Source organism: Passer montanus, unplaced genomic scaffold (genome assembly GCF_014805655.1).
Source record: "Passer montanus isolate IOZ18808 unplaced genomic scaffold, ASM1480565v1 scaffold42, whole genome shotgun sequence".
Classification (NCBI taxonomy): Eukaryota; Metazoa; Chordata; class Aves; order Passeriformes; family Passeridae; genus Passer; species Passer montanus.
This window is the reverse complement of record NW_024369041.1, coordinates 3,319,986-3,392,074: the sequence shown is the minus strand read 5'-3', so window position 1 is coordinate 3,392,074 and position 72,089 is coordinate 3,319,986. Positions and strand designations below refer to the sequence as shown.

At 40.4% G+C, this 72,089-nt stretch overlaps 1 long non-coding RNA gene across 2 annotated transcripts; it reads left to right on the top strand.

The window, feature by feature from the left end:
- The first annotated feature begins 15,048 nt into the window (after positions 1-15,048).
- Positions 15,049-51,405, top strand: LOC120507279. 2 transcript variants are annotated; one of them, XR_005628717.1, is made up of 3 exons: positions 15,049-15,103; positions 50,017-50,081; positions 50,340-51,405. It is a non-coding gene; the product is annotated as an uncharacterized LOC120507279 (long non-coding RNA). The 2 variants fall into 2 exon arrangements; XR_005628718.1 differs by lacking the exon at positions 50,017-50,081 and adding an exon at positions 45,825-46,043 and having other exon boundaries at positions 15,051-15,103.
- Positions 51,406-72,089: the final 20,684 nt, after the last annotated feature.

Genomic DNA, 72,089 nt, shown 5'->3' with positions numbered 1-72,089 from the left:
CTAAATCTATTAAACCTTCTGGCACAAATGCAGCAGCTGTCATTTGGGAAATGGACTTGAAGAAAGTCTCTGTGGATCTCAGCATCCATTTCAATGGCTCTTCCTGCAGAAAGGAAGTAGATCTTCTGTAGTGCCATAGGTCATCTTCCTAATCTCATGTCTTTATGTGGAAGAAAAGTGATTAAATTAGAGCAAGATTTTAGCCCAAGCCCGCAGCAGAGTTCACTTCAGACCCAGTTGTCATAAATGAAGCCTTTTTTGAGGTTGGGGTAAATCACACTTTCCTTTGGTTCCACTGCCAAGTCATTTGGAATTTGAGGTGTAAAAGATCTATCTTCACCCCAGCTTCACTCCCACTGCCATCCCAGCCTTCCCAGTTTTTGTGCTCTGGGCCACCAGTGCCCAAGGGTGTGGATTAACAGCTCTCTGCCATTCAGCAGAGTTGGTGTCACTCTTGAGCTGCAATCCTTTGTGCAGCCAAAATGCAACAAAACATTCACCCCAAATAGTGAAAAGGCAGAGAGGAAACTCAACTTTGTATTCCTGAAGTATCAGAAGAGCTGCAGGGTAATAAAGAGGCTCTTTGGAGAGCAAAGCATCTTTAAATTCATTGGTCCCTCTTCAGTTGAAGACACAGAGGCTGAGCAGCAGCCACTCTATCTCAGCCAGCAGAAACCTGCCAATCAATCATTCCATAAAACTGAGTTCAGCACTAGCAGAACATTTTGTCAGATCAGTGCTAAAGCAAGTGGGGATTAAAAAAGTTTAAAGTAATATGGGGCTTGAGGGTTTTTTCCAGAGCCTGCTGTTTCAAGAGAAAGACACGTTTAAGCTGACTTCAGGATAGTGATGATGTCATATCTCATGTCACACTTTTGTACCTGATCCTTTTTATACTGTGCTTTTAAAAGCTGGATTTTTTTCACTTTCTGGTACCATACTGAAAGAGAAAAACCCAAGTACTACAAGTACTATAACTCTAACCCAAGAACTATATAAGTAAGGAAGGGGAAAAGTAAGGAGTAGGAGTGTGATTTGAAGCAAAGAGGGCTATCATGTCAAAATGGGATGAGTCAGCTGATGCAAATAAACTTGGGTGGTTTTCTATTCCTTCCTAAAGCCTTGACTAAAGAAATTAAGTAAAGACAACTCAAATGATCTTCCCAGCCTGTTCTTGAGGAAAGTGTTAAGTTTGAGGCGTAAAAATTACAGAACATTGTGAAACCCAAGTCACTGGAAGCAGTGAGACTTCTCACAAAATGGGGCCAGATGACCCAACAAGTTCTGCCTCTCCAGAGAGAGTTCCTGTGCTTCCCAAATCCCTCCCTCTGTTCTCCAACATCTTCCCTGGGCCGCTGAGAGATGAAATAAGCAGCTCCTGGAAACAGAGTCAGAGCAGTGCAACAGGGAAGTGGAGGTGATGCTGGCAGTGCCGAGTGCTCCCTTCATTGCCAGACGTTGGAGCAACAGGTGTCCAAAGGAAAGGGGGACAGAGGAAGGAACACAGTAATTATCCCACCAATGACTACAGCAGGGATGGAAACAAGCAGAAACTAACACTTTATTATAGTCTAAACTGCTACTTTGTGCCAGTAGAACACAGCATGTAAGGCTAACACAAAGCTATGTAAATTGAGGGAAATCCATAGGATGAGCTCTGTGGGGAGGTCAGAAAATCCAGAATAAAGTCCTACTGTGCAAAAGGCTGGAAAAACTTGTGGCAGTTGGGGGGAGTGAGGATTACTGCTGCTGCTTTACTTAGAAATCCCCTTGTCTGCACCACATTTTAACAAAGAAAAGTTAAAGGGTTTCTTTGCATTGCCATCTGCTAAAACTTTCAGTTTTTGCTCCCCTTTCTAAATCTTCCAGGTTACAGTGTGGTTATGATATGACAGGCAAGGTATGATTGTTGTATTTTTCCTCTGTTGCCTTCTCTCAAAAACCCTATGAAATGAAACATTACATAGGTGTAAGCTATCTGCATGCTTGATTATTTCACTCTATAAATGGAAAAAGGAAAATAAAGCAGAGGAAATTGCGATTCATGGAATGTCTTTGTTCTGCTGATCTTCTTATTCCTTGAGTAGTTCTTCTCTCAGTTCAAGGAAAAAATCACTTTTCATTCTGTTTCTTCAAGTATGCAACTATTTTACTGCAGGAGTGAGACATCACTTGGAAGCTGGTGATTTTTCCATCTCCCAAATCTAGACTTGTGTACTGCTGTTAGTGTCTGAGCAACTCTCAAGAACTATACCACCTCTTTTCACAATTATTTGAGATTTTTTTTTTCCCTGTATCTGCTTCTGTTTAGTCATCAGGGTTGTAGTGGAGAAGAGGGGCAGATGATGTGCTGGAGGGAGGGGGTTGGATTGGATTGCCCGAAGAAGAAATGTGGAAATATAGATGGACCGAACCTCAAGTTTTTTCTCTTTCAAAATGTTTTCCATGATAAGTGTTCAGCCAGGTATATCCAAGAATACTATTCAGCTAAGAAACACTGCAGTAAATACCTTTTTTACAAAAACTATATTGATATTTCTATTCTACCTTATAATGAAAACTTCATTCAAAATTCATACTGTTTCTCTTTTTTTTTTTCTTTTTTTTTTTGGTAACTATTAATTTATGTAGCCATACTTATAATTGTACTTGTGTCTGTCTGAACTATGCCTCATTTCTGTTCAAGCATTTTTCAATTAAGACATCTGAAGCTAGAAATCACCTTCAGGAAACTTCTGTGCCAGGTGAGAGTGTGATGCCAGGCCTTTGCCTGCTTGCAAGTTTACATTCATTGTCAAGGGCAATGTGTGCTAATCCAGCACTGAAGGGCCCACAATTTCTTCTCAAAAGAACGTCCTCTAAATACCATCCAAACATCAATACATTTAGCAATAAAGCTAAGTTATGAGAGCCCTTGGGAGAGTCCTTTTGTCCTATGACACTGAAAACTATAATTTCTGCCTCATTCTTGACTCCTTTCCTAGGAGCTGCTGGAAGTGTGGAATGATGCTGTGGGTTTTTGTGTGTGGCTATTCTTACATCAATCACTGTTTCACTGAGACAAGGCAAGGCCAGTCCTGAGAAAAAGTTCTGCCTGTTCCCTTCTTAGGTTTGCTCAGCCTTTTGTAGAGTTGAGTAACCAGCTCATTGCTCATAGAAGTGAACAAAACACCTTTAGCGTTTGCAATGCAGTGAGGATTGAGCAGTGGGTGATGGAAAGTCACCTCTGTCTTTTCTTGCACTGTTAAGACAGAATCTGCCTTACATTTAATTTCTGTCTTTTCTCCTGTTTACATCTGTACATCTCTAAACAGTACTCATTGAGCTGTTTCATAAAATTATGTTTATTAAATTTAGGGAAACAATTCCCCAAGCATTTCTATCAACACCTAGGATGCTGATAAATATCTGTAGTACCTGACAATTTATGGATGTTTAAGGGAACTCAATTACATCATACAGGACAACATGAACAGCACTCATAAGCAAAATATTTATCATGAGAGCACTGAAATACTATCCTGGTCTAGCAGATAATTGTGGGTGTTGTAATGACAAAGCATGACTGGTTCTGAACATTTCAAAGTGGCAGACCAAGCAGCTGCAGTATTTCTTATTTTGGAGGATGATAAACAGAGCTGTGTTATGAACCCTTCTCCTTCTGATAGAAAAGAATTTGTTTCTACTAAGGCTGCTGCTTCCATCACCTCAGTAGGAAAAAATAAAAAGAAATGTTCTCAGTTAATCCTGAAGTCTTTCAAGATGAAAGTCAGCAAGATGAATGAGCACAGAAAAACCACCTAATATGTGGACTTACTTTTTCCATACTGTGAAATGGAAATTAATCCCTGCCCTGAGTATTAGGAGATGACCATGTAAAGGGTGAAAGAGAGGTTAGAAATGTGGGCTTTTTGAGAATTTTATTTATATATGAGTTATTCAGATAGCTGCTTTCATAATAGGAGAGTTGTGGAAGAGTAACTGCAGGTCTTTGCCCAGAACATGTTTTTTCTCAGATACATGCAGTTTTCTGAAGAACAAATTCTGAACAAATTCAGTAACAAATTCTGAAATGCACTGAGCCCCTCCCATGATGCCTCATATTTGCTTTTATTGTTAGGTCTTATAGATCTCTTATAAGTATCACCTCTGGGAGTAGATCAGGTGGTTTAAAAAAAAAATAAAATTACCATGAGGAAAAGATTACCATGAATAAGAGGAGCACAGAGCCAAAAGGCTGCTGTGATATGCAGCCCAGAACCCAGGGTGGAGGTCACTTTGCCATTGAAATGCGAGGACAAAATAAGAATGTTAAAAAGAGAAAGTTAAGACCTGGAAAATACCAGAAGACATTTAAGAAATTGTACTATATATATACATACAAAAAGAATGTGAAGAAACAATTGTCTGTATTATTGAGGTTTAGTTTGGTCTTGAGCAAGGTTTCAAAGAAGGGAAGGGAAGGGGATGGAAATGGGAGGGGAGAAGAGATTAGTCTTGGGCACCTGGCTATTGTTCTAGAAGTGGAAAGCAGACAGTGTGAACACAAAGAGCTGGAAGGATGGCTCTCCTCTATCCATTTGAGATAGTCTGGAAGTATTTCAGAAGCCTAACCTTCAGAATCTTGATGTGGGTCGCAAATTGGCCTCCTTAGGACAAATCACTGGTACAGATCTGCAAGGATATGTTACATGGGTTAGGAGGAAAATGACAAGATATAAATCTCTTGGAGACAACCATTAGAGATAATTGAGAAATGGATGATACAAGGAATGATGAACTCACAAGCTGATACTGAATTCACATTCATCTGTCTCATCAAGATCTATAATTATACAAAATTACAAATTAAGTGTACTTTCATTAGGCTCACACGTAAAAGGAAATGGCTTTTCTAATGATACGAGTAAATCTGCACTGGGGGCCCCTCAGTGCCAGAACAAAATCTTTTCTGGCAGCTTAGAAGGGCCCCATTACCTTTTTAAGGTGAACTGGAAGAGCTGAACCCCACACTAAATTTGGAAGTACATTAAGCATAACTAATTACACTGAAACCTCCCCTCAGCCTATCTCCTGTTTTGTCTCTGCTGCTGGGGCTCTTGTGTCTCATTTGTGAAGCAAATTAAGGCCATTGTTCTGAGACCACTTGTTTCACCTCTTGAGTTCAGTCTTGTGTAAAAACACATAAGACTAAAATTTAAATAAATAAATGGGATTGTTTTGTCTCTGGTTTTGCATAATAATATTGTCATTCTCTGTGAAACATTCTCCTGTCCCCATGGTCTCATATTATTTAGTCAAACAGCATAAAGAGAAGAGAAAGGAGAGAAACAAAAGTATTCCTCTGAGTTACCTGGATCCTTTTCTTTGTGTGCAAGACCCTTTATCTGGTTGCTAATTCCATCAATTAACATTTAACATGGAACTAATTGCAGTCAGTTTGAGTTCATGTTTGGTGTTCCCACAGACATTCTTAGTGGGAAATCCTTTGGAAATCCCTTACCTGGACCAGCCTGCTGTCTAAGAAGGTGCCAGGGCTGGGCTCGGCTGGGTTGGCATGGATGTGTTATCTTCCTGTTGGATTGGGTGGATCTAGGTAACCTTCAAATACTCCTAAAACAGCTTTCTTTAGATCTTAATGAAAATCAATGGCAACTTTAGGAAAACTTCCATGTTGCAGAAGCAAACATCTGAATCCAAAGAAGTGACAAAGTTAACGAAGGCAGCAACCATTTCAGGGCCTTGCCAGGTGCCTTGTCAGAAGCTTTGCCTTGTGTGTCTCAAAAACTGCCATCATGGGCACCTATCCAGCAGGACAAGCCCTTCGTGGAGAGCTGTCCAGTTGGACACCCCACTTCATCTTTTAGCTGTATGCAGAGCATGAGGAAAGCTGAGAAAAAGTGCCTGAGTCAGTGCTGAGACTATTAAAGCATTACTGAGAGAGATGGGAAATTAAGGGACTGTAATTTTCCCTCTGTCTTCACCAGAGTCGAGATCTCAACCAAGATATCTAAGTCAATTTAAATATAACTGGAGTCTACAGTGAATTAAAATAATTATATTAAAACATAAATTATGCCAATGAGATCACTGTAGATTTAAAAGAAACATAAATTCTGATAAAATATGTGAGTCTCATGTATAAGAGAAAGTTCAGCACTTCCTTAGATATTGCAACTGTAGGCTGCAATGATGAGTAAAAAGAAAAAAAAAGGGGATATTTATAAAGCCTTATGATCAGTATTTTCTGATTTCTTGACATCTTTTCACAGCTCTAAAATATCCTACTTTCCCATGGAATTTACCCTGAAATAAAACAAATGTCATAGCTGCAGCATCCTTTAGAGCACAGAGTTATCATAGGCAGGCAAGGGTCTCTAAAAGGTTCCTGAAATCAAATATGTATCAGACATCTCTCTAATCCCATTAAAATAGAGCTTTAGAAAAGATGACTTTAAATGATCCCTTCGGATCAATTTGCAGCAAGTCCCCTTTTGCCACACCCTCCACAGGTTGCATTACCCAGCTCATTTTCTTCCTGTAATCCTCCCAGCCTCCTGCGTTCTGCACATCAAACAAAATGGAGAATTAGGAAAGCGAGTAGATAAAACCAAATAGACAATTTGCAAATGTGTACTAAATCAGGGATAGCATATTGCTTCCACTGAGGAAATATTCATTTTCCTTGCTTCTTAAGTGGACAGAAGCGCAGTGAAGAAAAGCAAAATTTCAGGTAGGAGAGGATAAAGGGAGAATAAAGAATGTGTCCCTTTATTCCTCGTTCAGAACATAAGAAATACTGTCAATATTTAAACCCTCTTCTTCTTATTGCTAGGAACAGAGTGCTATCAGCAGTTGATCTGGAAAGAAAGCATTTCATTTTTCAGCAGAAACCCAAATTTTCTCCTCCTAAGTGCCAGAGAAGATCTGTGCAAATACTCTTTGCTCTCAGCAGAGCACAGATGAGCAGCAGGCAGCTCCTTGTCTCTGTGTCCCGTGGCTCACAAAGTCATCATTTATTAACAGCCCTGTAGCCCCTTAAATCCAGATTTGTTCAATGATGCCTAGAATTAGAGAACCAATTTTGGATTCTAACCTTTTTCTAAGGATTCATGTTTAGGGCTCACATTTTTACAGCTTCTCCACAGGAGAATTAGTTTCCTTTTTCCTCTCCAGAAAGACCACATGTCTTTTTTCCATCTGAGGAGAGGAAGGATCAGGCCATGCCATCAGCAGAGAGCACCTTCCCCTTCTCAGGGCTGGAGCAGCAGGGGGTTGACAAGGGTGCAGTGGTCACCTTTTCTTGGGAGGGGCTGCAATTCTGCCTCTGCTGACAGATATCAGAGGTGCTGAGTGGCAGAAAGAAGAGAGAAAAGCCTATCTTACTGCTTCTGTTGGAAAATAAGAAAGAGGTAACTGTGGAAGGGCTTCTCCAGAGCTTTAAAGAATTTAGGGGTGTAAATTTCATCAGATAAAGTGTGTTCAAAGCCAAAATATTCTAAAAAAATTTTTAAATTCACATCTAAGTTCATAACATAGAGGAGGCTGATGAGTAATGGCTTTTACATAGTTAGAAAACCTAACTATAGGCTTCAACAGGCACATATGTTTTAATTGCTTGCACTTCTATGGGAAAGGAATGTTTAATAAAATTTTTTTCACCTGTCTGCCAGTTATATTCTCCTACCTGGATATCAAGGACAAATCAGTCTCAAAAGAATATGACAACTTTTTCCCTTGCCTTTTTTCTATATCTGACGCACCTACATTATAACCAGTGGTTTTAGTAATCTTTTTATCGTGCAAGAAAAATGGCAGCACAATTTTATTACTACACCCTTTTCTTTAAATACTGGCAAGCTGCCCAGGGCTCATTCCATACCTGTATGATGTTGGGATCACCCTTTGCATGACTGATCCTTCATTACCCAGTCTGCTTTTTGTTGTCTTGATATCTTCACATTTGTAAACAAAAATGGTACCCCAGATAGGAAAATGTTATAGAAAAAGTTGTTTTAAGGAATTAATGTTCCCTTTCCATATTGTAGTGTCTTCTGTGAGAAATATCCTATGTTTACACCTGAGAGAAGTTTCAGGACAGATTTTGGGTGTTGGGTTCACACATATTTAGATGCAATCGGTTGCTGAAAAGTGAATGTGAAAATGTTTGCTTTAAATGAGCATTTTTTTCCTTGAAACCAAGCTCAGGCTTCCAAAAAGATTGAATTTTACTGCCAGTTAATTTTCAAATAGTCTATATTGAATAACACTAAAGGCAAAAAGAAGAACTAAGTCCTGGAGAGTCAATGAGAAACTGATTTTTCAGTTCTTCTCTTCTGCTGATTCATCCAATAGCTATTGAGATTTATATGGTATTGGAGAGAGACAGGAAAGAACATTGATCCATTTGTACATGCATCAGGCACCCCTGCCAGCTGCAGTTAACTCCTTCACTCTATTTTTACAGCCTTAACCTCATTCATGGCAGTTCTCACCTGGTTAAATGCACCCACCTCTATGGATTTCAGTCAAACTGAGCAGCAGGCAAAGTTCCAGCTGTATTCTTTTAGCCAGCTAATACCACATTCCATTATCTCTCCTGGAACTGGCGCTTCTCACTGAAGATACTCTGCTCCCTTAATCCATTCTTACTACTGTCAGGAAGCAATATCTCCTCTGTTATCCAAAATCTGCATTGAACTCTGGGGTTTTATAATCCAGTGTATCACCAGCACTTGTGCATTGAACTTAACATTATACATCTGCAAAGCATGGTTGGGTTATCTCGCATATTTCATTTCTTCTCTTTGTCTCCATCTCCTTGTCGTGCCTTTTTAAGTTGTGCATTAAAATAAATCAATATCCTGTTTCACAGGAACTATCACAAAATGCAAATAAACTGCAGGGAAAGGGTTCAGGAGGAGAATTAAGATGAGAGCAACCCTCAGGTTATAACAACATCTTATTTTTATAACAGTCCCTTAAAAAAAAAATAAATCATGAACTTTCCTGTGGTTGTGGGGAAATTTGCACTTGACTTGTCTGTGAGAATTTCCCTGAGTTGTTCCTCTCAGGCACATAAATTTCTACTGAGAAAGTTGGGTGGCTTCTGTCCTTTACCACCAGCTTCTCAATTGCTTCCTGATTTTCACGTGATAACTCAGTTGTTTTTAAAACTGTCCTTGATGCTGGAAAAGCTGGTAACTTTACCCTCCCCAGAATAGAAGGACAAGGAACAACTCACATTATTCCTCCTTTGTCTTAACACTGAAATGAAATGCTGACTGGGCACAGGACTGTCTTGGGCAGAGTTTTTATTTCTGGTTTCCTCTGATATTGTATTTCTGCTGCAAATTGAGAAGTTTTCTCCCCACAGAAGACTGTATTGCAAAGGGGTGCTGGTAAACCTGGCAGGGTTTTAATTCCATAAATGCAGATGCCTGGGTAGCAGCCTCAGATCCTCATGTTGATATTGTCATGCTGATAATAGCATTGTGAGTACAGGAAGGTGTTATAGAGTTCTATTGTGCCCTCAGTGACACCACAAAGTTTGGTGATCAATGCCTCCACCTTCCCTAGGCTTCCCTCAAAGAAAGGGACATGAGAAACATGGCAGCATTATTGCAGGTGAAGCCAAGCATGTGCTTTCTGTGCTTGTGGCAATTGCAACTGTCTCTGGCAATATGAAAGGTAGAATGATTCAAATTAATATTTATGAGGAAGTCTGAATTAAGTTTTGGCTTTCTTTTTCAATGCTTTATTATTATATACAGCTAAAGCCCAGTATATAAAGATACATTGAGAAGAATTATCAAACCATGGATTCTTGAGGATCATTTAAAAAATCTTTAGAGAAAATGTCAAGATACAGAAGCTGAAGTATGGTGGCAGTTGGAAAAAACTAAAGAAGTTTTAGACTGTGGTTAAAAGGAAAGCCAAGAAATCAATCACAATTGTTAAAAGTTGCTGCAAGAAAGCACTGCATATGACAAAAGAAAGGGCACACTCAGAATACATCAAAGAAAAGAAAAGCATGATCAAGACATCTTAGAGAGGATGTGATGTCCTCCAATTCTTATTCTACTGTAGAGCAGAAATAAAGAAATGACAAATGGGGAGCATTTAGCTCACCTCAAGCAGGTACAAAAAATTTTAAAAAGAAAACTAAAAAAATTAAATATGATCCGTATCACAATTAGAGCTGAACAAATGATAAAATAAAGTTACACATCATAGTAGTAAAATGCCTTTCACAGTGGCATGACCCTTAGGGATAAAATTGAAATGCTCTAGATATTTCACTCTTTTCTGACCAGCCAGTAATGATGAAGAAAATCACTCCCATGAGAAAAAATAAGGAAAAAAATAAATGGGAAAGAGAAAAGAGAAGGGAGAAATTAAATTTCATCTTTCTCATGAAAGGCTTTTTTATGTTTAGATGTATGCCTCGGCCACAGTTAAAATTTCCCCTCTGCAGCTCTGACTCCTTCTCTGGCAGATGGAGCCCTGTACTCCCTCAGCTGGGTTTCTGCAGAGAAGAAATGACATCCAGTGACTTTCCATGAGTTTGATCCATGCAGGCAGCCCACCTGTTGCTGCTTTCCAGGAGCAGCCCCTTTTTTCTCAGCTGAATTTTCCTCATCCCAGACAAATGCTCATAAATACATTGATGTGTCCCTTGCTTTGATACATCTGTCTTCTCTCCCATGGACTCCCTCCCTTCTGCAACAGTTTTGCTCCTTTTAATTCCTTCTGTTCCAATGCAAGACCTTGTCCACATGCCTTTTCAGAACTTTGTGCATTACATATTGAAGATTACACTGGCTGCTCAGAATGACATAATTGCTGCCATGTGCTGCAGGGGTGAGGGTGGCAGAGTCATCTCCCAGTCATACATATTGATTTGCTTTATGAATGCTAAGAAGAGTTTTAAGGAATTCAAGGGGGATCTCACAGAGCTAAGGTGATTAGAGGGGGTGATGGTGCAGACGTCAACTGGGAAGAATTAAAAAGCAAGAAAAAAGTGTAAAGAGATGAGTAATGTGAAGGAAGCCCTGCCACAGTGAGTGACTCAGCAAAGGTGTCGGCTCTGTGCACTGAGGGGAATGGAGCAGAACTTTCATGATTATTGACAATATATGCTTGTCTGTTCCAGTGAAGGATGCTCCAGTGAACAAAACAAATTCAACTCTAATGTTCTCCCCACAGAAAACCATATGGCAGCAGAGCTAGAAAGCCTTGAGGAATGATTACTGGATTAGTACAGGAACTTGGAGAGACAAATTCATTTGATGTTGTCTCTAAAGTGTCTCAGAACAAGTTCTGTTTGCTTTAGTGAGAACTATGAGTGTGAAGTGTTTTAGAAAACAGTTGTATATGTTGGTAAACATGGATTTATTACTATTGAAAATATGATGCATATTTGGACAGCTGGATGAGTGTTCTCATTTAAGCTTCTGCATTTTAATCTTACTGTCTTTATCAAGAACACTTACAGCTGAAAAACATTAATAGAAGCTGTCTCACAACCTACAAAACAGAGGGTATTCAGGCATTTGATCTTTACATTTAGATTACATATATTTCTTTCTATTTCAGGCAAACAATACTGAAATGCAGAATTTCAGCCAGAAGTTTCTGAGTGTAAGTTGACTGTGACAGCTGTAAAGATTTGAGAGGTACATTTACAAAAAGTACTGACTAATAATAAGAAACTGTGATTTAATATAGATGCTGGAGCACACAGCTGTATATATGGAGTTTTTACTCTAGTGCAGTACTGATATGGACATTCAAACAAATCAAGAAATTAAACTCAACACATCTTACTGCATTATATTCCTTGCCTCAAGACATTAATAAGGCAAGCAGTGAAGTTTTTTTTATAAACACTAGATATGTATCTGAATAAGAAAAAAAGAGCAGCCTGGCTCTGTTGTGCTCAGATGATATTCTGTAAGTTTCTTAACTTTTAAGAAACTTACACAGCAACTTAATAATATCTCAAGGCAGTAATGAATGTCTTGATTCAAGTCAAGTTGAAATCAATGATAAAGTCAACGCAACTCCAGTGGATATTCAGTCAGGTCCAGAATTCTGGAAGGTAGTTGCTCCTGTACAAACTGCTGGATTGTGTCATCCTTATTCTGATTTACTTCATAAAGTAAATTTCATACTGAAATGCACCCAGAGGGTGTAGTTTTAATTCAATCTAAACTACGTGGACTGAAAGGAGGGAAAGACTTTGCAAAACTCATGATTCCATTGACCACACTTAGTCACCAGAATAATCATCTCCCTCACAGTCATACTGACTCACTCATTTACAAACAATCTGTCCATCTTCCAATGGGGTATGCTCATGTAAAAACTAGCTAGCATGTAGCAAAAGACATTTTCAGAAGATTGATTATACTTCATGAATTTCAACCAAAGGTTTTGTGCTTCAGCCAATGTGAAAGATAACTCCATCAGGTAAGAAAGAGTTACTTATCATCAGGGGAGTAAGAGTTCTTTCAGGTTGAATGTGTTGCAGATTTAGTTTTGGAATTTTTGTTCCCTTTATTTAAAGTAGCACATGCCTAAGAAATTAAACAGCACAGTGTATAGTGCATAGTTGAGAGCACTTCTTTGTGCAGTAGTGGGATACAAGACAAGATCTGCCTGTTTTAATTGAAGCTCCAGCAGTATCTCTGAAAGGAAAACAAAGAAAATGTAAAAAGAGGGAAGAAAGATTAGAATCATAACACTATACTTGTACAATTTCTTGTTCCTTCAAAATTAGCAGAAGCCACAGTAAAAGATAAATGATCGTGTTACAATTATATCTTTGAACTGTTACAACCCACTAGGATAATGAAAGAAAGCAGCTTATTGGGTAGATATTCCTACATGGGCTTTGTAGATAGAAAGTGATTTTTTTGCTGTTGTTTATGGCATTACCAGGGCCATAATGAAATAGAGTTTCAGTGGAGATTCTGGAGAAGGAACCTAGAAGAGTTTGTGGTTACAACTATGCCAGCAGGAATTCAATTTCAGAGGACAGCGTTGTTTGACCTAAACAATTTATGCAGAGCTGCTATCTACTGAGGTTGTTTTTTTCATTTCTTGGGGGAAATGGAAAGATAATCTGGTCCTGGAGCATAAATGCCTGTAGGGTTTGTGGTTTGAAGCTTTGTGCAAGAAAGAAGCATTAGGGATGTACGGAGAGAGCCTTGGTGAGGCGACAGGGCCTCCTGGGCTGTGTGACTGTGGGTGGCATAGAGCCACCACGTGGGTTCCTTCCACAAGGAATCTACCCTGGGAGCATCAAGACACTCCTAGAACTGAACCAAAGGCCTGTCAGGGCTTTCACTTCACAGCTGCACCACTGGTTGTCAGCAAACCACTTGTCTGAATGCAGCCAGGCATGCCCCAGTCTGCCTTCGGACACTGTAGGGATTTGTAATTTTCTATAAATAATGACATAATAGGGCATTTGGAGGCAAATTAGTTTTGAGCATCTCTGCAGAACAATGATAAAAGGAAAAGAAATAAAGCAAGTGAATGGGAAATAACAGGGAATCTGTCTAGAAATATCACTAAGAGGTTTCACGTTATTAAATAGAACTGGAATTGCCAGTGAGATAACACAAAAAGAGCCAGCCCTAAAATTCCCTGCATGTCACACCTCAAAGCAATGCAAACAGTAATGCTCACAGTAGCTCTGTGTTCCAGTTCTTGATTTTTATCTCATTTATCCCAGTGGAGCAGCATGGGGCTGAGTTGTAGGAATCCTTATTTCCACCAGCATTAGTAAGACCCAGACCTTGTTTGCAAATGAGGGAAATGTCACATTTGGAGCTCTGCAAAGAGCAGTCAGTTGGCTTGTGCTTTCTGTCAGCTTTTATATATGCACCTAATGAACGGTGGAAAATGATTACAGTGGGGGCATGGAAGTGAGCATGGGTGCTATAGCAATAAATATGAGCTGATATAAATCAGTGGCATTTTATCGACTGCAGTTCTGCTGGTCTGATTTAAATCAAGAATGAATTCGGCCCTAGGGCCTTGCAGAGAAATCTCTGAGACTGAATCCTGCTGTCTTGGCTCAGATAATCTTTTCCTAAATTTCAGTGAGAGTCATGGTTGAACAAGGATCTCGGGATTCTGCTGTCACATGACACAAAAAACAGCTCTCATCAGCAGCTCATTTAGATTTAAAATGGTTTATGGAAATTATAAGCTTTAAAATCATTCCCTTTGTGTTTTTAATGCTGAGGCATTTCCACTCAGATATATAAGTCACATTTTTCAGTTTAAAAAAATCAGAAGCATTTATAAAAAAGAATGCCAAACAAAAGAGCTCCAAACAAAATAAATTACTCTTTTTTTTTGGTGTTTTATCTAAAATGTAGAATTTGCATATTGAATAGAAACAAGTAAAATACCAGTGGACTCATAGGCACACTGCACTCTAGGTGGGGAAGCCAAATAATATGAGTTTTCTTCATTTTCCTTTCTTGTTGCTTTTCTTTTGGTGTTTTCAATGCACACCCATCAACTTTACAGGAGTGCCAGACTCTAAACAGAACCACATGTTAAGATGATTACTAATTATGGAGAAAGGAAAAAGACATGAAAACAACATGAATTTTTAAGAGGCCTGGTCATCTCCATGTTTTCTACTACCCAAGGAAAGGTAATTGCATTGCTTTTGGAATGCAAGGCCTGAATATAATTCCAAACAGCTGTAAGTGCTAAATCAGATCTACATTTTTATGATTTTCTGCCTCATTTTCAGGAGGCCAGCCCTGTCTATGTCTAAGAGAAGGCTCAAAACTTGCTCTGAGAGGGCAACACCCATCACCCAACATCCAGCATGGGAGCACACACTCCTGGCATGGTGACAGGGACAGCCAGCACAGGAGCTGCCCTCACACCTGGGCCTTGTGAGCCCTAATTAGGCTCAGCTGCAGAGCACCAATCAGCCCTAACGAGGTAACAAGGCGTGAGGGCAGGAGGGACATAAATGCCTGAGCCTCCAGGTACTCTGGTTTGCTGTGTTGGGACTCCTCTCTTTGCTGCAAGGAAGATTGCTTCTCCCCAGAGCGAGCCAGAAAAGGTATTGTCTCATTTGGTTTATGAAATATATGGATGTAAGTAGACATTTGAGGTGGTGGGGTTGGGTTGTTTTTTTCAGAGTTTGCTCAGAATAGAAATAGGTCAGGTTAAATAAGAGTGAAGTTTCTCTTTGTTTTATTTTTTGGGGAGATAGAGGGAAAGGAGAAAGACAACCACTGTAGATAACTAGCCAGTTTAATATAATCCCCAAATAGGCCTTTTATTTTTTTTTTTGTAGGAGGGCAGGAGATTGTGTTAAAAAATAAGCTTTTATGAATTCCATAACAAAAAATGTTACTCCCTTAAGAGAAGAGCAGAGACTTTATTTTTAAGCAATTGCCTTGTTTCCTTGCTGTTTTGATCTGTTGAAATTTCTTGACCAGTTTTTGTAGAATCACATATTAAATCAGGCAAATGTGTGTGAGAGGTCTTTTTAATGCAAAGAAAGTAGTCTCCTGCAATATTTTACTATTTCTTCTTCAAAGTATGTATAAAAAATTCTCAATTTGATCTTTGACTGGATAAGGGCTCTGAAGAGGTCTGAGTGTCCAGTTTCCATTGAAGCCATGTTCAATATTCTGAGAGCATGTAGCATTTCCCAGTGCTTTATTACCAGCTCCTGCTGAAACCCTTGTATGTGTTTTAGCTGCTCCTATAGCTGTGTGTCTCTGAAATGTCTGTCCCACTCAAGAGTGTGAGCAAATTTTCTGGTTTTATATGGCAATATCTGTAGGCAGTGCTTCTTTTTCTAGTAGATAGCTTTGTAGTTGGGGTTAGGAGTGAGTAGCTCAAGGAAAATGGTGAGAATATTTAAGCTTTATTCCTTAAAGGTGCTGTGAAGGGGTCCCTGTCAGTCAAAAACCTGGCCTTTTGTGAGTGGTGATGTGCTGTCCTCACCCAAGCTTTTATTGGGAAAACTTGTCTCTCTTTTGAGATGTGGTTATTCAGGCTTTGCTGGAAAGAGAAAACCCCTGTTTAATTTACTTTGAATGTGATAGAAAACCATAATGACCATCACACCATTCCCCCTAGGGCTAAGCCCCAGTTCAGCCACCCCCTGTCCCTCAGGCTGGTTGTTCTCAGAGCAGCTCCCTTCCCTCAGCACAGGTTGCCCATTTCCCTCTCCTGTTGCTGCTGCTCTATTCCCTGGGCTGGCTCAGCACCAAGGCTCAGCCAGCAGAGCCAGCTTCACTCTGCTGCTCAAACTTTCTGGGAAGGTGCAGCCTTGAGCCTGAAGCAACTCATTTAAAGCATGGTTTGCATTTCCTGATGGCAGATCCTCTGCCTGCTGTTGTGCCTTTAGTGCACAGGCATGGCTGGTGAGCCAAAAGCAAACTGCAGAGGGGTCAGGGCAGTGCAGGCAGTGTGGAGCTGCCCAAGAGCAAGGGCAGTGATGCTGAGGATGGATGGAGGCAGTTTTGGCTGGCAGGTTCCAAAACCTGTTCTTTGTGTCACCTTCACTGCCTGCACCTGCCAGTTCTGGAAAGCACAAACTTTGCCCAGGGAGTGTTTCAGGTGGCTTGTTGCTGTGTTTAGAAAAACAAGTTGTGTTATTTTTCTTTACGAGGTTGTAAAAAATAAGAAATAATTAATGGAGGGTGGGATGTAACTGTTGAAGTTAGAAATAAATGTATGGCAATTGGTTTGTTGTCTTCAATTCCATTGGAGCTTTTGTGTAATATCCTTGGAGTTGCAGAGTGCCCTTTATCTGCCAGATAAAGCTATCCTTGGCTGTTACCATTTGCTTGCTCCTTGAGTAAAAATGTGTTGAAGAGATGAGCAAAAGTCAGTGACATTTATCAGAATGGAATGATTAATCCTGAATTATGTGGCTTAGGCATGGATATACATGAGTGATGTTGCAGCTGAGGGAGAGGAGAAAAGCTAAGCTGGTTTAAACTGCCCAGGAGAAGCAGTCGGTTGTACAGTGAGAGGATATTTTTGCCAAGTGGGGTAAAACAGCTTTGGGAACAAACATGAGAACAGAATTCTGAAAAACCAACTGGTAAAAGAAAGAGCTTACACCTGGAAAGAAATACCATGTGGTGGTGGTCTTCTCTGTTTCCTTCAGCTTTGAAACAAATCTCTTCAGTTGCTGCACTGTCTGGGTGGAGGTGGGATGTTGTGGCTGTGATCTCAGGCCAGTTGTTGCAGGTGAGGTAGGTGCACATTTCCATGTGTATGGATGAGTGAGCTGTAGCAAACTTCAGACTCTGCTGAGGCTGATCCATGTGCTAAACCTGGGAGGCCCTGAGGTGCCAATTTCTGTGGCATTTCACTTCAGTAACAGAAATCTTTGGATTACACATGGCTCCTGATTTATTGCCACGTACCTCCATTCTCAGGATAAATAATATTCATCAATAATAAAGTGTTGGAATACTTATCTAAGACTCCAACTGTGATCTGGGAAGAAGCTTCTAGTGTCAGTGTGGGTAGTTAGGAAAATGTTGGGATTTGGGTATTTTAAGCCTTTGTACACAACTGCACTTTGGTGTGCTTTGAGCCACTCTTTCTGTAATCTCCAAGGGAAAACATACAATGATCTATGGTCAACAAATCACTCTCTTGCAGAATATTTAAATGTTTTTAGTGACAGTAATAGTGAGGGACTGTTCTTGCTGAAAAATTTGTCCATGCTTTGAGGGCAGAACCCTCCTGACACCCTCCAGCACCTCGGGATGGGAAGGTGAGACAATGCCTTAGGGCACAGCGGGCTCATGAGAAATGTGTGACAGCCCCACACAAGGCAGAAGGATGTTCTGGATTCCAGATGTTCTGGATTGCAGTGGGATGGGAAATACCTAGTTGCAGGCAAGCACAGAGGATGCTGAGAAAATGTGGAGGTCAGCAGGAGACACCAGATCGGTGTCCCTTATCTGGGTGGATTAAATATCTTAAAGACAGGGTCTAATGTGAAAGTGACAGCGAGGAGAAAACATCCTTCCCTTGGTATGCAGAATTTAGTCCAAAGGCACAGCCATGTTCAGTGTGCTCCAAGCACAGGATCATGTCAGCTCTGGCTGCTGCAAGGTGACACAGGGACATCAGCTTGCCAGTGCTTTTGATTTTTGTATTGGCTTGATGCTTTTTCATAGGTCAGGCCTGCTTTTTGTAAGGGCCATAATCTGCTGTTAAAATGGAAAAAATATTAATTTTTTTCCTGCAGTGGGACTGCTGCCAGATGTGTGTGGCTCTTTACATTTGGAGATGCAAAGTTCTAATGTCACTGCCAAGGCGTTGTTAATCTACATGCACATGAGATAACTCCATCTGAGCTTAGGCAAATTTTGTTCAGCAACTGAATTATGTTGGCATCAGTGTTCTGAAGAGCTCACTGATGGGTTTTGAGTGATTTTGTATTTATCAACCTTAGCCATTATTTATTGCACAAACTTTCCTGTTAATGTCTGTTTTCTGGGATGTGTGAGCTCTGAAAAATGAAGAGTTAAAAAAGCTGCATTTAGCTGCACTTAGCATTTTTGACAGTTCATAAAGCTCTGAAATATCTAAAAGTTGTCCTCTAATTTCAGTCCCAAGCTGCCCTAGAAGACCTCAGACAACAGGTTTTTTTATGCTAAAACCACAAACACATATAATATTTAAAATATTCTTACTGTATGTTTAGCTACCAATATGAGGGAGCAGATGAAGAAACGTCCCTGAAAGAGCAGTCTGAGAATTTCTCCTTTTAGCAAGCCACACTCGGAGTGTTTACCAGGCTGCCTCTAGCTGAAGTGTGCAACTGCTGTTGTGCAGTGGATGAAATATAGAAAAAAGAAAGACCCACAACAACAAATCAGTGACTTACAACATTTACGTAGGCAGGGTTTTCACTTCCTTTTCAGCATAGTTGGTTTGTTAGTTTGCAGATATATGGGAGATTGCAAATTATGTTAGTTTTGTTTCATTGAACTAATGTTCCTTGTGTATTTTTGTTATTTTGGTTGAAGTGAAAAATTCAAAGCAAGTTAAGACCTAAAGAAAATACCACTTCAAAACTGTGATTAGTATTAAGAAAGATAATTGTGGAAACAACAAGGAGATGCTAATGTTTGAGCCTTTGTTCAATATGTCTCAAGGGACTAAATTTTCTGCTTAAATTGATATCAGAACAGATAGAGTAATTAAATAATAGTATTTGGAAATTTAGCTGAAGATATTTCATGGATTTAGTTGGTTTAAAGTTAATGCTACTTGAATATGGTTATTATTAATTAAATTTAATTTCTACTACTGAGTAAGCTAGAATACATCTGAATACATCGTTTTGCATCACAGCACTGTTTTTTAAACCCTGTCCCTTATCCTTCATAAGATTTGAACAGTGGGAGTTTAATCTCCTGTGTTTTTGCTTTTGCATCAGCTGAAAGGCACAGACCATTGTTACAAAGCCTCATGGAAAATCCCTACAGACTTTGCATTCTCTGCAGAGCCTCATGGTGTGAGGAGAGGCAAGGAATAATCATACCTAGCAGCTGGTGGGAGCTTCCCCCGGGCTGGGCAGGGCCAGGTTCTCAAAAGGTGATTGTTTTCACAGCAGGGTGCTGGGCTGCTCCCAGATTCACCAGGTTAAATGATGTCTGGGGTGGGTGTTAGCATCTGTGTTATCCCCCATGTCCAACTGGCCGGATGGGGGGCTGGGATTTCCCTTACCTGCTCCAGTGTGCACCTGCCAAGGCCTTGCAGCTCCCTGCAGCACAGCCCAGGGCCCTTCAGCCCACCCTTGTTGTCACAGCAGCCCACCATCCACCCCCCATCTGCCTCTGTGCAGCAGATAAATCCCCTGACTTGTTCTCCTCAGAGGTTCTCCCAGATGTGGGCAATGCCAAATGCAAGGTGTGACCCTTCATGCTACATCCTCCCTGGTTTTACTTCTTTGGCTGTGTTGTTAAAATGCTAGCCTATTTTAGGGGCTTGTGAGAAATGTCTAAAGGTAATTTTGGTAATTTAATTGGTATTTTCACTGCCTCATGGGTTAGTTACGGTGAGAATGGAGGCAGATAAGATTGCTAGCACAGAGAGTGACTTCAGCTATTCCAGAGCTAAGTCAGCTCTTTCATCTAGCCAGTGGGAGGTTACATTTAAAACCCATGAAGATAACCCTGAAAAGACTAGATTAGTTCTGATGTGTTATTCCAGCCTTTACCCATTATACAAGCAGCAGATGGTTCATCATGTTATATTTTATTGACCTACAGGAAGTGAGAGAAGAGGTGTTTTTGTCACTCCTACTTGCTACAAAGCCTACAAAAGTTGCTTTTAGCTGTTAACCAGCGACTTCAAATTGGGTATCTGTCTTGTTTAATGAGGAGAGGAAAAGAGTAAAAAAAAAAAAAAAAAAAAAAAATCAATGAAAGTAGAGTTTGTAAATATATTATCTGAATCCCCTGGGCTTATTAGGTAGGATAGTCTTGTAGACAGCAAGATCCATATGGAAATCCTTGAGGTAATTTCATGCAGTGTTGTTCCATACTTGTAATTCTTTAGCTGTGCAGATGATTTCCTATCTGACCAGACTAAGTAAGTCGGGTGAGTCACCCATTAAGAGGATTAAATGCTTCTGGCTGGAAGAAAGCAGAGACCAAGCTTTCATGTGTGGTGTGCAATCGAGCTGGTGTGATAAAAGGAATGCAAAAAACAATCTAATTTTCATTTCTGACATGCTTAGATAACAGAAGAATTTGTAGCTGCTCTATTTTAAATGGGAAACATAAATGGCTTACAAAGGACCATTCAGGGGTAAATCAAGTTCAGAATATAAACTAGATGCCTAAAAGCAACCTTAGTAACTTTTCTGGGAGTTATTCTCCTGAAACAAATGACAGTCTGGAGCTGTCAGTCTCTTGAATGTTTTATAGCCTTAAAAAGTTATGTCAAAAATCTGTGCTTTGACAAAACTCTGACCTTAGGGCATAGGAACTCCACTTTTTTTAACTTGTACAGAGAAGTGGTTCTGTCCAAGCCAAATTTGGACAAATGGAGACTGGGAAATGTGTAGGCAAAACCCATCAGATGTTCAAGAGGCATGGCTCAGTAAAGTCTACAGATCAGCCATAGAGCTGGAAGGAATTTATGGATATATTCATTTCAATCAGCAGGGCACAGGTGGCATTTACATGTCAAGGCTTGAAGCCACAGGGATGAACAGACAGAAAAGGGGACTCTCACAATCCTGCTTCATACCCAACTTTGATCTGCTTGCATGCCTGGAACCTTCAGTGGGAAGTTGCATGTATTTCATGTAAATAATTTCTCAATTATGAAGACTCATAGGGATGTCTCCACTCTGCAAATTGCTTGACAGGTTATATCCCCAAGGAAAATTTTGGAAAGTTAAGAGCTCTGAGGTATTTAATTTCCTTGGGGAGGGTTTTGAGAGCCTGTCTTGCAGCCAATGGCTGTCCAACTCTACTGTTCCTTGATATGTACCTTCAATGGGTCACCTTTGTGGGCTTCCTGCTTGGAAACTCAGTTTGGAGGGGATTGCTGCTGATGATTTGTGCTTTCTTCCTGTAGTAAATGAGCCAGGTGTTCTCATTTCACACACACAAAAAAAGAACACATTTCAACAACCCAGAAAAGACAGCTCATTTGAATTATGGTTGGTACTTAGGGCAAGATGCCTTAAAAGCAGGCAAATGTGGTTTGAGAACAAGGCAAAGGTGGGCCTGTTGGAGACCTCATGGCTCAGTCTCTCATCTCCACTGTGATGGTGGCTTCCTGGTGAAACAAACTCACTCAGAGAGTTTTGACTGGCACTCAGTTTGTTTTTCAGCTGGGAAATTTCTTGTCAGCTCTGTAACAGCTTTCATTGACTGAGCAGAGAAGTCCAACCCAGTCAAAGACAATGCAGCAAAAAATAATTGACTTAGAGTAATGCTCATGGTTTGTGAAAGCCTGCTGTAGCAGAGTAGAGAAAATCTTCTTAAACATTTTTCCTACTTAAGTACATTTTGAGTTGCTGAAGAAATGTAAACAAACAGCAATAAATCAGGGACTGAATGAAATGTGCATTTGAGCCAATTTTCCTGTGCATCCCAGCAGCTTTACTCGAGCAGTGTGGCATCTATCTCTTTCATCCAACAGAGCTTTGCCTTCTACTTTTTTTTTTATTCAAACTGAATAAATCACTCAACTTCAAGATTTTTCTCTAGCAAACCCATATTGTCTAGTAAAAAAGCAGCTTGTTATATATCCATGAAGCTGGATGCAGGCTTGGATAGGGAGCAGAATGAAGCCCTCCTCTGCAGTTGTGGCATCTTTGGGCTAACCTTTTCCCACAAAAACTGTGCATGCCCATCCCTGGAAGTATTCAGGGCCAGGCTGGATGAGGCTTTGAGCAACCTGATGGAGTGAGTGGTAGATGACTGAACAAAATGACAAAAATCTGGTGGTCATAGACCAAATTGCAGTTTCCTGGAGGGGTACTTATTCCTGTTAGGAAATCCAGCCTGCTTGGGCTCTATTTCTTCTCATACACTGCAGGCACATCCCAGAGTCCTTGAAGTGGATCACCTTAAAGCTAACCCCATTCCATCTGCCTTGCCTGTAGCAATGGGGGTGATGTCCAGTCCATTGGGGTCTGGGCTCTGATGTGTTGTGGGCTCTGAGTTATTCACAGCCCCACTGAACTCAGTGTAGGCATGGAGAGATTCCAGCTCAGAAATTTCCCATAAATGCGCTAGCTCTGTAGCATGCTTGGACTTGAAATGCAATAGTGGGGAGAAAAATAACTCTAATTTACTCACTGAAGGTCAGAAAGGGGGAGCAAATAGTGAAAAATAGCAGAGTGGTGGCTATGGGAGGTACTTTATCTGATACTCCTAGAGAAAAGCCCTGCAGAGTGGGTATGCTGAGTTCAAGCCAGTCATTTTGTGATTTTTTTTAACTGTGAGGTTAACTGCAAAGCTGTGTGAAGTCACCCTGCACTCGAGCAGTGGCTGGAGGCCTTAGAGCTCAGGGCCTGGCTGGGTGGTGCCAGGCTCCCTCAAACTGTCCTGCTTCATTTTCCCTTCTCAGCAGGCAGGTCTCAGCCACCTTATTCACTGAATGACAGCTTGGGACAAACCATGGTCATTTTCTCCATGAGCTTTTCTTTGAGCAACCTGTGCATGCCACGAAAAATACCTGCATTGCACAAGTATTTTTCCTAAATTGCAAGCATGCAGTTGTATTGGAAGCATATTTCCTATTTGAGGGCTGGATGTGCACACGAGTGGTTTGGCAAATGTGTTCTGAATAATGAACAAACAGTTGAAAGAACCAGTGTATGTTGGCCACACACACAGAGCACAGGTATAGTATGTGAGCCATGGGATTTTTTACAGATTTTTAAATCAGATCTAATACACTTTCTCTCCTTGTCTTGAGGAGAGACCAGGGAATATGTTCTACTGTGTATTTCTGTTTGATTTTTTCTCTCACTGAATGGGGTTTACATTTGAAAATTATCTGTTGCAGATAAACTTTGTGAAAATGGCCCATTCCCTGCCATTATTTGTCTCTTTCTTTATGGTATCCATTTTTTTTCCCAGCCTTCAAAGAGTAGAATAGTATTTCCAAATTCCCAAGCTACAACACATTGCTCTAGGAGCATCACACAGCCAGAGCTCTGCAAGGTGAGGCATGGAGGGGAATTCCCACTGCTGCTGGAGCACAACAGACAGAAAAGCTGCTGTGTTATTTTAAACAGCTGTGTCTTCTCTTTACTAAAGTTAATAGACCTGTGCAGGATCAGCTTCAGTGAAAAGGTGGTTTCTTCACTCTACTATTGCTAGAGAAATTTTGTGTGTGATTAGCGTTCAGGTGGCACATGGAGCAGAGGGTGTGGGAGTGCTGGAATGGATTTGGAGGCCAGCAGATCTTTGCCCCTCTCCTTCCCTGCCTTTGGAGGAGAAGGCAAACCAACCACCTTGATTTGGCAGCTGGGAACAGCAGGGGCCCACCCAAGTTCCTTCCACAAGTGGTGACACTTCTGTGCCCTGCTCATCTTCCCCCCATGTGCTCGAGGCTGTTACCATCTTTAGGTATTTGAATTAGATTATTCTTGTGTTTATTCTTTTGGGTGCTTTCTCCCCAGCCCCTTTTTTTTGGTGTGATTTTCTCAACATATTTGAAATTATATCTTGAGGTGCTTCAATATTGAATGCTTTCCTTGCAGGAAACCTTGGCAAGGCACAGGCACAAATATACACATTTTCTATTTTGATGTTGTGTGCAGTAAGTGATATCTATGCTTCCTCATTGCTTATTTTTATCCACTTACCCATTTTCATCCTCTGTTGCTACATTGCAGCTTTCCTAACCCTTCTCCCTTTCTGTAGCAAAAAAGGACATTCAGATGAAGAGATCTTTTTCAGCTTTTGGAAAGTTTACATTTTTTGGTTATCCTTTTCAAAAGTGAGATTACTAAAGGTAAAAAAAAAAAAAGAGAAAAAGCATGAATGATTCTATTACATGCACTGAAAACTTGAAAGTGTAGGTTTTTAAGCTCTCTGCTGTGGTATTTTCTGGTGGGGGGAGTGGGAGGGGAGTGTATTAAAAAAAACTATTGAAGAAATGAGCTGTTAAAGAAATTTGCTGTTAAAGATATAACTGAGAATTCAGTGTTCCCCAGCACCAGCATTTGGATGATCAGCAAGGAAACAGTTTGAGTATTCTTGTGAATACCATAAAGGTGATCAGGCAGAATTTGGCTTATAGCTGCTTCTGGAATTGTTAAGCTCTATTCCTATTCCACAGATTGCAAACTCACTGCACTTAGTTTGAGGTCAGAGGTTACCAAGAATCAAGAACAACCTGCAGACTGGGATTCTTGCTTTCCAGAGCTGCCTTTTTACCTTGGGCAGGCATTAATTTCACATGTTGTTGGATAGGAGACATTTTATTGTTTGCTGAGTCATTCAGCAACTGAAGGTCTGAGCCAAAGGTGTCCACTACACATTACCCATGGAGGAAAAGAGGATTTCAGCTCTCCCAAGAGCCCTGTGACAAGGAAGGCTTGTGCTCCTGCTGAAACTGGTGATGTTTGGCTTTGGAGGAACTGCTGAGGTTGCTAAGGAATGGTTTGCTCCCCCAAAGGCAGGGCAGTTCTGTGGGATGAAGTCAAGCTCATAACAAGGAATTTTTGTGAGGATTTTTACATCCCAGCACCCCAGCATACTGCTGTGTACCTCCTGTCTCCATTTGCTCCCCTCTACAGACTGAACCAGCTAGGTGAAACAATGCAGCATTTTCATTTCGTGCTGTAGGTCTTGAGAAATTCATGACCAGTTACTGGTGCTTATTTATATTTGGATGTAAACACTATATCAAATGTGCTTTTATTGCCATTTCTTCCAATAAAAAGGTAAAAATGCATAATCTAAATGTAAATTTGTCAGTGAATAAAAGCAGGCCACAAAAAATAGCAAGAAAGTTATCAGTCTTGCTGAACATGAAATAGTATAGAAAAATATCGTAAATGCATGTAGAAGAAGAAATGGAAGAAAATACATTTATTTTGGAAAAAAAATTGCAAAGAAGGAGACAATTGTACTCCATTTTGTCAGAACATATTATAATAAGCTCTCTTGATTCTTCAGGGAAGACTTTCAAGGTAATTTTCTGTAGCTTTTAAAACAGTAAATAATAAAAAAACTAAGAATGAAACATGGATTACTCCTCTCAGGAGTGCCTGCAACTTTAGGCTTTCTCAAAACCCTTGTCAGGAGAACTTTTTGGCCATTATGATAGGAACAAGAAATGTGTATTTGCCATTAAGATCAGAGGAGCAAAGCAAGGCACTAAGAAGATACTTGAAACAGCAGGCAGCTTTTAGCAGCAGAGAGTGTTCCAGCATGCTGCTCCTAAAAGTCTGCATGGCTGGTGTGCAGAACAGGACTCACCTACGTGTGACCTTCATTCAGAACTTTGAAAAGGAACCCACAGAATGTGTGTGTTAAAGCTGTGTCCTCTGCTGTTCTCATGCAGGCTGGATGGTGCTGCAGGTATCTGCTCACCTGCCTGTGCTGGAGACCCTGGGTTATTCCAGAGGAATGTGTCTCCTCTGGTCCCAGAGGGAACTCCTGAGCAAGCACAACTAATGAAACTGCTTTCTTCTTGACTGGTGTCACTTGGGTCAATGCATTTTGAAACTCAGTTCTGGATGGAGTGTTTTGCTGACTCTGCACACACCAAAATGATTTCTAAGCTTTTTCCCCTTGAAGCTTTTCCCCTTTTCCCCACACTGAGTGTTTGGCAGGATTCACCTGCAGAAAGCAGCTGCAGCTGTTTTCCATCATCTGGGTTTTGTAAAGTGCCAGCCTTTGCTCTTTAACTCCCTATTTCTGTAAAAAGTGAATTCCTGACCTTTGAGAGGCAGGAAATATGGGCATGGTTCATGTAGCATTATTGTGTGGCTCCTGTACCAACAACATCCCCTGCCTTTTTCCTGCTCCTGCATGGATAGCAAGTGGGCTCAGCAGTAATTTGAGGATTTGCAGTTTGGGTGCATCTGAGTGTCCTGTGTGCCAGGTGAGCTGCATCTCAGAAATGAACTCCGGGATCCTGTGCAGAGCCCCTGTACCTTGTCAGTCCCAGGCCAGCACTTTGCAAAAGCACAAGCCTTTGTCTATTGTGGACCTTAAAGGGACTATTTTCCAACTTTGAACTCATTAATAACTGGGAGTTACAGGGTGCCTCAAGGGCTGCTTTCTAGAAGCTTTCATGACACCTGGAAATACATCTCTGTATTTAACCCCTGTGTGAGGGGACAAAGCAGGCTCCATTTAGGGGTTTTAACATGCAGTAGTATTAATTATGGAGGGTGAAAGTTCTCACAATCTAATCTGAGGATAAAGAAGTATTTATCCAAGCTGCTTGCATTTCTGAGTGGGTTTTGGTCCTTATCTTAGCCCATGGTAATAGTGGTGCTGCTCCAATGTAAGTTAGGAGATAGTGCTCAGTTAAAAAGTTTGGAGCTGTTTGAATATGCAGGTTATAATAAAGACATAAATTATTTTTATTCCAGATTGGAGCAGTAGATTAAAACCATATTTTAATAGTAATTTATTATCAAGTATTAGCTTTTATTACTTGAAAAAATATTCAGAGGGTGCACCAAAGGTTTTAAAACAGAACAAATATCAAAGCCAAAAGGGAGGTTTAGATGATAGAGCTGATAGTGCTACACTTGAGTAAAATTCCTTTGATTTACACCAGTTGTTCATATTCTTGGTTTTGCGAAGCAAGTTTAGTGTTTGGATAAGTGACCTTTCCTTCCTCCGTAAGGTTTTTTCCTAGATTCTCCCTCGTCCAACTGCAGAGCAATGTGACTTAAGGTCCTGCCATGTCAGAGGCAAAGGTGTTCAGGGTTTGGTCACTGCTGACATGGCCGTGGCACTCCCAGCCCCTCAGCTCTGAGACCAAGCCCTTGCATGAGTTGTGAGGGTGGCATTGAGACAGTCAGGCAGGGTCAGAGCAGGAGTGCTGAATGTTATTGTCCCTTCCATGCTGGCTGTTGTCCCTTCTTTTCCTGGGAACTTAGTGTCTTTCCTTCAAAGAGAGCATTTAATTTTGATTTGTGTGGAACAGCATGGAAATGGGATTGAAGGGACCAGCCACTGAATTGTGTGTCCTTTGCCTTTCATTAGAGGTGTTAGTTCACATCTTGATGAGGGATGTATTATGTGATCACAGAAACAGAACAGATTTAACTCTTTTTAAATGCATTTTATCAATTTCCTCTTGCCATAAAGTGTGAATTATTGACAAACCCCAGGCCTTCAGTCACACCTACTCCTCTGGTTTAACAGCCCTCTCCTACATGCCCTTGTTGCTATGGTGCTCCATCTCACAGCTGCAGTGCCTTATATATTGTAATAAGTGACATGTGCTCGAGGCAGCCCAGAAAAGTCAGCACACTGGCAATTGATAATTTTGAATTCTTTACTCAAACAAAGGGTGTAAGGCAACCAAAGGGTTGACAGTACTGGCAAAAGGGCTCAGGAGGTAATTACTGCTACCTTATGCTACCTTCCTCTTGAAAATGCATTATGGGATGAGGTATTTTCTACTCACTTCTACTAGAAGTGGATAGAAAAGCAGTGTTTTCAAATATAGACTATCATATTTTATTGACGCTTTTAGTTAAAAGCAAATAAACAAACCTATTTCCTCTGCTGGTTTCCTTCTGTCTTCTGAGTAAATATTGGCAGGAAGAATGATGATGTCCTTAATGTGTGTGAGATCTCAGATGTTTTTGTGTAGCAATTTGAAATGAAAAAATCTGGAATTTTTCAAATAGGAAAAAACTCAAAGAAACTTTCCATTACCTCTTTCCTTACCGTAACAACTTGCATTCTGCACTTATTTTGCATAGAACACCCAGGATTATTTTAAAAAGAAGAAAAAAAAAGGAAAGCAAAACTTCTGTCTTGAGAATTGGATCTTTAGTGCTCTGGGAAAGTTTTTGAGATGGTGCTATTCTTGTTTCAGAAGTGTAGGCTGCTGTCCATTAGGACAGCTGTCCATCTAAAAAGTATCTTAAATTGCAGGTATAGGAACATGCACATTCAGTGCAGTGCTAATGAAAAATTTAGTAAAGCCACATTTATTCAGTGAATACGAAGGTTGTTAATAATAAAGCATACATTATTAATGCAGAATAAAGTGAAAAAATAGAAACATAAAGAAGAATTTGACAGAAACTTCTAGAAGGTGTCAAAAAGAAATGAGTCCAGGTGTAAATCAATTCTTGCTATGTTAAAACACAGCTGTGAGGGGTCTTTCTGGATGAGTATTAATGCTAACAACATGCCGGAGCAAAATATGTTGCCCAATTTTATATTGTTTTAACTTCAAAATATAGACTATAAAATTGGGAAATAAGCATGATCCTAAAGATCCAGTTCTCACAAATTAGTGGAACTGAAGCACAGCCCAGCAGTTCTCCTGGTGCTTGGCTGGACACCGAGCTCCATGCTCTGTGGTGGGCTGCCCACCCTGCTGGCATCTGAATGGGAGCACTGGCCTGGAGCTGCCCTAGGCACATTTAGAGGAAGGGTTGAGTGTCCACTTGTGGTGGACATGGAATTTTCTGGCAGTGGTGACTCCCCTGCAGGCATAACCCACTCAGGGTATCCTCCAGGAAGAGGGGTGTGTGTCTGGTTTGTGTCACACTTGCCAAGTCCTCTCATCCCTGTTTTTCGAGGTTGAATTTCCCAGCCCTTTTCTGGTGCTGAGATGGCTCTCAGCTGTGCCAGCCCTGCTGCCAGGTGCTGCTGTGCCTGGCACCTCTGCTGGCAGGGAGTACCACGGTGCCCCAGGGTGACAGTGCTGCTGCTGCCACTGTCCCAGCCACGAGCTGCCAGCACAGGAGGAAGCAGGCAGCTGTGTCTCCCCTGCCTTTTCCCTTGTGTCAGCTCCTGATGTTTATCTGGTGAGCAGGAGTAACCTTAAAAATAACTCTTGGGAAGAAGTCTAGCTCTGCCTTTGTTCTGTCTTTAACCTCAGGCAGACTGTGTCAGCAAGAGACTTAGAAATGTTTTTTTTTCCCCTCATACCAGCTTTTTTTCTAACAGGTAGCACTGTTCTGAGACCCAGAGACACAGACTGTATTCCCAGCTCTGATGTTTTTGGTACCTCTCTTTATCCCTTTCCAAACCTTCCACTGTGTATGTGGCTTGTTGTACACCACCCCTCTTGGGCATCAATTCTCTGCTCTTTGCTGCACAATTTTACACCACCTGCCAAGTCTCTGCTGGGGTCTCCTGGCTGCATGCAAAAGATAAATAATAAAACTAAAGGGAAACTGCTAATTGGACTAATCTCAATTTTTTTTTTCAAAATATCCTACTGAAAAGCCTTAACAAAAGGCAAGAGGGGTAGACAGTGAAAAGCACAGGCTTTATTTTAGCAAGAGTCAAAGTGGTGTGTGTGCATGCTCAGGAGTTGTCAGGCAGAACTTAACTCCATGGAAATTTCTGATCTTTTAAAATGTGCCTTCAACCCAAAATGGACAAAGGCTGCATTTTGAGCACCTTAGAACTGAAATGTTTCTAGTTTTTCCTCTGTCAGATCGTTTTTCAGAATACACAAGATACTTCCTTGCAGGGAAACAAAACAAAAATCTTTTTGGAAGAGGGTCAAGGCTCTATGATATAAACATCAAATAACATCCATTATTAAGTAGGCTGTATAAATAACAATTGCCACTAAGTTCTTTCACTCATTAAGTCATTGAATAATTTATTTTAGCAGGGACTATTGGTGGGGGTTGATGAGGGGCTCACACAGCCCTGCCCACCTTTGTGATGGAGCTCCACAGACATTTTGGACAACCTCTGTAGTGCTTAACCTTTTCATGCTGTTCTCTTTTGGCTCTTTTCCCTTCTCACCTTATACCCAGCTGTGATTTATGAATGTTTCTTCAAACTTTTGCTGACCACTGCTGAGAAAGGTCAGGCTCCATCTTCTCTGGATCATTCTCCGGGTGGTTGAAGGCTGTGGCAGGTCCCCCTTCTCCTCTCCTGGAGGCTGAGCAAGCCCAGCTCCTGAGCTGTGCTCCGTCCTCCTCATGGGGGGATCAACACTCCTCTCCTGGGACAGGATTTTGGGCACTGCACATGTGATTGAACCTTCCTGATGCCCAGTGGTAGGAAATAATTAATTTCCAGCCTGCTGGCTGCTCCCCCGCTAAAGCTGCCCAGAGTGAGGGTGCCTTTGCCTTTGCTCAGCTCCTTGAGGCTCCCCTGGGTTTTTTCCCAGTTATCTGGTCCCTGCTGGAGGTGCTCCCTGTATTGATTCCTTAGGATGCCTGGGTTTTTTCCCAGTTATCTGGTCCCTGCTGGAGGTGCTCCCTGTATTGATTCCTTAGGATGCCTGGGTTTTTTCCCAGTTATCTGGTCCCTGCTGGAGGTGCTCCCTGTATTGATTCCTTAGGATGCCACTGGTTTGAACAACTGCCCACCCAAACATTTCATCACCATCCAGACTTTAAATCATACCCAAAGACAATTAATCATTACAGTGATTATAAGGAATTATTCTTTCTAATTTAATTAAAAGTGAAGGCAAACAGAATAGAAATGGGAACACTGGTATGTTTTCCAGAACTGAAATGGTGTTTCAGTGTGCTTTAAACCTGGTGTAAACCTTTTTTTGATATAGTCATCTTTCCTTTCTCTGCTTTTCATTTAAAATTCAGAGATTGCTAGAATCAACTTCTGAATTATTGAATTTTTAAACAATATTAAGCAGGCACTCTCTTGGCTGTTCTGAAAGTAAAATTAAGACATAGGAATGATTATTTGAATTTTTAAAGGAGAATTTCAAGACCTATATATATTATTTTTTTTTTATTCAAGAAAAAGATGCAGTTGCCAGCCTGGATCTGAAATTATGAACACCAAAAAATAATACACTGTTGCTCAGTTTCCTGCTTTTTATTGGCTTGCTTGAGTGTTATGGCTGCTGTAGAGTATCAGTTCTGCTGAGAATGTGTTTGACAGCAGCCAGACAGGTTCCCTCTGCAGAACTGGCGTCAGAGCTGCCACTGCTTGGAAGTGGACAAGGCATCTCTCCAAAGCTGCTCCAAAGGTTGTGATGTCCAAGATTTATCTTGGTGATTTTAGTCTCGGCCCACTGGAAGTGTTTTTTAGCCTTCAGGCGTGCTGCTGGTCAAAGCTTTCCAATGGGATGTGAGCCACAGGCTTCCTCAGTCGTCATAGCTGAGTTATTTTGCTACTCAGCTATGCAGAAGCAGCAGGCCTTTAGGCTAATTAATAAATCATCAACGCATTTGTGGTGTGAAAAATGAAATATTTATGCTTGCCAGAGTAATGTTTCTGTCTTGCAGCCCCATGCTCTGTTGATGCCTGATGGAGGATGAAGTAAATACCAGCTGGTGTAGAATGAGCAGAATATAATTACTTTCTACAAAGTTAGCTGAATATTAAAAATAGAATTTGGAGAAGCTGGCAAAAAGGGGAAAAAAAAAATCTAGATACATGCCTGTAAGGCAGGACACAGCCAGTACATGAAGGGAACACTTGCCTAACTGGTACCGTGGGGCTGGGAAACCTGCAGGATCCATATTGAGTACAAATGTGTCACACAGAGGCCTTTTCAGAGAGCAGTTAGTGGCCAGCTGGAGTAGTTAAAGGGCCTGAAGGGAAGCCAAGGATGCTCTACTGTTCTGGTTGGTCATCATTAGGGGACCAGTGAAGGACTTAAAGCTTCAGCTGTTGCTGCTTTTCCAAAATGTGTCCACTAATAAAAGAAAGAAAATATTACTTGTAGGTTTTAAGGCAACCAGGAGCTAGTTTTGTTCTTTGTGTTCTCACACAATAGCAGATTTACCGGGGCTGTGCTGGGTGTCATTTTTGCAATCACTGCCCTAGTCCTTCTCCACAGATTGAACATGTGAGCACAAGGCCAATCAAACCCCTTGAAGAAAAACATTATCATGCAACAGAAAGAGGATTTAACCCCTTATTTGAAGTGGAGCCTCTTTAAAATAATCAGCTAAAAGTGATTTACACAAGTGGCTGATTTTACGTGCTGGCAGTTGCAATCAGAGGGATTGAAGGGGTGAGCCATCAAAAAGGCTTTTCAGACAGGTGGAGGGGAGGCATTGTGCAGGTCAGGCATCAGCCTTCCCCCACTTCCCAGTTCTAATTTCAGGGCTGGATTTTTTTCTTTCTCTGGGCAATTTAGTCTGACTTTCCCCCCTTTGTTTTGTGTGTACAGTCTGAGGTTGGGATAAAATCCCAGTGTTCAAAATCCAAGAAGAACATTCCATTCCTGTGGTTGTTTTCATTTGCTTTCTCAGCCTTGTCAGAGTACTTTGTTCTGGGGCTCAAGTCCTGTTGTGCAAAGGAGTTTCTGAGCCTGTCCAGGCCAAACTTGATGCCAAACTCTTCAGACTGGTTGGATATGTTCGAGTCTGATGATTTGTAGCTGAATCAGTATGGAAGGATGGACTGATGGAGACTATTGGCTTAGTGAATAATTTCTTTTAAAATAGCAAAGAAACATACTTTTCCCTTTTGGTCATGTCATTTCTGAAAGCAGGCAATGGCCTGAGGTGAGCACACAAGACAGTGGACAACTCATCAAGCTCCTCTTAAGGGGAAGTTTTGGCATCAAGAGGAAGAAAAAAGGTTTGTAATTTGTGGCGTTTGGTCTGGTGCTTGACTTTTTTTGTTGGGCTTGTTTGTTTTTTTTTTTCCTGTTAAAGATTTGTGGTATAATACCCCTTCAGCATGAGTGCAGGTTTAACAGTGCAGGTGCCCCTTGGGGCTGAGCTATGATCCATTACCATGGGATAAAGCTGCCCCTCCCTGACCTCGAGCACCTTGCTGGAGCAGTGCAGGGAGCTGGAGGTTTTGTGCCTTTTCTGCCCATCTCTGTGAGTGTGTGAGCACCAGGGCAGTCATGCACAGAGGGAAAGGGACACACAGGAAGCTGGAAGTCCTATTCCCATGAGGAGCAACAAACAGGATGCAGCCAGGTTCCCTCCATCGCTGTCACACTGCCTGTTAATTAGGGTTTGGAGGAGCCAGTGGTATAGGAACAGAAAGGGATGAATGCACCCTTTTGCACTTGTCTGACAGAATAAAATCAACTGCATTCAAGGAATTTGAGAAAGATATAAATATTTCAGGAAGAAGTAAATTTCAGATCTTCAAATGATGCTTTAAAAGGACGCTGGACCATTTGAGAATACTCATTTTAAGTAGAAGAATTACAGAAGCAGCAAATGATCTCTCTTCCCTATTTGCAACAGGGATTAGAACTAAATGTCATATTTTAGGTCCATGCCTCATGTTTGCTTCTACAAGAACAGACAATTTAAATGTCAGTTATTATAGCTTGTCAATAAATTTCAGAATCTAAGCAAATCTGGAAAACATGACTGACAGCTACAAATTAATTTATCTTTGTTAAATAACCAGCCAGCACTTCACTGCTATTGCTGACATGCATCAGAGTATAACACTACTAATTCAGAGTGTGAGCTGTTGTTTTGTCATGAAGTACAAATTATGCAGATTCTGCTCATCTCTTAGGAAGAGAGAAATCTCTGAAGCTGTGATGCCCTTCAGGAGAAGTAATCAGTTATCCCAAAACTTCTATGGTTTTATACTCACAGAGCAATGGTATGATTTAAAACAAAGCAGGCTCTCATCAACGCATAAAATTATAACTACTAGTGTGGATGGTAAAAATTAGTGTTTGCTGCTTAGAAAGAAAAGAAATAGCATGGAAATAAAGGCCTTCACAAAGTTAAAGTGAGTTAAAAGCCAGTGTGAGCTACTGCCAGCTAATCAGAACTTCTGGATATGAAGCCATTAATTTAAGCTCTTAAATAAAGACACAGCAGACTAAATACAGGGGGGTGTGTGTGAAACAACAGGCTCTATCCACACTGGGGTGTTGTACCTGAAAATAATACTGACATTAAATCCAATTGTTGGGGCTAGAATTGCCAGATGCTTTTGCTGCAGATTATACAAGAAACAGTTTCCCTGACAGCAGTCTTGTAACAAAGAAGAGAAACTGTGTCAGAAGGTGGTTTTTTCAGAGCAGGTGGCTGAATGGGTGATCTAGAAATTCCCAAGTTGCTTCAGAGTCTTAGAGTGGTTCGGGTTGGAAGGGACCTTAAAGACCTTAGAATGGTTGGAAGGCACCTTAAAGACCATCAAGATCCCACCCCCCAGCCATGGGCAGGGACTCCTTTCTCTAGACTGGGATGCTCAGAGCTCCCTCTGGCCTCCAACACTTCCAGGGAAGGGGCATCCATGACTTCTCTGTGCCTGGAGCATCTTCTGGTGCAGACTCAGGCAGAAAAGTCATTGAGTACCTCAGCTCTCTCTGTATGCCACTGTATGTGTGCTGCTCAAATTCTCTACAAATACTTGACTTTTTTGTTTTCTTTAACTTTTTTCTATGCTGGGTGGGCTTTTTTTCATAATTTTTCACTGTTTAGCAAAACATTATGAAGAAGGAAAAGAAATTCTGCTTGCATTTATCATGAGGCTACTTCTCCACCTGCAGAGGGATTCAGCCTGATGTGTCCTCCCCTACAGAAAGTCTGAAATAATTAATCTACAGAAATTACAAAAAATGCTCAGTTATCTCATCCAGCTGTTAACCCTGAGGTTTATTGAAGATGTTGCAAATTTCAGCACTATTAATTATTTCATACACATGTCTAGAAATGTTTCTGTGATTTGAAGCCTTTTAAGAGGCCAGTCAACAAAAGTTAATTTCAGGGCTATAAAGGATCAAATAATAATCCACCAAAAGATTTTTGTACTTCAGTAGAAAGCCTGAGAGGAAAGCAGAGAGAGGTGTGATTTGTAAAGCTCAGAGGGGAAATAAAGATATTCTAGGAGACCGGATAATTTTAATAGTTGATTTTATTTAAAACAATTCCACCACAGTATGACTGCTGTGTTCTATAATTTATGTGGACTTTGAGAAGTGTTGTGAGACCAGGTTTGAAAGCCCCTGAGCAATATTCTGAGGGGAGAACATGGCAAAGTGGATACAGTTTGTCTCTGCTCTAGCAGCTGCCAGGTAATTTAGCAGTCATCATGTAATTTAAAATAACACTTTCTTGTTATTTTCCTTTTATCTGGCTCAGATTGATTACCATGGGACTGTGGTACCCTTTGCATCTATCTGGTGCTGAGCATTTGAAATTCCAGCTGTTTCTTGAGGGCCCAAAATAAGAGGTGGTCTTCGTTTTGATGAAGACTACCTTGTGGCATTCCTAGGCTGTGGTATCCTTGCAAGTCAGGAAGCATTTTGAAAGTTTCAGTGCTTGCTTAGGCCATTTTCCCTGGCTGTAGTCTTATATAAACTAAAGTTTTCTATTACTTTTCAAGCTACAGGCGTCCCTATGATGTCTTGACCAATGGAGGCTTATCTCCTCATGCATTAAATGAATGCATTATGACAAATAAGGCAATATTTAACACTGTGAACCTGTTGGGTTGGGAGGTTCAGAGCTTTGTCTCCTCTGTCCAAGAGCCCAGAGGCACTGTTCATTTGATAATCATTGATGATCAGTTAGCTGATCAAATTTTTATGCCATGAACAGGTCTGGTTTGGGTGGCATTTTTTGGTGTGGTGTTTTTTTTTCTCTCCTGTCAGTCGAGGGGGAAAATAAAAAGGTGATATAAATAGAACATGTAATGAAATCAGTCTGAGTAGGAAACTCATTAATCTGGAACTCATAGGTGCTGCAAACCTAACAGGTAATAGATAAAAGGTCATCCTATTTCATGGACATTGCTTTAGATAAAATACCTGTTAGAGTTAATAATTCTCACAATAAATCTTGCTAACATAAAGAGCTCAGTTATACAACTGTAGTTATTTTTACATCAATGAATGTAATATGAATTAATTAATATGAACTGTTCACTGTATCAGATTTTGCTCTATCAACAGAGCGTGGAGATCCCCAAAATGACCACTAGGGAAAAGAGTCTGTATTACTGCACTATTTAATTTGTATCTGGTACCTTATAGTCTGCATTCCTTTCATTTACAGTGAATCATATCAGATGGATCAGTAATTAGGTTCAGCATCAAACACAACAAGGAGCCATATAAAGCACAATTAGTTTGGAGTCACAGCCTAGTCTGGACTTCACTTGACCTCAAAAAGAGCTTTTGGACACAAAAAAGGACCTCTGTAGGTTTTTCTGTGCTTTCAGATGATATGAGTTGGCCTAGCAAGAGCTACCACCTCTCATTGTGAGCCTGGCTTCCATATATCCTGCTCATTCAAGTTAAATTAATTAGCTAAGTATAAAATTATCTTGAGCACGTCTCTGGTCAGCACTTCATAAGGGGTCGTGTTTATTCTGCCTGCACTACTAGAGTTTTCAGAACAGTGGTGACCTCCTCTCTCTCTGAACCATAGAGCCAGACCATGAGGAAAAGGGTAGCAAAGAGATGAGGTGGTCAATGTTTCGTTTGAATTTAAGTGGCTCTGGTACTGTGTTGTTTGTGAGCATAATGTGCAAATACAGAACTATATTCTGATTTATGGAAAGCTTGCTTTATATCTCCACTGTCTTGTGAAAGAGCTGGAAGTTTTGTGATTTCACAGAGGGAAACTGAGAACCATGCTGGGGGATCAGGGGTTGAGTGTTGGTATTTTGTCTTAGCAGGTCTCCACAAAGAGCATGCTGGGGAACTAACCACAAATATAAAGCATGTTGTCTGGAAAAATTATCCATCTCTTTTTCTGAAAACAAAACCCAGGGAATGACAGGGAAGATTTCAGGTAATCTCCAGGTTATTTCCCTGCTAACTGTGACCTCGTTCTGGTATTTTACGTGTGTTTTCTGTTCAGAGATAAACCTTCCTTCCCTCTTTGGTCACCAGCCTCGTTCATGGCATCAGACAGATCCTGCTCTGGGTGCCACAGCAGCTGTTTGTTCCAGGGCAGGCAAACGCTTTTGCTGCTGTGTTCGTGAGAGAGAGGCAGATTTGGAATTAGTTTTTGAGGCTCCAGGACTTAGATTAATTGGTCAAGAGGTCTGGTTCAGACTGCTGTAATTGTGCAAGCCAGCAAGCGTCCACCACATGTGTTTATTCTATCTCACTTTCAGCCAGAGGGCTGAGATCAAGTTTCTTAATTAGTTTCTGAAAATAGGAAGAAACTGTTGTTCCATCACTTCCTACAGAAATGAGGCACACTGCATATGAAACAGGGCACTGGGCACAAAAGCTGCTTACAGATGAAGGACAAAGTAGGTGCTCATTTAGGTGTTGGTTCAATAGTTGGTTCAATAGTTCACACCCATAAACCATCACTGCTGCCAGTGATGGTTTATGGGTGTGAAGATGAAAATCAAGTTCTATTTTTGGGACCCTGTAATTTCTATGATTTTTAAATTTTTTTTGTTCCAAGACAATTCTTGCTTTCTGACTAAAAAGTAACAAGGAGAAAGGATTACAGTACATTACAGTAGGGTACTTATGTGCAAAGTACCTAAGAAGACTTTGTAATGAAAAGCAAATGAAAGGTAACTTATAAAACATTCTTCATGGCATATGAGATTTTGTGGTGTTTAGTTAAAGGCAGAACTATGTGAATAGTTATGCTTTATTAAGTGACATTAGTAGAAAAGGAACTATGGGAAGTACAAGAAAAAAAGTTGTAAGAAGCTAATAGTTACTTGCAAATTTAATACGGAACATTTCAAGTTTTCTGAAGTAGAGATAATCAGACCTTGCTAATCTGTTTTCAAATTCTCATCACGTAAGGATGATTATATTAAAATTACTTCTTGGTATAAAGCAGGATTCACTACCCATACCAATATGATAGATCTCTCAAACTGTTTGCCTCAATGAGTGTTCCTTTAGTATGGTTCAAGGCATTCCAAAAGCTTGCAGTGAACTGACAAAGGTGCCTTTGAATACTTTAATCATGCATAGCCATCTTTACCCTCTTTAGATTGAGACTTATCTAGATTACATGATTGGTTAGCCTCTCAGAATAAGTTGACCCTTAAATTAAAATGTTGCTTCTTTGAAGATTACCAATCAAATTAAAACAACCAGTCACACTTTAACCTCTAAAATAAATTGAGCTTTTTTAAGTGCTCTCTTTTAATGATCAGTTCCTATAAAATGATTTATAATTGTCAGCCCTCTACACTACAGAAATTCAAGCTCATTGGAAGAGTAGGACTGCAATGGGCCCTTTATCAAGCACTTTCTCATCTTTAGAGCTATGGTTTTGGTAAGATCACAGAACAAATCAGAATAACACCACTCTCTAAATTGGATTAATGGTTGAGATGAACTAAATAGAATGCCTGAAAACCAGTTCTCTTCTGAGCGCCATGTGAACAACTCTAGCTGCAGAGTCAGGAGCTCTTCCCATTTGGAGGACTTTCCACCATACACCTAGTCCAAAGCCTTTTGAAAAGTTTCTGCTTTTCCACCATGCCTCTGAAGCTGGCTTTGGGATCCCAGTGTTGGCAAGCTCCTCTCCTCCTTTGAAGTTCTTTTCAGGTGGTATCACCACAATGGAGGAGGCTCCCTGAGCCCTGGTGTGTTCTGTGGCTCCAGAGACCAATGTTTCTTCTTCCTGCTCTTTGCAAATTTGTTCATCAAGAGACAGAAGATAAAACAAGAGAACTTACTCTTTTTTCTTTTATTTTTTAAATTTATCTTTCTATAAAATTCCTTAAAGTATTCTCTTACAGTACAGCTAGAGCTAGCTGGGAACAGCTATTTTGTATTTTTTTTAGTATTTCACACACACTTCTCAAAAACACTTAACTGTAAGAGAAGTTCATGTCTATATTGACAAAACTGATAATTAAGAGCTGATGTAAAATTCTTGCACAAAACTTCCACATCACTCCTTCAGTGTTATGATAATAATGATTATTACTCATATTGATTTAAGCCTCAACATTGACAATCTGAGTTTGCATCCAAAAAATGTGATGCTTGATTTAAATCAGTGTTTTTCGAGAATGCCTGCAGAAGTTTTTGACTTGGGGGATATGCTGGGTGCTCCTACAAAACATCTAAATCCACTTTTTTTGTTTACACAAAGTGATCTGTGGTCTTTAAAATAATGCAATATCTCAATATAGCTTTAAGCTGAAAATGGTTTTTCACAATAAAATGTCTCTGTGTGTCATGATGCCATACGTGAGATGGGGGGGTCTGCTGAATCTTCATTCTGGGACCTTTTCTCTCCTTTCAAGAGTAAAACTGTCACTTTCTGTCACTTGTCAAGATATTTTATTGCACACATTGTGCATATGATCATATGCCCGCTCGAGTCAGTATCATCTATATTTTTCCATCAATGGCTAAATAACATAATATTATATAATGCATAAATAACTATTTAATCATACAGAGTCATAGATGTGATTGTGTTCCTGGGTGTAGTATTTATTTTAACTCAGAATTAAATTCTGTCTTGGGCTTGAACATAACCAGCAGAGACCTCATGAACAAGCCTGTATGGAAAAGCTGAAAGCACAAGCATGCTCTGGTGGGTGTGACTCTACTTAACAATTTCAAATGAACTCAGCTGAAGAGGTTTTAGATGTTTAGCAAAACCTATCAGGGTGTGCTCATCTGGGTGTATTTCTTCCTAGTGAAAGCAGGAGAAAATAGTATGTGACAGAACAGAGCATCAGTATATACAGAAACAAAAAAAATCAATAATTATAAATAATAGAAGGTACTGTAGCAATTAAATAGCCTTTAATGCCAGTTTTCTACCCACTTCTATAAACTTCTGAGAAGGTTTTTTAACTGCAGCTTCCTTCTTTGCCATCTCCCACACCCTATGTGGTGTTATACACAGTTTTTTATTAATGGTCCCAAAAAGCCAGTAATACAAGAACTGTAGTCAGAAAGGCTTTTCCTTCCCATTTGACAGAGCGATTCAGAGGCTCTGCTGCCTAGCCCAGTGTATTGATCTCTGCTTCTGACATGTTGAGTAGGAAATTCTCTCCAGAGTTTATTTGTACTGGCTCTTTGCTGCTTTGAGGTTTCAGTAAACAGAAGCATTTCACTAAGAAGTTTCTTCTTTGTGAAAATATTCCTTTTGAAGAAACTAAATAAACAGGAAACAGGTGAAAAGTTGTCTATTGCTTTGTAGTTGCATGTTTTCATGGATCTTCCCCCCCCCTTTTTTTTTTTTAATATTACTTTAGACTTGGAGCTCTGCAGGCAATTCAGAGTAAGATTGAGTAGCAAGTTTATGTCAATGAACATGTATTTTCATCTCTTTCCTAGTGCACATTGCCACAATATTCCTCCTCTTTTTCTCCCTGGTCATCAGAAAAAGTGAGAACTGAGTCCTCTTCCGAAGATTCCTTGTGCTCTGTGATTTTGTGGACTCTACAAGTTTTATTGGTGTAAACTGAAATTGCTTTCAAAAGGTCTTAATTGGTTTGTCCTGCCTTAGCATATGACTTGTGGCATTTTTTCAGGTTTTGTTTGGTTGTTTGCCCAATCCTCCCATAACTGTCTGGTTGATCTAGGACACTTTAGATCAAGTGTTGCAAAAATGACATGGTGACATTCTGTGCCTCTTTGTTTGAGCTAAAAACCTTCTCTGGAGTCTCCAGGGGAATCACAACCCAGCCACTTCAAAGAGAAAATCTTGTAGTGATTTAATCTCTGGATTCTACTTAGGGTCTATAGATGGATGTGTGTCTTCTCTAGCTCATGGCAAATAATTTACGGTACTTTGAGGAGAAAAAGATATAAATCTGCGCATACACAAAAAAAATCCCCAACAATATTACAGGTGCTTTGATTTTTCTACCATTTTTACTTGACTGTTTGGGTATACAAGCAGAATAAAAATTAAAATGCTGTTTGATGATGTTAATGTTGACCATAAAGTAGCTGCGTTCAGAACACCATTCTTCTGGGCAATATTCTCACACAATTAGCTGCAAAATGACTTGATTTTGTTATGACTTTATCCCTTTTATTGTTTGAGGCTTACCCAAATGTATATAATTTCTTTTCCTTTGAGCCATAATGTGTTGGGGGAACTTCTCCAGAGACCTATAAGCCTTGCCTGCATTATACATTTTTTTTGCAACCTATGGCCATTGCAGTTTGGAACCTCTGGATGGGGGATTTCAAATGTGAATTGAAAGTACTTGACCTGGTCAGAAGAAAGGTTTGTACAGCAAACTCCTCATAGTTTTCTGTGCACAAGGATGGTTATTGCTATTGGTGCCAATGCACGTGGAAACCTCACCTTCTTCAAAACCAGCAGTTTAGGGACACACTTGAAATGTTCTTTCCTGCTGGTATGCAGTCCAGCCATATGTTTAGGGAAAATGGGAATGCTACCTGGGAAGATTAATGCTTGGCACACAAGCCTGAAAGCAGCCAAATCTGGGAGAGATTATGACTGAAATTTGTCTTGACTCAAGTTTCTCTGAAGAGCAGAACTAAGGTCAATAATGCATGGAGAGCACAGGGGAGCTCTACAACTCAGTGGGTAATGCCCCTATCAGGAACAGTTTATCAGTTCCTGTGTTTATTCAGTTTTAAGTTAATGGCCTTTAAAAAGAAATAAAAAGAAGTTTTAAAACATCCCTTCCCAAGCCATGTCAGAGCACAGTAAATGAGAAAATGGATTTCAAGTGTGCTTCTTGCATGATAAAAAAAAAGGTCTTTTAGGAAAGCAGTTTCAGAAATATGTTCCAAGGATTGGACATCTTTTCCCATTCTTCAGTAAAGTCACAGGCACTTCAGGGAAAGTCAAATTATGTTTGGGGGGTTTTTTTTACACTTCATGCTGGAGAAGCCAACATTAGGATGTGGTTAATTTTGTAGGTGCTTTGGAAAAAATCTTCTAATTCTGTGTAAAGACCTTGTTGAGTATAAGGTTAAGAACATTTGTCATTATCCTCTAGGGAGGAGTTGTTAGAGCTGAGGTTCTAATATTTTACCTAGTTTGTCTCCATATCAGGCTGAATTTTATTCACAACAGAAACTGAAAAGTGACAAAGTATAATTTATCTACTGCAGAAAATTGCTCATAATTTTTTGATAGCCATTTAGTCTTGATAAGGTTACATCTTCCAGCTAAACTAGGCTTAGACATATTTATGTTTATTTAAAGGTGATAGCAAACAATATTTTAATTTTACCAAGTATTTATAGTCCAGGGAGTGCACTGCAGTTGCCACCAGGGCTGTGGCTGATTCCTGGAAGATGTGAGCTCACCTGCACTAAGGAATGGACTGCAGGATGAGTGATCCCTTTGTTGAGGGATCCCAGGAAAATGGGTCCAGGTACTAATCTCAGAGAGAAAACAGTTTATTAGCAGTTACTTGGATGTGCACTGATGAGTTTGTTGGGCTGTGTTTAATTGGTGGCTTGAGATCCTATATGAAATAGAATTAAAAACACAAACACCCACTGAGAAACTCAAGCTCCAGTCAGTAACAAGTGATCTTTTATATTTGCCATCTTTGGAGGGCAAAAAAAGTACAGCATGTTACAGAATTGTTTTATTGAAAGGCATAATATATTTCACATTTCAAAAGCTTCCAAGTAGTTTACCAGTTTGCAATTCATCAAGAAATGCATTTGATGTTCCTCCAAAAGGCACTTTCATCGCTTGTTCTTTCTCTGAGAACTTAACTGAATATAAAGTCAAATATCCAATTGCTAACAAGCTGATAGGACAAAGGGTTATTCCTTGGGGGAAGAGCATAGAAACAATTCTTGAGACAGCTTTGCCAAGTGTCTGGGGACAGGACTGCTGCTTGGGGTGCAGTGCTCATGAGCTGTCCATAGCAGCAGGGAAAGAAGCAGCCCCCTTCCCCTCTCCATTGATTGCAGTCTGCACATTTCCAGGGGCAGGACATGGGGTTGCACTCGCTGGAACAGAGAGCCCCTGCCCCCAGCAGGCAGGGAAATGCTGAGCTTGGTGCACATCTGAGCAACCTGGAGCCCCAGAGAGGCCTCCTGGGAGTCCTGACAGCTTTACAGCAAGGTGGAAAATAAAAGAACCAGCATAGATGCTAGAGGTCTATTTCCCTAATCAAACAGGTGTAAATGCAGTAAACAAGATCAAGACTGCCAACAACACTGTTTTGACTACTGAAAGTTAATATTTTTAGCTTATAAAATCAAGTTTATGCAAGAACATTAGATTAATGTAGGATTTTATCAAAGGTGCAGTATCTCTTAAGGCATTAGATAACTTAGCTTTGGAGGTCAAGGCTTTGCCTCACTGTTGTGCTTTTGTTGTGACATTTGATCCAAAAGCCAATCTTTCAAATGGGGGCACAAAAGCTTTCCTTCAGGCTGCAGGTAGCTAAAGTGACAGCTCTGTGCCCATGTCACACCAGAGGTTCAAAATTCTGCACAGCCAGTGTAACCTGGGGCGTTTTGCTTCACAAAAGCTATGTGATCATGATCCTAAATATTATTTACTTACTTGATAGTATTTCTTTAACAAATAATAACTAGGCATATTGAAATAGTTAAGATACATAAGTAGTGTATGTTAATGTAAAACTTTTAAACTGGCATCAACAATGTTCATACCAAACCCATTTGTTGACTGCTAGTTATTTGAGTCTGAGTGTATTTTTGTGTGTGTAAGTGTGGGGAGAAGTGACTTGAGCTAACAACTGCAGGTGATCCTGTAGTGAAAGTGTACAGTGATGTCAGACAGAATGAAACCCTTCTGGTCTTGTGGGCTTGTCTCAGTGTGCCTTTGAATTTAATTATTTAAATGACCTACTATTGTTCCTAAATTAAATATTTAAGCTTTCTAAATGGCTGCCATCCTGGTTTAGTGAGGTAAAGGTGATTGGTACTGACAGAAGAGCTGAGTTGGATGCTGGTGTTGAGGGGTTCTCAACTCCTCACTGTTTTCTTGGTACTGCCAGCACTGTGAGGGCCAGTTCAGCACCCCAGTACTGCACAGGCAAGGGATTTCCATGGAGATGGGTTTGCAGTGTCCTGGCTGGGCAGAGGAGTGTCTGGGGCCAGCTACCACCTCTAGAAATACCATAAAAATTAATATGCATTCTACGTTACCTGAGATTTCTCAGTCTTTTGCTTCTCTAATAAGATAATGAAGGAAACTCACTAGGGAAAGAGAGTCAACCAAAGTAATGGATCCCTTCTCTGATTTGCATGGAGCTAGGTGTAAATTTTATGCATCTGTTCTTCTAATTATAGGGGGGGGGTTGTGTGGGTAATTTCCAAGTCCTGAGGCGCTAAGGGTACCCTGCATGCAAGAACTTAAATTTTAAATGAAGAACTAATAAAATTGAGTACCAGTTTATTGCCACCGTGGTGCTGAACAGAAAGGGCTGGGAATGTCAGATTTGTCTTTGTTGCAAGCCTTTGGCTTTTCAAAAGACAGATGCCTACATTCTAGATACAGGTTTTCTGATTTGGGGTTTTTGGGGTGTCTCTTACATGCACCTTAAAACTTTTGAGAGCATGAAGAAAAAAACCCAATTATTTTAGAAATAATCTCTTCTGCAGGACAGTCACATTTTCATGAATATACTGTGAGAGATTCTAATAATTTTAATTATTCATAAAGCCTAAATAATTAGTCATTCTTGTTTGCAAGCAGACAGAGAGGCAATACATGCTGCATAATTAAGGTTAGAATTCTGTTTTAGATATTAAGTAGCATGAACATATTTATTAAATTTTTTAGGAAGTCCACCTTGTGCTTTTAACAGCACAGACATCACATATTTCTTCTCAAATCTTGTATCATCAAGTATAGATTCCATGCTAGCAGACTTTAGTAGTAAGAACAACCTGAATAATTTTCAAGCCCTTTGATTTGCTGGCCAGGCTGCATTAGCCCATGTACCTCATCAGATCTCCAGCAGACACCTGAGTATGAGCTCAGGAACAAGGCGAGGACAGACTGATGTCCCCAGAGAACTCTACCATCCATTAAGGATTTATGGCAGCTAATTTCTCAGCCACACCTGCAATCTTTTGGCTTCTGTGTCCTCCGTAGTTTTTGTTTTTCCCCATGGCTGTGTCTTGTTTGCTTTTGACTCTCTGTAGCCTTTTATCTGCAGCCTTTGAAAAGCAGAGCTTTTTCTCGGTGTAAATTCACCACACCAGGAGAAGAAATACTTACTTTTGTTTGTTTTGAAACTGGCAATCATTTGCTTATATTCTTCTATTTTTCTTAACCACTGCTCTAGAGATAGGGATGACTGATCCTGACACACACCTTGCCCAAGGCCCAGATTTTATCATCCTATTCCAAGTCCTGTTCAGCCACGAGTGGTCTTGTTAACTCAGTCCATCAAGGAGAAGCTGATTGATAACTGCTCATCCTTTGAACCATGTTTTGCTTCTTTACACCCTTTTGTGAGATGGTAAAGAAGGAGAAAAGCAGCGCAGCAAGTGGCAATCTTAATGTAAGTGAAGCAGAGATTTATGTATTTCCTAATGATTGCTTGCCTTTGTGCTCTGTGCTCAGCACAGGATTGCTCATGTCAGTTTTCCTTTATTCTGTTGTTGTTTGACTCTTAGCCCTGTGCTGAAGCTGCCCTAAAGCTGGCTCCAAGGTATGGCTTTTCCTGGTCATTACAGAGCTTACAGAGGCAGCCTTTTCATGGGAAAAGATATCTGGGGGCTTAGGTTAAGAATTTCCCATGTTCGTTTCTGCCACTGAGTTTCCTCAGCCATTCTCTTTTATATTTGAAAAATAATTGTCTTTTAATCATTTAGGAGTCACCAAGTCTGTGGTTCTCTCTGTGGTCCTGAACATGTGCCCCTGCCCTTTGAGAACAGCATTTAGTGACATGAGCAGTTGTCACCCCCTCCCTTTGAGCCTGTTCTTCACGATCTGGCCTGGAACTTGTAAGAATTCAGCCTGACACGGAGCCTGGCATTTTCCAGTTTGGGACATTCCAGTTTCTGTTTCCTGGGCAGTGTCAGAGCTGTGCATGTGGCAGGTGTGCAGACACCCCGCTGCTGCGGTGGGTGACAGCCACTGAGCCACCTGCTGTGTCCCCAGTGCTGCCTGGCACAGGGCAGGGTTTGGGGCAGGGCTGGCTGCCGAGGCCCTTTTCCTTTTCCTCTGGATCTGAGCCATTGGCGTGCAGCTGTTGGTCCCACCATGGCTTCCACCACTGACAGCTGTGACAGTGTCTTTGTTATTTCCCCAATCCCCACCCCAGGTTAGTGCTTCCAGCACAGAACCTCATTATCATTCTCCCACATCATCAGAGATACCAAGTAAGAATTTATTTTTCTGGTGGGAAGTCAAATATGCACTAAAAAGAAATGAGAACCGATTTTGAGTCTTTTAAATCAAAAACCTGCTAGAAATGGCACAGCAGTATCCCGTTGCCCACTTTTATGGGAATTAAATATGACTCCTGCCTTGTAGATACTATTTGAGTATTTCCCTGTGCAATATGCTTGGTAATGCAACACGGACTGGAGCTCAAATATATTTTCACAGGTAAAGATTGTAAGGGAATTTTCTCTGGGAACTAAAAAAATATGAGGTGCTGAAGGGCAGAGCAGCCTATAAACCATGCAGAGACACAGCTCAAAACTTTTGAAATAAAGGACTTGCTTATTTTCATGAAAGGGAATTGAATTTATTTCAAATCTGAGGAATGCGGACACATATGTGATAAATTAATATCTTAGTAGTTTTGGACAGGAAAACTGACAAAGTCCGAACTTTTTTGCATCAAAGTCCTAAAATGTGGAGAATTTAATCAAACCAGAAGTGCTCATTGAACTTTATAATTATGGCAAAATAATACCTTCTGTTTTCCTTAATAAACCTGGCATCTATCAGCATTGTTAACACTAGGCCTTTGATTTATTGAAAATTATTTTAAATGTCACATACTCTCAGTACAGAAGAAATGATTTCTAGTAAGACACCAGGATTGAATCACTCTATAATTATAATAATTGTATTTACAGAGGAACAAGCTTCTCTCATAGGGAGAATATTTTAATTTGTTCTGCTGTTTGTGACATCTCCTTTTTTTAAATTTTTCTTTTTAATTTTTTTATTATTCTTAGTGAGTAGGTTAAAAAGTAAAAAGACAGAATTTTCCCCAGGAGACTGATTCTCCTCAGGCAGAATCCACATTTTAAAATGACTACCATAAATGTGATGTAGTAATAGACCTTCATCCCTAATGCAAGCACTGGCAACAACTGAGGCATCCGAGGCATCATTTACTAGAATATATCTGCGGATGACTTTTTGTGGCTTTTTGTAGCAATCTGACTTCAATTCAAACTATAATCAGCTAATCACTGGCAATTTTCAGATATGACTCAAGCTAATTTCAAGACAATCTGCCTTAGTTTCATTGAACAGCCCTGGAGATGATGTTTATGTTCATGTCCATTAGTATTCCAACTGACAGTAATGTAAAGGTCAACAAAAAGAAAAAACCAAAACCAAAAAAAAAAAACCAAACAAACACACACCCGCAATAAAAATGGCCTCTCTAAAATGAACAATAGGAAAAAGTGTGCCAGCCTGAAGTGCAGAAAATGGAAGTTTGTTTTTTGCCACCTGTGTCCTCCAGCAGGTGGCCAGCAGGATGGAGCTGTAAAGAAGCAGTGGTTCATTTAGAATACTTACCCTGACTGAAGGGGTGCCTTAGCTCCTCCTCAGCACTGAATACCAAAACATTTGCTGTGCCTAAAATCATGGAAGCTAAGAAGGGAGTTGGAATCAAGGACTTAGAATGTGCCTGTGATTTTTTGAAAGATCTTTTAGTTTCAAACCATAGACAACTTCCCTGCTAGGCATCACTGAGGAATGTAAATAAGTCTAGCACTTGATTGATTGAGGGGTCTTTTTCCTTGTTTTTTGCTTTTTAACCATTATTTGATTTTTTTCTCTCTTTGCAGCATATAAATTTATACACAACACCTCATTTGCAGAGAAATAACCCCCACAACACAGAGGGATGGGTCCTTGAGTCATACAGCCAAAGTGAGGTGCTGTGAGACTGAAGTGGGCAACTGAACCAAATTAGCAGATTTCCTTCATGAAAACACTCTGTAGGTCCATTAGTTTATGAGCAGGATGGGTAAAGCCTGTCCCTGGCACTGCTAAAGACGGGTTTTGGCATCAGTTGCAGGGAAGGTGTAAATGCTGAGGTCCCTTACTTGAATATTGTTACTTCAGCACTAACCTCACTAAGAAGCAGTGGCTTCATTTCGCCATCGTGGTCAGCAAATGCAGCTTTGGAGCTGTTGCCATTGCTTCCTTTGCCCCCTGTGTGCCAGTAATAGGAAATTTCAAGTGCTGTCAGGTCCCTTGGCCTCTGCCTGGGAGCTGAGGAGAGAAACCTCTCAGTGCCTCTGTGCCAGAGACACACAGGGTCTGTCCCTCCCACCTGAGACCTTGGTGGTCTTGGCACCTCACTGGATGGGAGGAACAAGATGGAATTTTCACCTAAACCTTGATGGAATCCACAGAGAGGGGCAGGAGTATCTTATTGAGGTTACTGGTGTTTTATCAAGTTTGGAAACAGCATATCACACAAAAGCTTATGAAATATGCAGCACAAAAAAAAAAAACAAAAAAACCCAACCCTCTTTATTTCAAATCAATTGCCACTTAAGCAGGCTGAAATGAACAATAAAAAAATATAACCCCAGTGTGTTGGGCAATCAGATATTCAGTGCTTCATCCTGAGCAACACCAGCCAGGAAACACTTCTGTGGCCATCTCCTGTTTGTATCTCAATTATCTGTGACCACTGAGGAACTGGGCCTGGAGTCATAAACAATTTTACTCAGCGCACCAGGGTGGTGGGATGGCAACCAGAGTAATAACAGCTAAAACGGGGAATACAGATTAATAGAAAAAGTTCAGAGTGTCATTTCAGAAATCAGTGGTCCTTCACCCTTGACAGTGTGTTCTGCTGGCTGCATCTCAAAAATGTGAAGAGCAGAAACGGAAATAAAATTATTGGTTCTGTAGGAAAACTTTCATAAGGAGAGAATGTGAAATGATCGTATCTGTTTGTCATGGATGAGATAAATCAGACAGAACAAGCTCCTGTTGGACAAAGTAATTAATGGCATACTTGTTCTCAGAAAGGTCTTCTTTAGCAAGATTTTAAAAAATAAAACATGATTTAATTATGGTAGGTAACAGAAGTTGTGAAGCTTGCACTGATTATACATTATGAACATCACATTATATGATGCATATTACAGGTCACATGTTACACACTATAACATAACAATTTACAGAATGCTACTTGTAATATATGTTATGTAGCATATGTCACAGAATATTCTGATGTATTTGTATATATAAAACAACATTTTAATGTAATGTAATCAAATGCAGACTTAATAAATTAACACCAAACTTCTTTCTGGTCACAGGTAACAAAGATATAGGAGAGAAAAAAAAGAAAGGAATTTGAGGTGAATGATAAGAAACTCCATAGGTATATTAGCTAAAATTATGTAATCTCAATATGATTTTATGTGTGTATATTTTTATAGAGTGTAGATGTTGAACTATATGTCTAAAATGCATATTTCAAAAATAGATGCACAAATAAAGCATGTTATTTTTGTATTTATAAAATATACAAATCCTACGCACACACAGATATTTACATATATGACATATATAGAAAAATAGATGCCATCATATTCTACAGATATTTGACTTGATATAAAAAGCAATTTTTCCCACACAGGTCATTCCATAATTGCCCATTTGGAAGGAGGTTTCCTGGATAAGATGGACTGAGTAGCAGCAAGAAAATAATTACTGTGGGTTACTGAACACCACTATTTCTGTGTGTCAACCTGAGCACAGTTGAGATAGTTTTGCATTGCTATTGTCTTAAAGCAGTTACAGAAGAAAGCTTCTAAGGCTCTTGTTGGGGCAGCTCCCAACACACCCAACCCCAGCTCACGTCTGATTGCAAAGGTTCTAGATGCCATTCCTTTGTCATTCCATACTGATGCTGCAGAAGGGCAGGCTTGGCGCTGCCTGCCAGGGCACGTGGAGTTGTTAAGAACATTTATGTGCATTTGACAAGAAACTTCTGCTGCCCAAGGAGGCTCCCAGCTCCCCCACGAGCTGTGGTGCTCCCACAGGCCCCTCATGCCCTGGCCTGATGGGGAGTGAGGGACAAGTGTAGTGCCAGTGTGACTGGCCCAGAGAGTCATTTAAAATACCTCCCATGCAGATTCTGCACAGAAGCGCTGCCACCTCCATAAATATTCATGGGAAGCAAATACAAGAGGAATTTGTGCAAAGTGAATACATTTTAAAAGGGCTGCATGAAATATTCAGAGGAAATATGTCCAGCATGAACTAGAGGCCCAAACCTGGGAGTTACTGACACATTCCCTCAGCACTAAGCACCTGAGACAGGCCTTGGTCTGCAGCAGAACAAGTTCAGTACTTTGTGGTTTACAGCCCTTCCAGACTGCTTGGGCCAGAGATACTCTGCAGGAAGCTCTTAAAGCACTCCCTGACTTCTGGTACTGCCATAGGTCACAGCCAGATATTCAGTGAGACTAATGTGGAACTCCCCTGGTTAAATAGAACAAATGGAACAATATGAATACAGTTTTGCTAATAAAATGAGAATTTTGTTACACATTTAAGTAATTTTTCACTAAAAACACAGCCCAAGTAGTAAATCCAATGATAAAAGAGAAAGGTAGTGTCATGTTTGGTTGTAGGAATGCTAAGCTGTATTTTTCTGATCTCTTCTCAGAACTATCTTTAAGCAGGATTAAGATTTATTGAGCCTTGTTTGTTTCAGATGAACCATGTCTTCCCTTTCATAGCTTTTTGCTGGGGGGAGGTATTCATTCCAAAGGTGAGGAAATGAATCAATATCCCTTCCATTGGATGTTGATTTATCTCCATTTTGAACTCTTCCTTCCTTGAAAAATGGTGAAATATTTTCATCATTTGTGTGTGTGTGGAAGACACCCAGTTAAGCCTCCAGCAGGATCAACATTTTTAATGGATGGTTTCAAGCCATGGCAAACACAGAGGTCACAGAGCTCACCTTAGGCTCATGCGTGGAGTATTTCAGGTACACACAGGTGAGCAGTACCTGGCAGGATCTGAGGAGTAGAAAGCAAAGCTTGGGCACAGCCACTAAGCTGACTGAAATGGGAAACCAAACAGCAGCAAAGGCCAGTGCTGGCAGCGTCAGCCCAGCTGCTGCTGTGCTGCAGGGAGGGACAGGAGTGTGTCCCAGCCTTTCCCATGCTCAGCTGCCTTGCCAAGGTGCACTTCCAGCAGCCCAGGTTTGTGGCTGTGTCACCTAAACAGGGCTGAGGAGCTGAGTGTAGGCAGGCCTCCTTACCTCCTTGCCTTAAAATCCCAAATCCTCCAGGTGCTCTGCAGTGATCAACGGTACCACAAAGCATCCTGGTGATGCATCTTCCTGAAAAACACAGGCTGGGAATAATTTTAATGCACATTAATTTATTAATGTGTCAGATGGCCACGCAAACACCTGAGTGGAAACCAGGAAAAGTCTTGAGCAAACTTCAGTTGCCTCCAGGCTGAAGTCTCAACTCAGAGTGCTCCTGGGATGGCTGGGAAGGGGGTACACAGAGACACAGTTGTCTCCCATGTGCTCCTATTAGCACCCACTCCTCTACTGCCATATGGCACCTTATGTTGAGATATGCTGTAACCAAAATTACAGAAGCGTAAATAATATTTAAGTAAAAGCAGCACAGGCCCAAGTGTTTCTTGGTGCAGCTGAGATTTGTAATCATTCCTTTTCATCGTTACAACTAAGTCTGCTCAGCTGCCCTTACAGTGAGTTTCATCTCTGTCTAATTCTTTTCTGAAGTTAAAAGTGAAAGTTCATTTGATAATAATCAATGAATCACACACTATTGGCAGTGGGTTAGTTGAGTGCTGCTGCGGATGGCAGCTCAGCTGGCCTTCTATTGTAGTAAAGAGATTGAATTTTCAGTAAAACTGGCGTCCTTGTAGGGCCTGTGGTGAATTACGGCGCCTGTGGGAAGTCAGCCTTTCCTGGCAAGGAAAAATGAAGTGAAAAGCAATTTTCAGTTAAGAATTTCCTTTCTTCAATACCTGATGAATTCTGGAGCAAGTCTTCAGGTTTCTTTGTGCCAGACACCCACAAACACAGGGCTGCACAGCTGCAAACCATCCTGGAGAAATAGATCAGTACAGCAGTACATACAGGGAGTGATAAGACGATGAAAGTAGCAGTGGTTACAAACATTTTTCACAAAATCACTGAATATTCTGAGCTGCAAGAGACCCATAAGGACCTGCTAGTCCAGCTCTAAAGTGCGTGTCCCATAGAGGGGTTGAATCCACAACCTTGGCATTATTAGCACCAGGCTCAAACCAGTTGAGCTTATCTCAATGTCAATTCAAACCACATTTCAAGGAGATTTGTTTTTTCGTTGTTTGGAGACTTGTCTTGTGAAGCAGGACATATAGGTAGCACTTCTAGACAAAATCTAGCCAGCTTCAGCATTTGTTTAACACTGGCAAATCACCAGCTCCTGTGGATTCCATCAGACACGTCTATTAACTCCTGTCATGCTCACACTGAACCCACCATTTTCTTGCCTTCTTTCAGTGACTCTTTCCACTTATAGCCTTAACCACAATAAAGGACTGTACTGTAATCACTACAACTGTGTATTACACCTGCATTTAATCTGACAAAAGAATCAGTTCAGAAGAAAATAAAGGAAAATCTAGCTCTAGGTTGGGATATACCTTTTCTGAAAAACGGGTCTTAAACTCTGTGTGAAGTTAATTGCCAATTTTTCTTTTTTTTTTTCTTTTCCCTCCTTTCCTGTAAGGATGCTTTTTGTTACTTTTTCCTGCAATTGACCTAAGCCTTGTCCTCTGCCTGCCATGGTTATACAGTGTATGTGTCAATCAGCTGCACTGACATACATTTAGTTGTAAGTAATTATGTTTGGCCAGATAAAATTGTACAGTTAAACTTAATTATCACCAGATGTCTTTCAATACAGCCTTTCACCCTCTGAATTGCACTCTCACTCACACTTTTACTTTAGCTCGTTAATTGACTCAGTAAGTAATCCCAGACATACCTGTAACCATAATGAGGGAGGTACTAAGATGTGGGACAACAGGCTGGGCTGTGGCTTTGTCTGGCAGCTTCAGGAGTCTGAAAGCCTGGCTTTTGAAAGGACAGGCTTATGGCCTCAAGTTGCTCCAGTGCCTTGGGTATTACCTGTTCCCTCCCAGGCACAGCTCCACTGGAGTGTGGAGGTGGTTTTGTTTGCATGCCCATGTATGAGTCAGAGGAAGCTGGGGACAAGAAGCAAGTGCTGAATGCATCAATGTTCCCATTCCTGTGGGGGAGGAGAAGGCAGAGGAAGAGCTTTGCCTCACAGCTTGACTTTTGGTTCCCAGCACAGTCCCAAGGACACTTGTCCATGTGGAGTCCATGGGTCATTGCTGCTCCTGGGGCTTTTGTCCCAAAGAGCTCCTCGGATGCCAGGAGCAGAAGGATCCTTTGAAAAGAGAGGAGCCAGACCACTGAGACCTTTTCTCTCTCAATGCAATTAAGTTCTTGCCTTTTTTTTCCATGTCTTCCAACCACTTCTTTTCTAAACTTGCACTTCTTCTAGTAATGATTTATCCCACTGTGGGGAAGAAAGGGAAAACCTTTGCTGTTTACTTTGGAATCTTTGCTGAATTGATTAAAGGTATCATAAAATACTTCACCCAAGGACCTATTGCTATGATTTATTTAATATGGCTGTATAAAAATAGATATTCCAACACCAAATTCTATGCAGAAGAGATAATTCAGAAGGCATATGTTTTGTTTATTAAAAAGACAATAAAATGAAGGCAACAAATCTTCATAATTCAAAGTATACTAATGGCCACATGCTATGATCAATAATGAGCTCTCTCCTTATTTTGTGTGCCAAAGAAATTATTGCTGGATAGGATTACTACGGTAAATGCATATTGGACATTTCTTTCATCTCCATACCAGGAACGATGTAGAAATGAAGTCATGAAAATTCCCTGCCTTAGAGAAAACTTGAAATGATGAAGGTAACACATTTTTGAAGAGTGTTGGCCCAAAAGGCCTGGGAGAACAAGGTTTAAACTGAAGAGGTGGAAGAAGGGTGGGAGGAGGGGTGTGGAATGATATTGTCAATTAAACCCTGGGTGAGGGAATGGAAAATGACATCACCTGCATATTTCTGACACCCACACCAACACACAGGGCTGATAAACACTGCAAATTCCAGCTTGGTGAAGTGGGACACTTAAGAGTAGTTTTAAAGGGACAGTTTCTCAAACGTGCTATTTTAGATGGGGGGAAAGAGAACAATAAAATATCTTGGCTGTGTTGTATGTTTGATGCTCATCCAAAATGATTTTGCCTGGCCCCTGAAATATTAATTTTCTTGCCTTGGAGGTGATAATTCTCCCCATCTGCTTATTACTTTATTGCCCTCCCACTATATGAAGCTCCTTGAAGAAAGAAACAAAGAAAACTCACCACTTTGAATGAGTTGCCTCATCTTCAAGAGACTTTTATCAATGGAAGGATTAGAGGCACACATAAAAATTAAGGACAGACATTTATTTTATTCTATGTGTGCCATGTCACATAAACTGTCAGGTGACCTCAGACTTGTGTTGTGCTCATCTTTCTCACTACAGGCCAATGAACTTCCTTGAGAAGGTGAGGAAAAATCTCCCTTGGAAGTCCAAAGGATTTTAGAAACAAAGCCAGGTGTTCATGGCTTGCCTTTGAGTCCTACCCAGCAGAGGCATTTAGAAACCTCAGACAATCTAAGCCTCTTCTATGGGGGTTATCCCCATCTGGCTTTTACTGAGGGGGCACAGAGAGACCTCCAGGAGCAGGAGGTGGGCACAGGGCAGCCGCTCCATGCTGAAACCTTGTGATTGAGGAACCTTGGGCACCCATGAATTGTGCTGGCAGTGCTGAACAGCAAACAGCTGGGTCAGATCTTTTCCCAGCCCTGTGGTCACTGCCAGGGAGGAGCAGCAGGGAGGGCCCAATGCAATGCACATGCTCTTGGAAATCTCAGTCTTCAGTTTTAGAGAGAAGGAAAAAAACCTAATAATAATTACTTGATTGAATGAAGTGTGTTCAGGAAGGTTTTCAGAATTAGAATAGGCTCCTTCTACTCCAAAAGCCCACTACAATAATAGAAATCTGACAATTCTCTGGCTGCTGCTCAGAGCAGTGTGAGTCAAGCATGGTGTGAGCTTCTGCCCTGCAACCCCCTGCAAGGCCCTGGCTCAGGAATCTCTCTGGCTGGCTGGCAGCCCCCAGACCTGAGCCCCTGAACCTCTCCTGGCCCTGCCCCAGCCCCACAGGTGCCCACCACACATGGCTGGCTTTCCCCAGGCTGGGCAGGGCTCCCTGCTGCCCACTGTCCCCAGCCCCTCTGTGATAAGATCTAGCACAAAATGCATTTTCAGCACCATGTCCATGGTTATAGTCAAAGAAAAGCAATTTTCCCCTCAGGAGGTGAGTCCTCTGAGCTCCTTTGCACAGTAACCTCATTGAGCAGCTCCAGAAGCACAAGGTTACTGCACTTACTTAATATGCAACCCAGCACTGTGTATTTTCATACTTAATATGCAGATCTAATTGCTTGCCTGCATTTTGATTACCTTCTCTTCCTGGAATTTGCTCTTGTGTGGCTAATCCTAGTGAAGTTCAAAGCATGAACTCGGTGGCTTTTATTTTTTTATTTCTGCAGTTTGTGTCTGAGGCCAATGTCAAAACTCTTTGTAAGGACCATGACTTAGTTTTTTCAGTTTAGAAAAAAAATAAATTCTCTTAGAAGTCAGTTGTCTTCTTTTTTTAACATCAGGACCTTCACTATTACTGACCTGGAAGGTTACCCATTTGGTCTGGCCTTAATTAGCACTTGCACATTAAGTCTCCTGCCAGCAGCATCCTCAGTCCTGCCTACCTAATACCAGCTTCAAGAATGGCTCATATGTAATTCCTTTTAAGAGAAAGGCTATTCTTCATTTCTGAGTGTAAATGCAAAGCAATTTGTCTAAGTACTTCTCTGTCTCAAACTGCTAAACCCAACCCACACAAATGCATTTCCCTGTAAGTGCCCCCACTTCCCACACTCTCCCTCACTTTTCACATCTTTTCCCATTATCCACCTCACCAGCAATAAAATGCAATCAATTTGTTTGCCTCTTTTGATGTGGTGAGTGTCTACTTTAAATGCCACCTTGTTTAAAGATTTAAAAAAAAAAAAGAAGAAAAATAGCCACAGAACAAACTAATCTCCCTTTCCAAATATAAAATAAAAGCTGTCTTATTTTTAGGCTTTGCAGCAGCTCATGTGTCATTTTCATCATTTCTTTCTCTCTCGATGACTGAGAAGCAGTGAGAGGAGGCGAGAAAAACTTTTTTATTTTGTTCCCTCTGGAAAATACATATTCAGAGCTTTCCCTAACCTGATTTCCTTCTGTATTAAATCATCCATAGCCGAAGCTAAAATGAACCTCAATAACCTGACATATTTGTCAACTTTTTGTAAAGTGTGTATCGGTGATTAGACTAATATAAGAGTGCCAGGAACGTGAATCATGGAGGCTGTAATTTTTAGTGCTGCAAATCATTAGATGTGCAGCTCGTGGCAGCACACCAAGGGAAGCAGGGCTTCCAGGGATGGTTGGGAGCAGGCTGTGAAGTAGGGCAATTTCGTCAGAAATGAACCATCCCTTTACCCCAGCAGCAAAGGGAAGAAGGAGTGCAAGAATCAATTTTAGGCAATACTGGGCCCATTCATTATCCTGCATGAGTCACACAGGACCTGACTCCTGCTCAGTGGGACCAACAATGAGATGTTCCAGCAATTTCAAGGACAGCAGATCCAGCCATTAAACTCTTTCAATTTCTTGGATCCCTCATGAATAAGAGGAGATTTTTTTTTTTCCCTTTTAGTTTTTCTTCAATACCCTTCAAAAGGGAGATACTAACACAGGAGCTTTGAGCTCCTGCTCTTGAGACTTAATTTCCACAAAATGACAAGGAATACCTTTACAGACAGCAGCTTTTCTGGCAGGTATCAGCTCAGTGAGCACAGGTGGTAATTCATTCTGATGTCTGGATGTCTCTTCACATGAGGTTTTGGTAGCCAGTGTACTATGCTGGTAGAAACATCCAGCTGGGCTGCACAATTACAAACACAACATTCTGGACCTTAAATATTTGACTTTTAGCTTAAACTGTGAGGGGAAAAAAACAAAGTGAATGCTTAGTTCATACTACCACAGCTGCTTTGCATCAAAAAGCCTTTCTGGTGAGTACTGATTTTTTTCTAAATGTATTGACTACCCTAGGAGAAGAAAGCATGAATACACCAAATAAACACCCTTGAAATCCACTCTTCTGTCCTCTCAGCTGTGGTGAAGGAGGTTATTGGGGAATTTGCCAGCTGATGTACATTACAGTGATGGTATTTGTCTTTTGGGACCTTTGGCTGTTGATTAGAAGCTGCAAGCGTAACGAGGGAGGGCGGCTGCAGAAGGGCTGGCTGTGCTGTGCCCTGGCTTTGTCACTGTGCTCCTGAGCAGGGGCTCAGATCTGCCACCACACATGCTGCTGTGCCCTGAGCTCCATGAGCATCTCCCCCTTTCAGCCCCAGCACCAAGCCTGTTTGCTTGCCCTGGTAGTTAACCTGGCTATTTGCTGCCTAATCCACAACACCAGCTCCTGTCTTAATCCCCAAAATGCAGCCTGAGCTGTCCCCAGGCTTCTTGCTTGAACCTTTGTCCCAGCTTCCCATTAGCCATGCACAGCCCGGGTCCCTCTGTGCTGGACATGCACCACCTTCCATCACAATCCCACCCTTAAAAATAGAACTTTTCCTTTTTCTCTCAAAGGCTGCCAATGTCTCCAGTGGAGGAGCTGTAATAAATACTTGCTCTTTCAGCACATAGCTATCAATTAGAACTGGTCCTTCATCTGAATATTTCAAAGTCTGATAGATCTATTAATAGTAAAGAGTCAAGGCACCTAATTTCTGGGTACTCTAAAATTCAATTTCAAGTCTGTTTGACTATCCTGGATTTCCATGGAAAATTATCATGCATAAATTCCTGCTAAGCTGTGTTTCTTTATCCTGATGTTATCAAGTTTGGTGCTTATTTGTTCAAGGGATAATCTGGATTCTGCAGCAGACTCATGACTGATTCAAGATCCAAAAGGATTGAGAAAAATGTCACTCCACCAAAATACAACCACCAAACCCCACAACAATCTCCTGAGATAAAGAAAAGCAGAAGAGAGAGTTAAAAGTGAGAATTCTTGAAGGATCTTTTGCAGGACACTTAGGAGTCACAATTTTCCTTTAAGGACTGCAATTAATCTCCAACCTTGTCAGCTGTTGTAGGGGCTTTACTCTACCCTGGTCATCAGCCACAGCTGGTTGAGGCCCCGAAGCACAGAAGTTGATTTTAACCCACAGCAAGTGCATTAGGAGAGGAGCAGGTGCCCTATGGGACTTTTCTTCCTATATTGAAGGAGGTGGTTTACTTTCATTTGAGAAAAAGAGAATATGTGGCTGGATAAATGATGATGTCTAATAACATGTCCAATTATGATAGTAACCAGTCCCTTAGGAGACTTCAGGTGCAACATAACATTTCCTCTCAGTTGTATGTCCCTTAAATATTCACTACTTACCTATCCTCTTACAGAAATTCTCATCACAATTAGAAATTTCAGTTCTTGTTCATTAGCACTTAAAACAGCATAATGTTAATGGTGATTGGACAGAGCAAACAAAAAATCCTGCTTTTAGATTGATAACTTCTGTGTGCATTACCATTCTTCTCATAAGTACAGTATGGATCTTGTACATTGCATCTTGTATTAAAAAAAACAAGAGAAAAAATAGAGAAAACACTGTTTCTAAAGTTAGAATAAAGATTCAACACAATATCTTAAAAATACAGCATTCAAAGTGAGAAATGATGAGAGTGAACAAATGATTTTGTAAATTTTTGCATCTGTGTGTGGTGGAATTCACTCTTTCATCAGAGACTGGGTTTGCTCCTCTGTTGTGCTCTGTTCTGGACATAATGCTACAGAAACTGATAAAGATAAATGGTGGTAAAGAAGCAGGAGCAAAGATAGAAAAACTATGAAAGATGAGACTTTTATATCCAAAATAGGGACCTGACTCTTAAAGATAACCACACCAAATACAGATCAATAAAGGAGAAAATTAGACTTGAATTAGGTCCTGCAATGAATCTGTGGGACTTTGGTCTTATTTAGCTAATTCCAGCCAGCCTGAGGAAGTCAGGACAGGGGTTTGTGTGAACAAAGATCTCCAAGTCAAACCAAGGACACCAGCTGCACGTCTTACCCTGTTTCTTAGCCACAAATCCAGTACACAGAAAAAAGTGTGCACTGGATCCTCTGGAAAAGCAGAAATGCAGATGGACCACAGGGACTGGGGGACCAGGACCAGCTGGAAGAGATGCTGAAGTGTGGAATGATCTCCCAAGGACAAAATCTCTGCAAGCCAACAAGCAGGGCTAAACCCAACTGCTTGTTCAAAGACTGTGGAAGAGTCCTTTGCTATAACTGTGAAAATATAAATTGTTCTGGGGTTTTTTTTCTTTGGTTTTTTTTTGTTTTTTTTTTTTTTTTTTTTTTTTTTTGTTTTTTTTTTTTTTTGTTTTGTTTTGTTTTGTTTTGTTTTGGAGTTTTTTGTTATTTATTTATTTATTCATTATTATTTATTTATTAGTTTTAAATTTTTTTTTTTCAGATGCTACTCAAGAACTACACACCCCTGAAATAAATGAATATATTTCATTCATTCTGAAACTTGTCTACACTCAGCTCCCCCTTATAAATAATAGCTGGTTCCTCTGATCAAACAGTACCATCCAGAACTGTGGATCAAAATCCACACCTCCTGAGCAGTAAATCATGCCTTGGGAAGTCTCCGACCCATGCTAAGAAACCATTCAGAAGCATAGCTGTGTAAACAAACAGGCTAAATGGAATTTACTATTTTTAGTGTAGTTTAATGCTCTTCTATTTAGCCATTTTTCAAGTAAAATATCTCTACAATAATTAAATAAAAGTAATTTCAGGTGTATATGAGGAACAGTGCAAAGTTCTGTGTCCAGAATGATTTTGATTTATGATTAATGTCAAAAATATCATATCTTTACTGTAGAGAGTTACAAGGAATAGCATATATATAGGTGTCATGTATATTAAAAAGAAAATTAAAAGAGGGAAGACTACTAAGCTTGTTCACAGGTAGAATTTTGAAATTGGATCATTTTAAAGCTTTTCTCTTTTTAAAGACAAAAATCCATGATATTAATACTCTCCAGCTGACGTGCTTGTTTAAATACTTTGTCTATATCACAATTTTCACCAAAAACAAAAAAAAAAGATAAAAAAAGAAAAAAAAAAGAGTAACACAAAAGGGGCAATTCTCCTGAAAAGATTGTTCTATAAATTTTATGTATTTTCTACCCTGGACATCCATTTCTGTCATGCAGTCCACATTCTCTTGATATGGAAAAACAGGAGGAAAAAAATTTCTTAAAAATAGTTTCTTTGTTACAGTTTCAAAACAAATTTAGTTTGGAGTTACACAAGACTTTCAGCAAGAAGGTTAAAAGCAAATATTGGTCACAAAATACCCCAGTGGACTGCTATATTTTTAATATCTACAGAGGAATCTCCAGGGCAGGAACTCTTCATTGCTTCTCTCTGTTTTCTGACCTCTTGATTGGGAGAGTAATTTCTCCCCATCAGGATGTTTTTAATGAGAAACATTAAAAACATCATTACTGTGAGAAAAATTGGGGGTTTTTTGAAAAACACATAGTTATATTGTATTTAAAACTAAGTCTTTATAAAGGCTCTGTTCTTCTAATTCATTAGACATCTCTATTCACAAGACCTAAAAATGATAATTACCCCTGACATACAATTTGAGTTGAAAATTCAAAATACAAGCTTTAAATTAAGATTACAGTACAGGAAAGCTTCAGTAATAAACAGAGAGTTTCTAAAACAAAAAAAGTCTTTACAATAAGAATTATTGAAGAAGTAAAACATTTCAGCAGAATTTTCAATAGTATTTTTTCACAAAGTTTTCTGTAATGAACCTGCACCAAACTTTATCTCCAAAGACCAGTAGTGTTAACCACTGATTGAGTCTTTATGTCAATTATATTCAAATTTTCCAGATTGCCTAAAAATATCAGTCATTAAACTCAATGTCAGCTAACCTGATTACATCCACAGAAACAGGGTTTTCTATTTATTTCTTCTGCCTTTTCCACCTCCATTTTTATCCCTCTTAACCAGCAGTTTGGGTCCAAAAAGGGTAAGGGCTCCCTCTAAAAACTCTACATGTAATTTCTCACTTCTAAACAGGAAAATATACCCACAGTACACAGAACTGCATTTTTTTCTGCTCTGCATGAGGAGTTTGGACCTCATTTGCAACACCTTGGCTCCAAAACCCTCCTACCTTTTCCTCCTGGTAGGGATTAACAAATAGGCTTTGATGCCATTCTTCCACAGCGACTGAAGTGTGCAGTTCATTCACCTAAGCTAGTTAATTGTTAATTTTTGAAGGCAAATTGCACATCGAGGCTGCTGGCTTTCCATGAGGGTGAGACTGCTTTTATTTTTTTAAAAACCAGCCAAAATATTATTTTTATTTTTAATGACCTTATAATGGGTCCAGCATACTCTCTTTCACACACTGAGGAGTAATGGCAAAATGACTCCACTGCTGTCTGATGCCAGAGCAGTTAAATTAACATTTTTTGGAAATATTGAATACACCCATGGGTACAGTTGTACACATTCATACAAGTTACCAACATAAATAAGAAAGAAATGATTGTAACAGTTGAGTTGACCTATGATCAAATTATCTGCTGGCAAGTCCCACCATATATCAAATAACTTGTTTTTATTCCTTAGCAAAAGTGATGCTTGACAGAGGAGCAGTGGATAAAATATTAGAAGAGAAGTAACCAAAAATTCTCTGGCTTTACAAGAAGTAAAAATGGTGCTATTTTACAAAAATAGATTAAAAAAATATATAGCCTGGGAGAAAAAAAAAACCCAAACCACTATGATCTTGATATATGCCAGTTAAAATTCATCTGATTCCCCCCACTTTCCCTCATAAATCAAAACTGAATACACAGATCCCAGGGATGAGGAGCAGGTGGTAAAACAGCATAAAAATCTCTTTTCTATACTTCCAGAGAGAAGTAATTTCATGTTGAAAAGAATGGGTCATTTTTACTGCTAGTTTAGCCACATGGCTCCCAGGTACCAATTTTGTGAAGTATTATCCATTTTTGCTGTGGGTCATTTGTTTCCTCTGCAGATCTCCTTGAGCCTGACGGAACCGATAGGCACGGATTTTTCCAGTTATGCTTTTGAGCATATAATGATGATTGGGCAGGTTATCTTTCCTTTAATCTGCACAAGACATGGCAGAGAATGCAGGAATTGTATCCTCTGTGACATAAAACGCTTCCCCAATCCCAGCAGCTGAAAGAGGTACTGATACCCAGTAAATTGCCCATGTCCCACATTCCTAGGCCAGCTGTAACTGCTAACACCAAACCTACCAGGTACAGGTAGCTCAGAAATAGATGTACATAGCTGGAGATTTGCTGTAGAAAAGCTGATAGCTTGGATTCACTTGAGAATAACAGCCTTGTGCTTGAAGAGCAAACCTCTTTCCCTTATTAACCTCTATACTTCTCCAGCTTCTGCCCCAATTTCATAAAATCATCTGATTTTCTTATTTTTAATTTTTTTTTAGTATCTGCTCTAAATCTTGAGGCACGTGTCCAAAGTCAAAACTTAATGATACCAAGACCAGCAAGTTGAATACCCCTGAGAGCCAAGGGATGGAACTTGGGTGTCATTGAGTCACGGGTGTCATTGAGAGCCTGAACTAAGCAGCGACACAAGAGCCCTCCTGCCACTGCCACAGAAGGCCCCTGGAGATAGTCCAAAACAGAGCTCTCAGCTGCATTAAGACTTCCAGCTTTCCTATATTTCTATTTATGAGAGCATGGGATGGCTGCTGAGACATTTGCTGAGCTATTGCCCAGGCAGGGCTGTGCAATCCTGGGAGCAAGGGCAGGTCTGAGAGTTAAATCCTTCTCTCTTCTGGAAGGTAAGGTTCAACCCCCAAACATGGGAAGGGAAAAACACCGTGACAAAACACCCCAAGAGAGAGCAAAGCAAAGCAGCACAAGGCAGAGCAAGCATTCTGATTCCATGATCAGTGTGTTCAATCACACAGCACTGGAGAATTAAATAGTATTCAGGAGGCTGAGTGCACTGAATAGAAATTCATATCAAGTTCGTTCTACGGTATCAGACATGGTTTGTCACCAGGCAAGGAAATGCTTTTGAGCTACATGAAGGCTGATGCCTTATGTTTTTTAATAAAGTTGAGGACAGATTACAAACCTTTGCCTTCAGCCCCAGCAGTGGATGGAAGCTATTTCCTTTGACATACTGAATAACTTGCCTTTTTTGAGGTTACAATAAGATAATGTAAAAAGCTTTGAATACCATATAATGTGAAGTGGTAAGGTGTTAAACTACAGCATCTGAAAGAAAAATACTGTTGGGTGTAAAAGAGATAGGACCCTAGAGCAAAATAAACCAGCAGAATTAAATCCAAAATGACCATGTGGTACCAGTCTAAAGGGAAGAGTAGAATGGTGTTTTCTCCTTTAATTATGGTTTCTTGGAAAGTTCTAACATTTTAATACAGTGATCCTGGTTCCTATCTATGTCCTAAAAAAAAAAAAAAAAAAAAAAAAAAAGAAACCTTTAAAAAAAACCAAGGTTCCTATCTATGTCCAAAAAAAAAAAAAAAAAAAAGAAAAAAGCAACCCTTCCAGAGCTGCTAATCCAAGACCTGCTTTCTCCTGGCCATGCTCCTCAGCCACCAGGTCTGTTCCCCTCACTGCTGGCCCAGCCCAAGGCCAGGCTGGCCAGGCACAGGACAGTGACACATGTCCCTCCTTCCTCGGGTGCAGCCAGGAGGGATGCTGCAGGGCTTCAGCTGCACGGCATGGGCAGCATCCTTCAAAGAACCCACTCTGGAGCACCCTGCCCTTACATAGTAGACATGGACGACAAGTATAGGCACCAGGAACCAGCTACTGACCCAGTGAGGGGAGTGAAAGATTTTGTCTGCAGGAAGTTCAGAAACTCACATCAGTATTGGGATAAAGGCAGGAAGGTTGTAGGTGTCACAGGAGTTATGTGACACAGTTACTGGCAGAAGTCTACTAATCCCTTGAGGCAGCAAGTATTTTGAACCTTTGGTATGAGTGATATCCAGTCTGTCTAAAACTCACAAAGTTTTAGATGCCAGCTCCCTTATGGGGCATCTGTTTCCTTTTTGGGTTTTACTTTTTACTATTGCACACGCTTTAATTTAATTTCTTAATTTCAGCCAGTGTTGATGCCCTCTTAAGAATACTGCAAAGAAAGACTTTGCAGAAGCAGCTTTCAGAAAGCTGTTTAAAGGTCTTTATCTATCTCAGTAGAGCTGGCATCCTCCCACCACAAAGCTTTCCAAACCCAAACGTGCGTTTTTATGGTGTCTCAGAAGAGGCATGTCAGCCTTCAGGGCTGGTTCCTCACAGTGCTGAGGAGGCTGTACAGCAGATGTAGGGAATTAAATCAAGCCAGTTGATTCCTGTGTAGTGTCATGGCTGTAAAATCCTCCACGAGGAACAATGTGGAAAGCAGTTGTGTTTGTGCATTCATCATGCATGCCATGACAAATGACAGTTTTATGGTTAAATGCACTTGAATGGAAGGTTAAGGTTCATCTCTCTCCTCTGCCCTAGACTTCATATATCACCTCAGGTAAAACTAGAGAGTCAAATAATACCTTAAACAGCAGATTTACTTTCCCCTGCCTTGTATTTCCAAGTGTGTAGTAGCAATCCTTCCCAAGCTTGTCTCTTTAGATTAGGCACATATGCCTGGAGGTTTGCTTGGGGCTTGGAGCAAGGGGAAGCCTCAGGTCAGGCAGGGACCCTGGCAGCTGTACTGCAAGAAAAACAGCACAAAAAAGCAGGCAGTGCCTGAGCTGAGGCCAGCTCCAGTGAACACTGTGTTGAGCTGTCCCTTTCTGGTGCTGAACACTTCCTTGGGTCAGATCTCAGCTGCAGAGAGCTCCTACAAGGAACCAGGACCTTACATTATTGCAAGTTGTATCAGAACTAAGATTTAATCATGGCACTGACAGTTCCCAGGGCATTAGATAACAGACAGATTTTATTTTCTTGTCTAAATGTGTGAGTTTCAAAGCACTCATCTGTGAGAAGTAAGTACACATATTCTGTGCATGCGGTGAGGAATGCAATGGCCAATGAGTTTGTTAAGGCCAAATAACTGAAACAGAAAAATCATTAAACCAAAATGCTTCTGTCTAAACCCAAAGGTAAGATTCTTTTATGGAACCTATGAAACTTTATGAAACTTAATATGAACTTTTATAAAAAAACAGAAGGCAGTGAAAATATGGGGATTTTTTCCAGCTGACCATTTAGCACTTAGTGTCTCCTCTCCATTATATTTGCATGGTATGAACAAATGTATTTCTTAGGTGCAGAGGTTCATCAGTTCCTCATTCAGTCATGTTTATACAGCCCTCAAAAAACTGAAGAGCTGTGCATGTTAAGTACAGGAAGATTTCTAGGAAGAGTGACATTTCATGGAGCTGCTCATTCCTCTGTGGATAAAATAAATTCTGGATTTATTTTTTGCATCATGGTGAAGATAAGATGGGTGCTGGATAATGATTACACAGAGGCTGTGTATGTATTGTGGGCATGATGGAAGCTGTAGAATACAGAGATACTGCACATGATTTGTAGGTTGTGAAAATAAAGTTTTATGGGGTTTTGTACATTTTACCCTGTGTACTAAAAGAAAGGATTTATTTAATAGGCTGGAGGGTATTCTTTAAATGGATAACATTGTACCTTGAAAGTAATATCTACTTAAATAGATTGAAACTATGCTTTCTCCCTTGTAGCTCCCTTCTAAAGAGATGTTTTGTGTGTTCATTCTGCACACACAACTGTCAGGCAGATTTTGTTGCTTTGCTTCCAGCAGTTAACCAAAAGCCACATTTCTCCACCAGTAACAGCAGCTACAGTTTGGAATATTGAATAGGGATCAGAGACAAAAACCACTCTCCAGGAGAGCACAGCACTGTCTTCAACTAACAGTACTTACCACAAGAATAATAATAGAAGGTATGTTAAATTGAGGTATAATTCAGGCAAAAGAAGAGTGTATTGGCTAGAAAAGATTGCAATAAACAATCTGGGCATTGATTATCTGTGGCACAAACAGCTTAGAGGAGGAGAGAGTCCTGAGTCAGAATTTCCCATGTTTGTCTCTCTGCTCAATTCCCTTAGTAGAGTGATAAGAAATTCCTGGGTGGCTCATACCTCTCCTCAGCATGTTTCCATTTCTCCTTTTTTTTTTTTTTTGTTTGTCTTGACTTGTGGGTTTTCCCCCCCTCTAATTCTTTCTTTATTCTTTATATCTTCTTTTTATCTTCTCTCATTCCTCTTTCTCCATCTCCTCTCTTGTACATTAATTTTCTTGTTGGCAGTTCTCTTACTCCCATTCCCAATGTATTTATTTTTCCAGGTATTTTCCTCTGTCTTGGCTTTTTTTCAGAGGTGCTGGAGATTTAGACAGTGCTGCAAAGCTCTGGACTGAGGTGTTCCTTGTGAGGAACAGGGTGAAAAAAAGAGAGCAGGAACAGCTGCCTGGATTGTGAGCCTCTCACCTGCTCCTGATCAGCTGTTTCTGAGGAGAGTGCCCAGGGTGAGGAGGAGTGGAGAGCTCACTGGGCAAGGGGGAAGGATGTGAGAAGCTCACTCTGAGGCCCAGACCAGATCCAAAAGCTTTCCACAGACACAAACTGTGAACTTTCCAGGAGTGGTCTCCTGGTACAAGCAGGGAGTCATTGCCAGGTTTGGGAATTTGGAGCATTTGGAACATTTTTTCAGATGTGCTGCTCTTCAGGCTAATTATTTCACATTTTGCATCCAGAAATGAAGGTCATTTGATGCACTGAGCTATCATCCAGGGGCCTGGGGGCTTTGGAGTGACAAATGCCCATTAAGAACATCAGCTGTGGTTCTTTCCAGTTATGTTAAGAGATGTTAAGCCCTAAGAGAGACCTGAAGAACAAAACTTGCCAGATTGTAGGGGATTGTATCATTGAGAGGCTCTGACATGCATCAGTTGGATCAGCCATCAGGCAGGGTTAATCAGCCAGAGCTCAGCCCCTAAAAAACCCCTGCAAAGCAGAAATTGCCAACCAACTTCTCCCTCAGCCCTTCAGCCCATCAATATCCCTGAGGCTTGAAGAGTTATCCTGTTTTAATAAAAATGCAAGGCTATTAATAGAAATCTCCCCATGGAAATTATTTGTGCTGATTCTATTTCCTAATCCTATAGCGTTACAGAACCCTGAGAAAAGCAGGTGTATCTTGATCAAAAACTTGCATTTTTGCAGAACAGAAAAGATGCAAAATGTAGGAAGACATTTGTCCATTGAGCCTACTAAAAAAGCCAAAAATAAATAGTATTTCACTGCCCTTCAAGGCTTTTGGAAAAGCCATTCCTGTGGCCAGAGACAAGCAGTGAGGATGTGACTGTGTATTTACACAGGTTCTGGTGTTAAAAAAACCAGTGTGCTCAAGGTAGCCCTCAGAAGATCCCTGTATCACCATCCACTGGCTGCTGACAGCTCTGGTTACAGGCTGTGACTGCCACGAGTGAAGAAAAATATTCAGTACATGCTTTACTGACCTGCAGTGAAATGGTTAATTTTTGTGAGTTTCACTGCACACTCATTACGAGGCAATTTGACTGGAAATTTAATAGGATTATTTTTGACTGTTGAGGTTAATGGCATTACCTGTTTGGCTTTTATAAAATCTCCATAATTTAGCAATATTTATCTAAGTCACCATAAAAGTATAGAAATTGAGAGTAAAATTACAGACAGCTGGGTACAGGAGGAAATGAAACAAATTAAACCAAACCCATGCTCTTAGGAAAACACAAATGCCAAATTAAGTATGTTAGGCTAACAGTTTAAATAATCCAATTTAACACTAATAAAGGTACTTTAGACCCAAGTTCTGCTTGATTTTCTATATGAGTATGCAGAGGAAAATATCAGTGGAGAGGCAGAGAGCCTGGGCCCAGCAGGGATACCAAGGGAATGGGCAGCTTGGACACCTGTAACTTTCCATATTTATTCCACATATTCCTAAGAGTCTTTCACTAAAGTACAGAGGCACAGGTTTTGTCCAGGAGAATTGATAAGAGACAGCATTTATAATGGAGAAGTATGTAGAGCAACAAATGGTTTTGGTGGGTTTTTTTAAGGCTTTGTTTGATTATTGTAATATTTCTAATTGGTTTCTTGTTTACACAGAGAGTTAGAAGCTATTTAACTCAATGGTTTGCACCCCATTTCATGGCTGCATCTCTGTTGGAAAGTGATGATTCAGAAAATTCTTTCTCATGGCAAAATCATTCTTTAGATAGGAGATCCTAGCTAAAGTTTTTGCCCTTTATTTGTCCCTTCATTTTCTTTGGATGTGGGAAAGCCAATTGAATAGAATACTTTCAGGTTTTACATAGTGCTGCCACTTGGTGAATTTTATTCAATGGCTGTTCAGACAATGTGCAATGCATACAAATCTTCCGTTCACACAATTGAAAGAAAGAATTGAAAGAAAAGGAAGGTTTTTTTCAAGGTTTGAGAGCTTTGTTTCACTGTACAGTCCACATGTACAATATGTGGCCAGGAAACAAAAGTCAAAATATGAGACTAGAAAAAGAATATAAAAGAGAATTTTTACATCAAAATGTATACATCAAAAGATGTCAACAGCTCTTCCAAAAAGAAAAATAATTGAATATGACTATCACCCACAAAGAATGATGATGCTGTAACTTCCACATAAGATGCAATTCCCAAAGATCCTTTACTCTTTTTGTCCCATGTAAATGTTTTATGCCTTTTTCTGTATGTTTTATGTAGCTATGACACCCTTCATCTCTTGCTGCTTACATCTTAAATGGGTACCTGAGATTTTATATATGTAAAAGATCCTTTTGGATCGGTGCTAGCAGAATGCCCTCACAGGAAGGCCTGCAAGAAAAGGAAGCTAACAGAAAAGGTGCTTTATCCAGAGGCCCACGGTGATTGCCAATGTGTGAAGTCATTCCAGTATTCCCCTTTGTACACTTAATTTCACAGACATCAGGAGAGCAGGTCACTCAAGTTGTGTTCATGAAGAAGATTTTACTGTAAGCACCTTTGATTCAGAGCCTCGTGAGTCCAGGTCTCCTGAGGACTTTTGGCAGATTTACAACTGAGAAAATTTGTATGTGTTGACTTGGTGGCGGATAAAAAACGCCAAACAAACCCATGTATTTATATTGCTGCATAAATATAAATAATATTTATTTAATTTTTGATTTAAATTAATGATTTAAATTAATGATTGATTTTAAATTAATTTAAATTAATGATTTAATAATATTAATAAATCTCAAACTATGACACTTGCAGAACTCCTAGGGTGCAATAGCACAAGGAAAAGAGTAGTGATACTTAATTGTGGGGAAATTTGTTATTTCCTATCACAAGATTGTACATCCAGGGCTCATTCTATGGCTGAACTCCTAGAGACAAAGATTAACTTTCCCTTATTTACGCTAAATTAAAAAAAAAAGATGTTTAAAAATCGGGCTAAATTTAAGATCAAGGAAATAAACTTATTCCTTGTAACTGTGTGGGGTTTTTTGTGTTTGTTTTTTTTTTTTTTTTTCTGTTTGTTTTTTGGCTGGGAGAGCATCTTCTCTTCTCCTCCTCCTCCTGGAGTTTGAGCATTTTGTTTGTTTGTTTGTTTGTTCTTTGGTTTTTTTGTTTGTTTTTTTTTTAAAGAACTGCTTTATCAAGAGATTTGATACACGTCATGATTTTGAAGAAGGAATAGCAATACAGTCCTGTGCCTAGATTTGTGCCTGGGAAAATATTACCTATATGCTGGCAAGTGCTCCAGAGCTGGGTCTGTGGGACTTCCCTGGCTGGTGCCAGGCTGGGAGAGCATTTTCTCTTCTCCTCCTCCTCCTCCTGGAGTTTGAGCGGTGAGGAGAAGGAAGGGTAAGACAGGAAAGTTCATGTTGGAAACGGAGACACTCATGGGGTTCAAATGGATCCTGGGAGATACAGAAAGTGTTCCTTGACCAGACAAAGGGATGATGGGAAGTACAGAGAGTGAAATGCTAAGCTAGGAAAGAGGAAAGCTGCGTTAACATTCCAGCTCATACTGCCCTTGTACCACTGCAAATCCCTGTGTTCTGGTTTCCAGCAGTGAGCAGGACACACAAACTGGGCCCCTTTCAGATGAAGTTAAACTGAAAGGGGAGCTCTGCTTGCTCCCCACGGGATCAGCCTAGAAGCTGCCCAAAGCAAAATCTCCTAAAATGTGCACAGGGTGGATTTCAACCACCAGCTGCATGCCAGTCCTGTCATCTTCAGACCCGCCCCTTTGGGCTGCACTCCTTTGCTAACATCAGCACAGTCCCAGAGACCAGGACCCCGTGGGATACAGGAATGGGAGGGTGCTCAAGGTCAGTGGCCTGGGACTTTGCTGACTAAGAAACCTGCAAGGGTAATGTCTGGTGAAGCATCAAAATAACAACAGAAAGGCTTGATGCCTCTTTAGGCAGTGGAAAAGAATAAAATGCAGTAGAGGAACTGGAGTGAAAGAAAAGAGCTGGTGGCCTGGCACGATGGTGAAGAGGGGGAGGGAGGGGAAGGCTGAAACCAAAAAGAACTCAGACATGGTAGCTTGAAACTGTGCTTATGTTTTACATCACAATAAGTGTTTTATTAAACATTTCCTTTTATGCCAAAGCAAAATATCATCTCTCTCCAAAAGTTCTTGCCCTGTAATGGGATGTGTTTAAAGTATTTTTGAAATAATGCTGAAAATGCTTGAGGTTTCCCTGTGACCAAATTAAAGTGTAGGGAGTTAGCCTCATGGTCTATTAGAATGCTGGTAACTATGCACATGTTATCACAGATGTTTTAATAAAATTGATTTCTGTGTCATTTTCTAATTTCTTGCTTGTTCAGTCATGATAGGTCCCAGATTTGTAATGTGCTCCTAAGGGTTAATCAGAAAATAAATATTCCAGTTCTTACCTGCTGCCCTTCCAATTTTGGTTGGAAGCAGTAAATAATCTCATGGATGTATCTGATTTGATTTGCATTGCTGAGAAAGTAAATCCTATGAGAGAGAAAGCTAAGCA